The sequence below is a fragment of the Bactrocera oleae genome, chromosome 6 (assembly GCF_042242935.1).
Source record: "Bactrocera oleae isolate idBacOlea1 chromosome 6, idBacOlea1, whole genome shotgun sequence".
In the NCBI taxonomy this organism is placed as follows: Eukaryota; Metazoa; Arthropoda; class Insecta; order Diptera; family Tephritidae; genus Bactrocera; species Bactrocera oleae.
In genome coordinates this window covers 43,248,396-43,320,484 of record NC_091540.1, presented here as the reverse complement: position 1 = coordinate 43,320,484, position 72,089 = coordinate 43,248,396, and the positions used below count along the sequence as shown (strand labels likewise).

The 72,089-nt window shown below is 36.5% G+C and overlaps 2 protein-coding genes across 2 annotated transcripts; one reads left to right on the top strand and one right to left on the bottom strand.

Annotated features, from left to right (window-relative positions):
- Window positions 1-37,529: 37,529 nt before the first annotated feature.
- Window positions 37,530-42,662, top strand: LOC118682760 (polycystin family receptor for egg jelly). Its single transcript, XM_036372475.2, has 4 exons — window positions 37,530-38,417; window positions 38,472-38,629; window positions 38,692-38,905; window positions 39,649-42,662. Exons 1-4 carry the CDS (start codon window positions 37,565-37,567, stop codon window positions 42,639-42,641), a joined length of 4,218 nt encoding a protein of 1,405 aa, XP_036228368.2. The 5' UTR covers window positions 37,530-37,564; the 3' UTR covers window positions 42,642-42,662.
- A 745-nt stretch (window positions 42,663-43,407) lies between these two features.
- LanA (laminin subunit alpha) lies at window positions 43,408-66,051 on the bottom strand. Its single transcript, XM_014240038.3, has 15 exons — window positions 65,517-66,051; window positions 64,163-64,309; window positions 55,817-56,441; window positions 55,550-55,759; window positions 55,199-55,471; window positions 54,985-55,122; window positions 54,078-54,350; window positions 53,155-54,007; window positions 52,823-53,089; window positions 52,364-52,754; window positions 52,001-52,284; window positions 51,394-51,619; window positions 45,740-51,336; window positions 45,433-45,650; window positions 43,408-45,375 (listed from the first exon to the last, which is right to left on the bottom strand). Exons 1-15 carry the CDS (start codon window positions 65,766-65,768, stop codon window positions 43,784-43,786), a joined length of 11,346 nt encoding a protein of 3,781 aa, XP_014095513.2. The 5' UTR covers window positions 65,769-66,051; the 3' UTR covers window positions 43,408-43,783.
- Between the last annotated feature and the right edge of the window lie 6,038 nt (window positions 66,052-72,089).

Genomic DNA, 72,089 nt, shown 5'->3' with positions numbered 1-72,089 from the left:
AGTACTGTCAAGGAGAAAGTAGCTATAAATTCAGATCGATTCACTATAACATATAGCTGCCACACAAACTGTCCGATAAAAGTCAAGTTCTTGTAAGGAATATTTTGTATTTGAGAAGGGTATTGTAGCTTCGGTGCAATCGAAGTTAACGTTTTTCTTATTTGCTTTGCATAAAGCAGAGTACATAAAAAACCGTTTAAACATTTTTCTCACTTTTTTGTTAAAAATCTGTAATCAAAATTATGATTTTTAGATAATATATTAAAAACAAGATTATGTCTTATTCAGTTACCAAAAATTCTTCTTCTTGTAAACTCTTGAAATGTTGGTACTCAAAGTATAAACCCAAGATATGAACCCAGTCTAGTTGAGCGCCAATAGTAAGAATCACCTAAACCTTTGAGACAGCAGTTTTTGCTGAAACAACATCGACTTGGCGGGCCCTGGACTATTAAACTCTTTGAATAATACTAGAATACTGTGCTGCCAAAAATATGGTTTTTGTCGTAAAAAATGGCACTGCGAACTTGTCTTAAGCCAAAACTACGTCCAACTGACTGAACAACGCCACGCTATAGTACAAACTTCCCCGTATTTGATTATGGATTCAGAACTCCGCTACTACACCCTTTTTATTCGTTATCCGTTATTACATATAACTATTATTGTTATTATTGTTCTTGCCGTTATTTCATGTAACATTTACCTAATAATTTCATGTTAACAAACCACACGAGTCATTTTACTCATTCATACACACATATAATTTACAATTGCAAACAAATTATTTCAGATTGCTTTGTTTTTAATGGAATTTATTTAAATTAATGTTATTGTTTGTGAGCTTTAGTGATTTTATGGCGGTCGCATAGCTATGGGCACACGAATAAATGTAATTTCTGCAACTTTTTCTTAAATTAATTTTATCGACATTGCAACCGCAGCCAAATGCTTGCCTTTGTGGCAAGAAGCAGGCGAATCAGTGAACGGGTGACGAGATAAGACCAAATCCGTGAGAAGTCAGCCGAGCGCTGAGGGCAGTCAGCCAACGAGCCAGCTAGTCAACGGTATCAATTGAAAGTTCATATGCACTCGAATGGAAACAGCAGGATACAACCAAAACAAAAACAAATACAGATGTACTTGCTGGTGGAGGGTTTGCAGCTTGCTGTGTGCGAGTCGGGGCTTAAGCGCATGTGCTAAAATTTAGCAAAGCTCAAATATGAGACGGAGTGACTTTCAAATGCAGGTGTTTTGCATAAAAGATAAGGAAATGCCATTTTATTGGATTGCTGACTTAGGCTGCATTAGACTTTTAGGGATTTTGTGTTAGTGTAGACAAATTTGTTGTTATCGTAAGCGTTTGTATGGTTAGTTGACGATGTTTATGCAACATAATAAGTAAAAATACCAATATTTTTAAAAACATATGGAGGGTTCGGCAAATTATAGGTCACCTGCAAACGACTGCTAATTTTTTTAAGAGAGTTCTTATCAGTCATAATCATTCTCAGAATTGGAAATTTGCTTTATGAAGACACATACAACGAATATGAGCTCTCAGCCAAATAAAATCATAGTACAATTTTTATACTACTGTATTTAAAAATCAAAACAAAAAATATCTTAAGCGCCACATATATGTAGTTGCACGTAACACCGCAGCAATTCACACAACAATTGCTCACCCGCATATGATACACACACTCATTCATTGATCGTCCATTGTCTGCGTACGGCGTTGCTACTGTTGCCTCTTTGGCTTCGTTAAACCATTACAGTTAGAAGCTGCTACTTATGTTACGTGCGACTCAGATGCTGGTTGGCGCTGATGATGATTCCGATCGTCGACAGGAACATTTTGCGTTGTTGACCTTAAGAGAAGAAGGTGAGCTCGCTGCCGCATCATGTTTGTTAACGGTCACCGCCATGTGGCAGGCGGCTACTGTGTAGTGATTGTGTGTATGTTACAAAATTTTATCAGCTGTTGCAGTTGCTGTTGCTTTTACAGGCACTGTGGCTATTTGGATTGTTCTAGTTAGTGTTGTCAAAAGAATTGTAAAGCAACCTAGCCAATGACGCTCCAAAAATGAGCCGAAACCGAAAATCCAAAATTTGCTGAAGGCACTGAGTGTCAACCCCGCCGAGGCTTATAACAATTGTATGAAAAATTGAACTAAGAATTGGATTATATTAGCTCAGGAGACTATTTTGAAGGCGCCCTAAAATACGTGCAAATTTAGTTTTTTTTTTGTTAGTCCGGGTGATTTTTGATCAGATGGTATTTCTATTTTGGCAAGTATAGCTGTTGTATTTCTGGTATACTTTTTTCAACACTTGAAACCATTATTGAGCGATCCACCAATGTAATAATACATATGTTATCCCAAGGTTAGCTTAGACTTACTAAAACAACCGTTCTAAACACCGACCAGACAGAGCTCTGTAGTGTGGCCAAGTTTGAGTAATAGAAAGTATGTTAAGACACTCGTAAATGTTGCTTTTAAGCGTGCCACAAACTCTCAAACGCTCCCTCTCAGTTCTGGTCTCCAACCTTCAATGCAATTGCTGCTACCAATTTCAGCATTAATAGTATTGGCAGTGTTGTTCTTGCTATCGCTGCCACAACACGCGCATGCAACTGAAGGCAGCAAGCTATATGTCTCATACAAAGGTATACCTTAGATACTGCATTCAACTATACCATATTATGCGCATATTGGTATACGAGCATGTTTGTGCAACAGCGTATGCGTAATTTGCCTCAACTTAGTTGCAGCATCGACTTTCATTTGGGCGCTTTTCGAGCTGCCAGCACGAAGTCGAAACGCGTTGCCGCAGAGCGACAGAAGTACTCCTATCGTCGTTGCTAACGTTCAACATCGTTAATGTGGCTGTATTGCAGCGTTTGTTGTTACTGTTGTTGTCGTTGCTGGTATTGTTGGTAGTGGTGATGTTGCTCGCCTGTTGCGTGGTGTAACTGGAAGCTCTAAAATACTAATTAGACGTCATGATGCCGTCGTTGTTTGAACGCTCGAACACATTTCGAGACTTTGGTGCGCCTCTTGGCTTACGCTTGCACTACGAAAACAACAAGAGCGTACACACACATATGTACATACATACGTATTCCATTGTACATGGCACTTCATCACCTTTGCGCCGCAGACGAAGGCACGCGTGCGCTCATGTACTTACCAACTTAATGCCACGTATACATTTACACAGCATGTTGAACCATTCGTACGAGCTAACGGCGTCACCCATATACACATACACCCATAGATACAGACATTCATACATTTGGTGTTTGCGATGGCTATTTTCGCCACCACTATCTCTGCTCATTCGCCGCTAAAAGGGGGCATTATGTCAAGGATTTTGTTTGTTTGTTAACAACACACATACAAACATATGCATGCATACAGCAACTAACTGTGGCTGCATGCACTTGTATGTGTTAATAGAGATTTAAGATAAATGATGTTAGTAGGGATTCAATAACCATTTAAATAATCACGTACGCGTATATGGATATTTATACAACAACAACAACGGCAAAAACTATTTCTTACACGAGTACAAATACAAACGCACACAATTAGTTGCGCCACAAACAAAGCTACTCAATTTGCCCTCACGTTGCGCTATTTTGTTTTAAAGTTCAGTTTTAAATTAAATTTTACGGTCAGTTAATGAGTTCACAGAATCGATAAAAGGCAGTCCCACTTCGGTGCGCAAAATATTTGAAGTAAATTACAGTTAATGAATTGGTATACAGTTAAGTGAGTCAAGTTTTGAAAATAAATACAATATTATTCACATCAAATTGGCGAGAGGGAGCGGTTTGTTTCTGGGGTATTGTGCAGCCTGTGTATGAAGAGAAGTATGATTTCTTGCTGTTAGTTTATAGATCACCTGATTTTCTTCTTGGTTTCTTGCACATTTTATATCCTTCAGCATGATAGTACATACCAATGTCGAGAGTTTTATAAAATAGAATTAGAAAATATTATTGATTATACAGTTCTTGTTTGGATCATTTATTTATTGGACAAGATATCTTCACGAAATTTAGCATGGATTATGGTCCGAGATCACACTACAAACGGAATATATTGTTCAGATCGGGCCACTATAACTGCCATATAAACTGACCAATCAAACTCAAGTTCTTGTTTGAATACCTTTTGAAGAGTCTATGTATGGTATAGCTTCAGTGCTAGTCAACGGTTTTTCTTGTTTTAAATGCACCGATACAGATAAAGACGCAGTTCTCTTCTGTCAGTCTACCAATTTTTTAAACATTTTTTGAAAATAATTTTCTCTATAATGGAGAAATTTCGATTCCAGTGTGATCGAACTACACGGAGCTCTTGTAGTAGAGTGCAGCGAAAAAAATTTTTTTTTGCTTAGCCTGAGCGTAAAATTAGCAGATTAAAATAAATAAAATTTTTCGAAAAAATATTCTTAAAGTATATTTCACGTTAAAATTTTTTTAGGACAAACAAATTTTTTTTTGATTTAAACTCTTCACATTTATATAAAATTACCGAATTTGACGGTTTTTGACTCAAAATTTATTTTAACGCTTAAGGAAAGCATATTGTCGTTTAACACTGTTTTTTAAAACTCCAATAATAACCACAAACATTTTTTTTTAAGTTGATTACTTTTAATCGGCCAGAAAGAGAGCTCTCTGCAACTTCTAGAACACTTATCAGACATTTTTTGCGAAATAAAAATTTTAACTCGAAATTTACTTTAAAATTGACCTCTAAATGTTACAAAAAAAACGTTATTTTCCAAAAATTTTCCTTTTATAATCCTCAAATTTTACCCTCAGGCTAAGGAAAAAATTTTTTTTCGCTCCACAATACCGTGTAGCCTAAGACTTTGGAAACTTATAGAAACCACTTTAAGGTTTTTTCAAAAATTTTTTATGTAAGTAGGTTGATGCTCACTGTCAGCGATCTCAAAGCCTTTATACAGCTTTCATCAGAGTGGATGCCGTCACTTTTGTTTGAAAGACTTTACAGTGGTGTGATAGTCTGAAAAAATAGTTGATTGAGAGCTCCCGTTAGAAGACTCTGTCTCCGATCTTCCCCTTTAGCTTTGATCCATCCGTGATAAAACTCACTGCGCCTCTTCTCTAGCGACTCCGCCAACTGCACGGAGAAGAAGCCGCTGGGAGTAGGCCCCGAGGCGTCGTGACAGCTACGAAGCTTGTTTCGCCCAGCTATCTATGACATTGACGTATCGTTTTGTTAACTCGTAAAGGTATCTAGGAATTTTTCTTTAACCATGAAAGCAACATTACCAGAGCGAAGAAGACAGAACCCCACCTTGCAGTATGCGTCTATTGACCTTTGGGTTATTGCGCGTACACTACATACCCCACTCCGCCAAGACAGTTCTGTCACATAAAGCAGAAAAGACGATATGCTTAAGGCTCAATTCGACTTCAAACCTCTCCAAGGCACTAATGACCGCTTCCAGCCGCACATTGTTGAATGCTCCTTCAATGTCGAGAAATGTCCCAACCGCATATTCCTGTCAGCCATGACACAATGGCGTATAGAGCAGTGTCTGCCTTTGTTTTAGGCACGCTGAGTCACAGGTACTTCATAGTCCAAAATATTTTTAAGAAGGATTATACTTATTTAATAACTCTAATTCAATAAAACTGACAATAATTTTTTTTTCAAGTTATATGTCAAATTAAGGCTGTTGGAGAAAGCTTGCAGTTGAAAATACGTTAGAGAAGGCAATATATTTGAAACATATACCATATATGTATATATAAATATTATAAAGATGCAGCATAATATTTCAGGAAATTCATTACTCAAAATATTTTTAAGAGGGATGCCACCTATTTGATAACTTTAAATTAATGTAGCTATAAAACTACCTTACCTTGGCTATATTAAGTTAAAGAGGTTCAATAGGGCTCCTAGAAAACAATTTTTAGAAGCTTGCCATTTATTTCAAAATTTTACTAAATTAAAAAAATATTAGAATGAGCATAAATTACTATTGGGGATATTCTTGAAAAGAGTTGCCAGCAGTTACGAAATTTTGGTTTATATTTATTGTTCGAAAAAATTATATATTGACGTCAAAACAAAAGTGTACGCTAAATTTTAAATGTTCATGAGACATTTTCAATAATTCGTCAGTTTAGAAAGTTGAGACTTTAAGCATTTAAATTGAAAAATTTTAAAAGTGTTCAAAATCTTCTTCAATTAATTTCTATATAAAGCTGGATAGATTAATTGAAAAAAATGCTAGATTCTAGGGTATTTTAAGTTTCAAAACTGCTTCTTTTCCGATACATACGGCAACCTTCTTTCTTGATATATAATAGTTCTCAGTTTATGAAATCAAGTATCTATCATATATTTGTAAATTTTAGTCACTTTAACAAATTTATAATCAATGATGGTTTCAAAATATAACAAAATGTAAATGCGTTTAAGAACTAGATAAATATATTGTTCCAGAATCAATTTCCAGCATTTACCAGCAAAATGTAAAGCACCATACCAAAATGACTTAAAATTCAATAAAACGAAATTCAAAGATAAAATTTTTGTATATCTGACGCGCATACTCTTATCCATAGAAACAAATAATTCCATAGGCGTAACTGTGTGCGATGAGTTCCCTACATCTGCAAATGGCTGAGTCTGGTGTAGATAATCTGTGATTTAAAAACTCCCACAGGTCAGGCGAGCACATCAATTATGTTGGCGCTACAGACCTACAGTCACAAGACCAGCCAAGAACAGTCACCACCAACAACAGACGGACGATGCTAGAGATGCTGAAGTTCGCGATTTTTCAACGGGCTAACGGACAGACGTACAGAAACAACAATACAAAAAACAGCAACAACTAAACGACAGTTACATAGTGTAGAGATGAGTCTGGCTCGAGCATATGGCACTTGACGTTTCGATTGAGCCAAGAAGACACACAAATACGCAAGGCACACACTGTTAGGCCCGCAACTGCTACGAGTGACCTCTCAATTTATCGTACACCCTTAGAGGCGCTGAACGGCAATCATAAGCAATTGTGGCAATAGTGTAGGCCGTATGCACAATGTAAATACGACGAAAATGCATTGGTAATAAGTACAACAACAACAACTACAGCAACAATTACTGCATCAAAAACGCTTTAGTACCCATCAATGCGCTGGTGTATTGCCGACGAGGCCAGTCGCTGTGCCGGCACATATAAACACATACATACAGCCGGGCCGGCCCCCAAATGGGCATGCGCCTGCGCACATTCATGCGTTGATTGTTTTATTATGATGATGTTAAATTATTATAATCCAGCAGGCGAGAACACACGTAAATACAAATACAAGCATACATATGTACACACGCACACATATGCACGTGCAAATGATGGCAATTGCAGTTGTCGTCGACGATGCGCGCAACTATCTGCAAGAATGTCTCATGCGCAGGCGTAGTGCGGCTTTTCGCCTTGCAACTTGCGAATATCAACAAAGGATGCCACAATTGCTCCTAAAGATTGCAGCGATGCTCAATACACGTTGATAATATGGAAAAACAAACAAACGTAAAATATAATTTAATGATTACGATCGACAACGGCGCGTACACACACACACGCACATACATATTCATACAAATGTTGATATGAAGAGACAAAAAATTTTAAATTTTGTTGTTTTTGTGCGACTGCTTTGGTCGCCTCGCCGGCTTGCTGGCATCGCGCGCCAAAGTGTTGATGCCCTATTGTGATAATTTTGGGTTGTACTTACTTAATATGCGAAATTTTACAGATGAATGGTGAGAAATAATTTTCATTTGCCATTCGTGCCGGCCGAAACGCTTGCCACAGCGCAGCCAAACGCATTGGAGCAGGCGGCACACGCGCAAGCGCATCCGAAGACCACGCTAGCGCCGGTGCGCCACTCAACCGCCTCCGCATTTGCATCGTTTTGCGATTTCGCGATTTTGTATTCCCGTCCGTTTAGTAAGGCGTAAGGGTATCTTATGGTTTCATGCTTTGTATTGAATCGAATGTCCAGCCGTTGTGGCAGGCAATCGTTTGTATGTGCGCAGCGCTTGGTAAGCAAAATGATTTTTATTGATTTTTCGATGATATTTCTTTGCGATGCCAAATCGATTTTGATTGCTGGCGATGTAAAATTTGAGATAATATCAAAAGTTGGCACAAGGTTAACGGGGTCTAATAGATGAAATGTGGAATGAGGCAGCATGAAAATGCGCTCAGGAAGTAACTTATTAAGGGGTGTTGGGCTTCACATAAGTTAAGGCTAGTTATTTGTGGTCTGGATTTTCTATGAATGAGTTTCAGATCTTCAGCTGAAGGCGCTAAGTACTGAGAATTAATTCAGACCACAAAAGTCAAAAAAAGGTTGGCATATTTCAATTTTTCACACAAATATTTTTCAACAACGAAAGAGACTACAGTCATCAGCATCAAAGGGGTTATCATTAAAAAGTTTAAGAAAAGGAATGCCAAAGCCGCTACTACAGGTGATCATGTTTACTCATTATTCTTTGAAAATAGTAGTGAGGTGAAATCAGTGGGAGTATTTGAAAAATATGTCGGCCAAATGGCTACCACGACTATTTCTAACCATTTACACCAATTTTCAATTATACGGTGCAGCATTTCGGCTATAGTGCGCTGAATGTTGTCTTCGAGCTCCTCGAATATTATTGGTTAATTTGCGCATAACTTTGTTTTACAATACCCCCAGAGAAAATAGTTTAGAGGCGTTAAATTGCAGGATCTTTTTAAACGGCGCACCATCTAGTTAGAAATAGAGATCGTCCGCGTCGATTTCAATAAATTCTGGGGAAAAAAGTCGGTGAACATCGTGTTATAATGCTCGCTATTGATGGCGACGGTATTTCCTGTCTCATTTCGAAAGAAATAAGGCCCGATATTGCCGCCATTAAGCAATTCCCACCAAACGAAGCTATTAAGCCAAAAATGGTCCTCTTCTTGAACAGTTTTCAACCGTTGTACCAAAATAAAACGGGACATGATAAAATGGCAAACTTTATTAAATACACTAACATAATTTTACACAAATCCGAAGCCAACATAGCCGCTACGAGCTATCAAAATCACGTCATTCATACCTTTTGGTAGACGCTGTATATGGGGCAGAGCTTAGTCGCCTTTTAAGATAATTCAAACGAGATCCTCTTTCTCTCATTCTCTTGACCAGACTAGAATATTTAAACTTTAAGGTCGCATCATTTCAAATCTAAAAAGGTAGAAATGAGAAAAGGGTATGGTTAATAAAAATATTTGAATGATATAATCTGATAAAAAATATGAATTTCGAAAGTTTGTTTGGATTCGCTGTGGGTCCAAAAAAAATATATTCGTATACCTACATAAATTTACAGTTGTTCTCTTAAAGAGGTTCAACGGTTTTGTCATTGTTACGAATTTTGACTAATCAAACAAAAAATTAGAGGAAAATATTCGCAAAAAAAAATTTGATCCAAAAACGAATAATAAAAAAATAAATTCATATTCTTAATTTCTATGTACAAAATAAATAATCTGCTATATTAAATTAACAATAAATTATTCCATAATTAACATTTTCAGTTTATAAATTTTCATTAAAAAATTAAGAATCAAAAAAAGTTAAGGAAATCGCAGCAAAGAAAGAAATACATTTCAATTCTGATCTCTACATGACAAAGGAATATATTTATTGTTAATTAACATAAGCATAAACGCACATCTATACATATATAACATAGATATTCAAATTATGAGATTGCTAGGTAAATATTGAGCAACAAGCTGGCGGCCGTAGCAGAAATATGTGGGCGTTACTAACATTTATTATAAAGCCCACACACAAGTTTACAAACGCTTATTTCAGTAAAAAGGAATTTTAAGACTTCCAGAAACGGTGAGACCACAACTCTTTAGTTTACTGAATCTCTGGCGCTTTCGACGATTAAAAATGTTTTTATAATTGCTCGTATGTTGTGGGGTGTCGACATTCATTAATGCTCTCAGGTTAACTCGTTCAATTAACTTTTTTATTAATAATGCATGCGTGCATAACATATCAGTTAGGAAATGTGCAGGGAAAGCATATCTGCAGTGGATTTATAGCCGCTGTAAAAATATATTTGTGTAAACTAATTTTTCTTTAAGAAAAATGTGCTCTTCAGAAAAGTAATTTTCTTATACAATATATTGACAGCATTTGTGGGAGACTTATTTCTCAAATATTACTTTAAAAGCAGCTTATCAGCACAAGTTACTACTATTTACATATTTGTCGAAAAAAGTTCCTACAATCAACTTCGCCTGAATCACTGGACGCAATAGATATTGCTTTTTAGTTTGGAACGAACATATTCTGAACAATTGTAAAGTATTTTACCTTTCGAACTTGGAAATCTTAATCTAATGGGTACGAGCTGTGTGTTAAGCTTTCGTTGAATAATGCCCACAAAATTCTGAATCTGGAATCTCTGCTATTACGAAGCTCGTTTAGAGTTGAGGAGAACCTTTTCATGTTGTTTAGTATAAAGGATATTTCACTTTTTGTGAATAGCCGAGAGGTAATTACGGATAATCACAATTCAACACAAAATCTCATTACGGGAGGCTATGCAAAAAAGCAGAAAATAGATCCCTTGTGGAAAACTCAGCAAAATCTATTGGATGCTCAAGTATATAGAAATCCTCAATACTCATAAAATACTTAAAGCAGTTCAGCTTCTTTAAAGTTTGCTTGAGGCACCAATGCATACAACAAAGTGACTTGAAATAGAGTGTCTAAAGTTTAGTAAAATGGAACCGGAAGAATGCAGAGCGACGTTAAGCATTACTCTTGCGGAATTCCAGCCTTCAGCCGGTTGAAAAGGGATAACTTACTCAGGACAAAAAAGTTAGTGAATTAATTGCCGTCATTTGTTGTAAAAATTCTTTGGACCCCTCTTCTCAACAAACCATTAAAAATTTGGGGAGAGGTCGGTCTAGAGTTTCTAGTTTTGATAATACATTTTGGAAATAAAGAAACGCAAATCGAACTTCTTTCTTTTACGGTCTTTATTAAACATGTATTTGGTGGTATTTCAAACCGAATAAAATACGGGTTCTTAATCTGTAAGTATATAAGACTTGCTGGGAAAGTGCCCGACTTGCAAAGAACGATTAAATTTTTGTCTAAGAGTAAGTAAAAAGCAACTAGGATCAAAGCCTGGGAAACACTTTCAGGTATTGACTAAACTTTATATTTAACTAGGAAAAGTATCGCCGTGATTTCATCCATTTAGGGCAAGAATATTCTTTGTTATTAAAAAGTGATTCTTTCTGAATTGAGCGAGAGGTGCGATATAAAGTCAACAAAAAGTTTTATAAATATGTATTTGCTATATGAGGGCTAATGGAAGTTCTGACCCGATTTTGTTCCACAAGTTATAGTTCAATTTCGCCAATTTTTGGGCGTAAGATGAAATACCTGGAGGACCCTATTTGTACAAAGTTATAATTTGTTAACTTCATACTTCATTAATGTTATAATTGTATGCTGTAAAGTGAATCAGATGGAATTTTAAAGTTTGTTATATGGGAAATAGACGTAGTTATAGCCCATTTTTACAGTGTCTAATAGGAATGTTTGGGTAACCTCTTACCTCTAAATTTGGTTGAAATCGGTCTAGCTATTTTCTGAGATCTAGGATTTATCCTAAGGATAGGATTTATCCTAAAGATAAATTTTTACAACTGCTCCTATTAAGCCCTTCCTTACCATCAATATCTCAATTTTTACTCAAGTTATAGCTTGCTTGGGCAGATAGACAGACTCGGAATTCACCTCGTCTCATCATCCTGATCATTTATATATATATATATATATATATATATATATATCTAGATATCTATTTAGATAATACAAGCAACCGTTAGCTGCCCAAAACCATTATACTCTGTTGGAACAAGTTGCAAGAGTATAAAAAAATCGTACGAAGTTGTAGTGAAATTACATAAATTTTCTCTTCACCATTACAGCGGATTGGACAGGGCAACATTTTGTCTCTATTATATCAATTAGCTAATGTTTTTAGAACCTAAAGTGTAGTCTAAGTCATATCTAAAGTCAAATTAAATAATCGCATTTTTGAAAATCCTAGTCTAACTCCATAAAAATTTCAACAATAATATTTGATTTCCAGTATGATATGCTTTATTCCCACTTCAGCAAACTGCCAGAACACTATTTATCGTCATAAATAAACTCGAGTTTATTGATCATGTCTATATTTAACATTAAACTCTACTTACAAACTCAGAGTTTACGATTCATAGAATTGATTCTAGCTCAGAGCGTAAAAACCTTAATTAGAAAACTTTACCGTTTTTATAACCACAAAATGTATCCGTTATTCGCTATTGTTACTACGCTGACCAGCCTCAGTACTTTCATGCACACACATATACACTTCGTATCCTCTATATATTGCCAATGATAAGCGCGACTACTTGTATGCTCTTACTTCCGACAGCCGAACATAAACATAATTGCGCCCAGTGAATTGTCAACGAAAACTAAGTATTTGGCATTATCGCAAATTACAAATCTTTAATTAAGCATTATTTCTCCCAACGGACCGGCTAAGGGAAGCTAAACCACTGAGAAACCGTTGCAACAGATGCAATTACAATTGCCCATATCAAATTTTGCTAAAACGCGGCACACGCACACACACACGTGAACCGGCGCTTAGTGAGCAACTTAAAAATAAATTCAGCTACATTGTTAGCTGACAGCAAGAGAGCGGCACACATTCATTTACGGGAAAATACGAAAAAAATATATATTTCAATCGTGATATGAATAAAAATTTTTCCGATTCATATCTTGTCAGTGCGCGTTAGGCTACAAGGACCTGTTGTCTGTTGCCGCCGCCGACGCTGTTGCTGCTGCAAGTGAGGTTGCCACAAATATTGTTGTCGCCCGTGCGATTATGGCCTAACAGTTAGTGTGCTGCTAGCAATGCATTCCCATTACTGTTGTTGCTTTTGTTGCAATTATCGTTGCCATAATGAAGCGCATGCGCAACGGCGCTGTCGTCTAATGCTGTAGAGGCCAATGCACATGGGCGCTTATGCGGCGCTTCAACCGAGCGCCCGCTATCATTTGTTACTGTTGCTGATTGCTGCTGCAGTCACCGCCGCCTGCCTACTACCGGCATTATTACCGCTGCTATTTGCGGCCCATTCGCGGGTGATTGGCGTCGCTTGTTGCAGCGCCACAAAGAGTGCAGTAGCCACCTTTTCATGTTGCCGTAAATCGATAAAGTTTTTTGCTTGCGATTTTGTTGTTGTTGCCTCATTGTCTGCATTTCATTTTAGCTTGTCGGCAAGTGACGCCGATTGCCTTTTTCCAACCACAAATACATACAGACATATCTGTTAGGAGAATTGTTTTGAGCGGGTGGCTTCCACTTGTCGCAACTTACCCATTTGTACGGACAATTGTGTCCAACATTCGCTTATATATGGAAGTCATATGATTTATTGAGATAGCCCTGAATGCCTTTCATACAAATACTATGTATATATATATATATGTGTGTGTTTCGTAGATATGAGTATAATGCATTTGTAGTTGGGAGAGTGGCTTTAAAATTCAATGCAAATATATTTGTACAAAAGGCTGTGTTATGAATGATGTGGACGTATATGGTTTATAATACCTGCATGTTGCACAGGTGTACTAGCGTGTTGCAAGTTCGTGTATTTTGCCATTTTTAGAAAATATCACATTCTATGTAATTATATGCGCATATAATTTACTGAAAGATATTAACTTACAGAGCTTTATCGACAAAATGAAGTCTAAATAGTCCTGATTATTGCAACTTTACCGTAATCCATTGCGAGGACAACAAAAAAAAACAATTTCTTTCAAATCATTATGTTCGTTCGAATGTTAACCAAAACATCGTGAATCGATGCATAAGAGATTTTGACATTCTCTGCTATCATCCTGATGCCAACTGGAAGATTTCACTGCTTCTTTAACGGTTGCTGTAATGCTATTGTCATTAATAGAGGGGGACGAATGTCTCGCATGAGTTAAGTTTTCGATAACTTCAGAACCTTGACGTTGTTGTTAGAGCTTCGTAAAATAATCGCCAAATAGTTTTGAGAAGTGCCGACGAGTTAACCGAGGTCTTAACTATGGAATATAATTTTTTTATAATATTCCTTGATCTTTGGTGCCTATTGTAGACCAACGTTTACTTGGTGGTTATGAAATGGTGGTCAAATTCGGGCGGATTGTGTAAACATTTCTATAAATTTGAAGTTTATGAGTAATCAGTTTATTTTAGTTTATACTCGTAATCCCAAGCGCTCCCTAAGCACTCCCTCCTCTTTGGTATATATTAATGCAATTCACATATTAAATTAATTACCACGCGAGATGAAGGGAGTAAAGAGAAGAGAATTAAATGACGAAGAGTTTAAAAACGTTTGTTTTCTAAATATTGTAACCTTTACCACTAAGAACTTTATATTGAAATAAAATCTGAACTTCTCGTAGAGGACCTAATTGGTAGTCAGGAACCTACTATGTATTTTTATAATATTGAAATTGTTTTCGATTTTATTGCACAAAATACGAAAAAGTTATTAGTCGAGGAGGACTCATTAAGTATCGAAATTTTCCAACTATTTTTTTTTTATTATTATGACATTTTGTGCGTACGTTTGGTCTTTTGCTTTAAAATAACATTCATTCGAGATTATGTTTTCCAGCCATTATTATCTTGAGATCTGAGTAAGAAAGAGAAAAATTACTGGGGCCAGATCTATATGTATTCATTTTTTAGGGTATCCTCTTTCAGCCAGCTTGATACATCTAAGAACCCATATACACACTACGTGGGAAAATTATTAGTTTTTGCTTACACCAAATTATTTTGCCATTAAAAGACTTAAGGAAGGTAAACAAACCTCCACGAACCATATTTGGTTGTCAAAACATTCGTACGCTTGTACGTAGAATAACAAATAATTAATTTAACAAGTACATAACATATGTAAGTCGACGTGTATAAGCTTGCCATAACGGCACGCACAACAATAAGTGCTTAATAATATTAAATGTTTTAATTACCACCAAAGCTGTGGCGGCACCAAATGTGGCCGTTGATTGTAATCGTTGTCAATCGCGCCAAAACTAGCGAACGATTGGTCGACTTTTGGCCACGGACAAGGAAGGTGCCAGCGCCGAAAATTGGAAAACGCAATCGACAAGCGCGTGCCGCGGCGGACGAATAACGGCAAGCAGACAGCGTGCAAAGCCAAATGCACGCTTGTTGTAATTGTTCTTGTATTTGTAATTAAACTCTACTTAAAATACTCATGCAGAGTACGCGAGCACATATGGCTACAAGCACACGAGTCGCTACGAGCAACGGCCACGCACAGGTGGCTCTATTTTGTCAGTCATTAACGTACGTTAATTAGTTTATAAAGTAGCTGCGATCGTGCAGTTGTGATTTGTTTCCCATAACACACTTACAAACATAAATATTACTTCAGTCTATTTTATGGCTTATACACACACATACACACTTTAATAATTAAGCGAGACGCAGTGTCTCACAGCTGTGTATGGACAAATATGGCAACGCTTTAATTCGCCGCAGCGCTGGAAGTAACCAACCAAATCAATATGGCATGAAATTATAGTCAGCTACTTAGAAATAACACACACACGCACACATACATAGCAACTTTAGAGCGAACTTGTTTAAGTAAGCGATCGTCTAAATTGTTTTTAATGTTTCTGCTTTAATTTATTCTCCTTCTTCGATTAATTTTATGCGCGCGTCTGCAATTCGTCACGGCAATGTTAATGCTTGTATAATTTGCTTTACTATTTTATACATAGCATTGTTGTTGTACAACTTAAAGTGCTATTATAAAAGCGGATTATCAAAAGTTCAAACGAAAATGGAATAAACTCCCAAGTGAAAAATGTGCGTATGTGTGTGTGCGTGTGTGTGGGAAGAAATTAGAAATTCAACAATGTGTCAAAAAGTCAGCAAGTGTTGATCATTTTGATCACGCCAACAGTTTTTTGTCAGCGTTTAGCTAATACGCAGCGTTTATGAAACTGACCGAAGCCATGGTTTCTTTTTTGTTTGTTTTTTTGGCTGGAAGTGTGTCCAATTAATTAATTAAATTTCGAAATTTGTTGTTAAACATGTTTTTTACCCAAGTCATGAATATTTTCGTTTGATTTGATTATCTGTAACGCTACTGGTATTTAAATTTAGTTGGTTCGATTTTTGGACAAACGAAAAAGCAAAACAATAACATGAAATAAAATTGATGATTTACGTGGGGTCAACAATATTGATGTGAAAAGATGCAACATAGTTTTAAATGAAGCTTGTTGAAAGTAAAGTTTTCATTGAGATTAAAACAAGAGATATTAATAGTATGGAAAAAAGAAACAAAAAAAAAAGAAACAAAAACATATCTATCAAGGAGTTGATAAACATATCTCACACATTAACCAATAAATTTAGTATAACATCTGATGCAATCTGACCCGGACTGAGAAACACCGACTACATTCTCACATTTTTTTATACTAAGTGTTATTGTCGCCTTCCAACTAAGCTCCTGAGCTAATACAAGCATGCCAACGCTTAATGCAATTTTCCATACACTTGTTATACGGCTGGCTGGGATGGTGCCTTCAGCGAATTTTGGTTTTTTTCGGTTTTGGCCCATTTTTGAAATGCCGAGACACATGATATGGACTATTCTCGCACTTTAAAATAGTGTCATATGAGAAGTAGACGTGATTGGAATCCGATTCATAATTTTTCAAGGAAATTTTACATTAGTGGAAGTCGGTCGAGCAGTCGGTGAGATATGGGATCTCAACCAAAATTGGGCGGTGTCACACCCATTGTTGAATTTTTATTCCGATCTTTGTAGAACAACGTATCTTCATTATTAAACAATATTTCAAAAATAATGAAAGCTGAGCGGCTACAGTTCGAAAATGTCATATCATCAAAATCATCGTAGATTTGTCAATCGCCGAAATTGAAGATTGTACATGTGATTGTCGAAAAACAAATGCATCCACCACCTGTCACCTTTTGATATGGATTTTGGGCTGAAGGCTTTAAAGGTGGAGATTCAACGTTGCATCATTGAAATTCAGCCACATTTATGCAGAATAGTCATATGTTTATGAAAAGCCGTGGATGCCATTTGGCCAATGTGTTATTCCATAAATAACCTTATTCTATACACTTAATGATTCAATAAAAAAATTACAATCAAAAGACTAAAAACTGTGTTTTCTATTTAATTCCAATCTTGCGTTAATTTTGGGACACGCTTTAGCTCTATATCTAGCCCAATTAGTTATAGGCGTTACACGCAAACAATAAATGAAACAAAACTATTGTACTAAATTATCGTAGCTAGTAAATATGCGTTGAAATTCAAAGGCATTATAAACATTTTCAGGAAATGTAACTACGTATATCAATAGCTTATTAAAATCACAAAAATCTTCGAAAAATATCATACCTTAATCAGCCAAAAAGTGGAATTCGCTGAGCGCTTCGCATTTCAATTTCGTTAATTCGCCAACTGCACAACTGTCACTTGAATTACAAATTTATGTCATCAACGCCACCAACGTCGTGTGCGCAACTAGTACACCGTTCACCAACCGATTTATGCCAATTAAGCTAATGATTACACTCCAAGTGTCTAATTTTTCGCAAAGAGGCGCAAATGACTCAACAAAATGCCATTGGCACGAACAAACGTAGGCTTCATCTAACAGCATAATAAATGGATAAACGGTACAAAATGGCAACCGAACTGCTACACTTAGACGAAATACATTTATTGACGCCCAAACAAAGTCAACAATCCGGCAGTGCGGCGAACCAGCAGAAAACTTAAAAAGCAAAATATAAATAAAATATAATGAAATCGCATTGGCGGCAGGAGAACTGGTTGGCTGACAGCCAAAGTGATTGCTGCAAAGGCGACGTCGCTGCGGTTGAGGATGTGGACTGCGATTTCGGTTTCGGTCTGGCTGCCAATGTGACTGGCGATGACGAGCAAGTGACAAGCATTTCAGCATTTTTGCCAACATTTTCCACAGACTAATAAATGTACACATACATATTTATACACATATACAGGCAAAACGCTGCAGCTGTGATTGACGAATCGTGCTGCAGGCAACCCACTGCTGCTCGCTTTAATTTAGATTTTCCAAACGATTTTTCCGCTCATGGCAATAGCCTGGCATATGGCAGAGTTAAAACGCAAACTGCGATAGAGTCAGCTAGATAGGCAGAAAGATGGATGGACAGACACAGACAGGCCTGCCATGCTATGCGCAGGCGCATGGACATGCAGGCGTTCAAGGAGACACGCAGGCGACTTTTGCGCCGTGCACGAAAGAACGCACTAAGCTGGCCGTCAGTCATTTAGAACGGCCATAATCAATGACAGCTTCTTGATTATCATTACAAATGTAGCAACAAACAATGGTAAAGTTATTATATAACCAAATGGTCTGGTAACGATCAGGCGGACGATATCTGAGCTTATTGATTTTCAACATCTAACTGCAGTTCAATCAATTGAAAGCGTTGAAACCGCAATAAACATAACAGCATTGAGCGGAACTGAACTGACTTGAACTGCATTGAGCTGAGCTACTGTTAACTGATGGCAGTTTGCCCGATAAAGTCAGACCGAGAGCGACGGTGGCTGGCGATATTACGAAAATATTGATTGCTTACGTAGGCACTAGGAGCGTAGGAATTAGGAATGGAGCACTATAAATAATGATTGACAATTGATAGTGTATTTTCCTAAATTGAAGTTTGAAGGTCAAAATGTTAGCCTGAAGACAATATTTTGAGTTATGACGATATGTTATAGGTATTCATCGGAGCAGATATATATACCTATATAGTAAATCCAAATTCTTTCGAAAATATGTTTGAAAGACATTTCCTAAACAGGAATGAATCAATTGAAGAAATTTTTCCAATATAACTTGCTATATACTAGAGTCTAGTAACTAGACCATTAGGTCTTCGAAACTAATTCCAACAGGTTAGAAAACCATTTTCAGCGGCCCCCTTATATACCATATTATAAGAAGAAATCTTAAGATTTAAAAGTCAAAAACCCAAAATGTGTTCATTTTTTGAAGAAAAAATATAAATATAGAATGTAAGAACTAACATCAAAACAATATCATTTCATCATTATTATGCTCTCTATTGGTAAAATTATATATTAATCATTCTGCATTTAAGTTTAAGAGCATCTGAATGACCAAGCACCTTTTTATTATATTCGAAGTATTTGTTTACATATTTCATAAAATATTTTTCTACACGCTTACAATTTAATTGACATCAATTTAATTGTACCTCAAGTGGGTACTCTGTAAAAGACACCAGAAATGTTTGCCACTTACGTGTATAAACATACATATTTATCTTGTTATTCATGCATTACAACCAAACTCATGATGACTTCACTCTTTCGCTGAGCAAACACTTTCTTCATTATTTCATTTTCGGCTATATATACGACGACGGTGAGTCATCTAATTGGTCAGAAAAAATACCCGAATTTCTGTATTGATATTAACACATTCTAAACGATCAAATTGAGTATAAATTAATATTATATATATAAATTTCTTAATTAATATATATATTTAATTTCTTACTTTTTCAAACTAACTATATTTTGATTCATAATTGAACCGTATGGCATATTTCTCATCAAAATGTGACACCCATAGAACTCGGTTATATAAAAAATGCCACTAGTCTGACTGGTTCGTCCGCAGATTGAGAGTAGTTCCAAATTAGTTTCTTTTCACTGCCGGGTAAAAAATTGTTTCCCACTGTTCATCTATGTTTGTATATTTATATAGTAGTCATAATTGTCGCCGTGACTGCTCTTCATGTTGGAATATTTCGATAAGCATCAAACGATTTAATTGAATTGAAAAATCACCAATTCATTGGAGACGACCATAGGTGGAATCAAAGTTTTTATGATTTCACACAAAAAGTTGAATTACTAAAAAGTTTCCTTGCTTCAAATATCGCCTTGCATATGACAGAGCTCGTGGTTTTAATGTTACTGACGGAATTTGTCAGAATTTAAGATATTTTAAGTGGGCAAGGCACCGCCTTCTTTTATGCGGAATCACATATCTCGGTACCTGCTTGACCGATTTCAACCAAATTCATTACATAAGATTCTTACAATATTTCCATGTTACAGTGCGAAAATTAAGGATATCACAAACACGCCTTCTTACCATATAACACAATGTTAAATTCAATTTAATTCTTTCACATTCCTGTATACAAATTCCAGCTCCAACTAATATATCGGGATAAAACTTTGTACGAATAGCCTCTCTACAGTTTGCCATCGAACCAAAACTTTTCAAGCCGCTAGGTACCGAATATGTGGACCCCAGTGCCTATAGTTGACTTTTTAGAGAATATATCGGTCAATGTGTGAGATATATAATTGAAATTCGGAGAGACTTTTTTGATAATAGTAAGTCTGAGTGTCAAAAATGGGTTGAATCGGATCAATATTTCTCTTAGCCTCCATATACCTAACATAAAGATTTTCGAACTTCCGGATGACTTTATACCACATATATCAGCCAATATGTGAGTTATCTTAATAAAAGTGAGAGAGCGAATTTTTCTAATAACAGTGTATCTTTCTGTCTAAAATACAATAATTAAAATCAGGTGAAAGCTTGTCCTAGCTTCCATATAACTAATCACAGAATTTTCAAACATCCGCTTGATTTTACTCCATTTATGTTGGTCACGGTATGTGAGGTACATAAATGAATCGCAGAGAGCAAAAATAGATAAAATCTCATATACTTAAAATAAGTTTTTCAAACTTCCGGTTGGCCTTACGCCATATATATCAGTCAATACGTAAGATATCTTAGCAACATTTACTGATAATATTGGATGTACTATAGTTTAACGTATAATATTGTACATACAAGGTACAATTCAAAAGTTTCAGGACTTTGTAAACAACGCGGCTTCTAGAAGCGCCATCTGTCTGAAATTGTTATCCCTCAATTGTGTATTCTTCAGTGTTGTCGTATAAAATTTATATAACAGCTGACTTGTATAACAGCTGAGATATCGCGCAACATGTGACATTACATTAGTATGAATGAGCATCGAACAAAGAGCCAACATTAAGTTCCTTTTAAACTTGGTAAAACTTTTACCAAAACTCATCAAATGATGAAACAAGTTTATGGCGATGATTGTCTATCCCGTAGCCGTATTCACGAGTGGTTTAAACGTTTTTAAGAAGAACGAGAGGACTTGGAAGACGACGAACGTTCGGGCCGCGGAAAACCACATTTGGCCATGAAAGGAAACCGCTATGCTGACGTTGATGCCATCCTCAACGCTATACCGACAAATGACCTAAAAGAGTCATTCGATAACCTTCTTGAACGTGCAAAACGTTGTATTCAGGCGGAAGAAGACTATTTTGAAGGCGACCAATAAATATAAAAAAAAAAAAAACAATATTCGTTTTTTAATAAAAGTCCTGAAACTTTTGAATTGCACCTTGTATACACTATAGTTTAATGCCGAAAATATGTGAATTAAGTTCCAAACACCAAATACTACATCTATTGAATTTCGTTGTTCTAACAAACCTTATGTCAAACATGTCGGTCAGAGTGTGAATTATGTATATTTATATAATTGCTTGAAAATATTAATCAAGTATATCTTAGCAATGTCAAAATTAATTAAATCAGCCCATCCCTTTCTCTGTCCCCAATATAGCTAGTATAATAGTTTCCGATTTTCACTCGACAAAATGTATGAAACTTTAATAAAATTAAATGAACAAGTTTTCTTAAAAATTGTATGGGAATATGAATTAAATTAGTTTACGCATTTTTCCAAACCTTCCATCTCTAAAATAAGGAATTGCGATCCTCTGCTTGACATTTTTACATCATTACTCATTATATTAAATTAAATATAGCTTCTTTAGTTGAGTTTATATCCCATATATCTCATTTGAAGATGATTTTAATACAATTTTAGCTGACGGGAGGTAAAATATAGTAATAAATCTAAGTGCATTTATAGCCTATCATATAATTTAATAAAGTACCAAATTTGATTGTATTCCTATTTATAATTTTATCGAATAATGAACGTTGAATTGTTTCGCAACATTTTTTCATATAAAGTTTTCCTAACACCTGAAGGTATTTTCCCTGCTTTGAGCCTTGCAAGTTGCAAGAGTATAAAATTTCCGGTTACACAAAACCAAAATTAGCCCTTCCTTACTTGTTTCTCCTTACACTGTCCCAATATCGAAACAAAATCCCAAGTTTCAATCAAAAAGTCGAAGTCGAAAGTCAAGTCGAAATTTCAAATTTCTTTAAAATGTCAGTAGGCTTTATATGTGTTGAAACCTCTACTCAAAGATGGTATAAAAATGTATACATACTACAACAAATTTTGTCAGAAAATAAAAGAACAATCCCAACTAAACTATTCAAACCTAATTTTTGCATATGCTACAATGAAATAATAAATAACAAGTACGGAAGCTCTAAGTTCGTAAGTGTAACCGAACATTTTATATTCTTGCAACTTGCAAGGATCTAAGCCCGGGAAATTACTTCAGGTGTTGGCAAAATTATATTATATATTAAAGAAAGTCCCATTCAACCCATTTTTTACACAAAACAATACTTTTAAAAAGAGTTTCACTCTTTCGCTGAGCAAACACTCTCCTCATTATTTCATTTTCGACTATATATACGACGCGGTGAGTCATTATTTTCGATAAAAAGTCAACTATACTCAGTGGGGTCCACATTTTCAGTATTTAGGGGCTTGAATAGTTTTGGTTCGATTTAGAGAATTTTTGTAACAAGGTGGCATACTTTAAACGTATATTCACGCAAAGTTTTACACCGATATAACATTGTTGCTTGATTTGCATAGTGGAAAGTTAAAGAATCAGATGGAATTTAAAATGGTGTTATATTGGAAATGCTCTTGGTTGTAATCCGATTTCTCCCATATTCGCACTATCATAAAAATATGAGAAGAATGGTATATACCGAATTTGGTTAAAATCGGTTAAGCAGATATGGGTGGGCGGTTCCACACCCACTGTATAATTTTGAAGTCATCTCATACCATCCCAAGGATAAAATTTAATGTCTCTAGCGCGTTTAGTGCTTGATTTATCGGGCTTCTAGGAGTTTTTATCAGTGCCGTTATATGGGGAGTGGTCGGGGTTGTAACCCGATTTCACCCATTTTCACACCGTCGATAAAGGTGCTAAAAACATTTGTTGCTCAGCGAATTTTATTATTATGGCTTGAGCGGTTTAGGAGATATGCACATTAAACATATTAAGCGAAGGAACCACGCCCAGTTTTTAAAAAAAAAATTTAAGCTGCACTTTAATGTGATCCTGTATAATAAATAACAGTCTTGTATCTTCCTGTGGAAATTAGTTATGGCAATTTATTTGTTTTTGATAAATGGCGCTTTGTGGGCGTGGCAGTGGTCCGATTACGCCCATCTGCAATACCAACCGTCTCACGGTACCAAGAAACATGTCTACCAAGTTTCATAAGGATGTCTCAATTTTTACTCAAGTTACAGCTTGCACGGATGGACAGGCAAACGGACAGACAGTCACCCGGATTTTAACTGGTCTCTTCATCTTGATCATTTATATATATATATAAGCAAGATATAGGCGATTAGTTGTAGGGGATACAAACAACCGTTAGGTGAACAAACTAATCTACACCGTAGCAACATGTTGCAAGAGTATAAAAAAAGTCCAAAAACATCCTAAAAGAGCTCTTCGTTTTTTCAACAAGATATCACATCATCCAGAACCAATAACGAGATTAAAAAAGTAGCAATATTCTTGTGTGTAACCAAGAACTGTAAAAATTATGACAATGTTACCAAAACCTTCTTTTTAGTATCCGTCGAAAATTAGAAACGAGTCTTTAATTGTAATAGTTGTTGCTTTACCAAAAATTTGCAATCTATTTTGGTTTTAGAAACACTTTCTCACTTCAATATCATAATTGATGATTTTCTATGAAAATTCGAAAATAGAGCCTGAATATGGTCAACAAATTAAATTGAGGCACATGCTCAGCTGAATTAAAGACTTTCGGAAACAAAAGATCATGAATAACTTTTACTTTCAAGTGAGAAAAATGCTGTTGGTGAAAAAAATAAATCTCAGCAAAGTAAAGGCAAACGGATCTCAAAGAATTGACACAGTTTTATTAATGACAACAAATGCAACAAAACAAACAACGACAAATTGAATAATTTAACAATAACAATGTATTCCCATTTATAGCTGCACTGAATGCACAACAATGCAATGTTCAATTCAATTATGCATATCGGTAATATATAAGTAATATATTCATATTGTAAGGAATTATAATTTCAGTCAAAACAATTAGTGAAAACGTCGCGATTGTCAAGTTGATGTGATACTGCAATATAGCAGACACACACAAACAAACGTGTACCATAAGTGTGTGTGTGTTAATGCAGGCATGTGAATGCATAGCTTACAACAACAATAAAAGCTGCGCTAGCTGTCACGTACACTTCCTTGTTGCACGCAATCACCCACATAAGCGGCTGCAAGCAGCACATGCATTCAGATTCAACTTTTAAACATATATAAACACACACATATATATGTATATACATATGCACGTTTATATGTATATATGTACGCGGTTATAAATGCATTGCCGTTAAATACAGAAGTGTTGCTGCGCTTTCCTAGAACGAAATGCAGAAGCCGTTGAACGTGTCAGTGACAAATGTCAATTGTTGAATGCCACCAGTAACAACAACAACAACTAAAGCACTGCTTTTTGTTGTGCCAACAGCGCTAATTTTTCAACACGATCGCCTGACTGACTGACTGACTGCGCGTCTGATTGAGTGTGATTTTAACTATGCATGCGTTCTGCGCATTGCAATAACACGCCGATGGCAGCAGGTGAATTATTACTGCAGAGTTGCCAGTGTGGATGATTTTAGAAAAACATAAAAATTTGTTTTCAAAATTTTAACCTGCTAACATTCCAAAAACTCAACGGATTAATGATAATAATAATAATAATAACCCAACGAATACCCTCCTCCCGCCCAACCGACGCGAGGGGCGCAATCCGCATACGTGCGGAATTAGCCGAGTCAGAAAAGGCAAGAGAGTTTTTTAAGTGTTGAGATCTAAAACTGCTCAGCTACAGAAACAAAAATTTCAACAGCCAAGATCTAAAGTTACAATATAATAAATTGTAACATTTTCATTCATTAAGAGAAAACAATAAAGTCTTTTTAATTTTGAAAAGTGAGTCAGATAAGTCAAATGTGCTGGAATGAGAATTAAAATCATGACATATACGGCGGAATGGCTCGTTTAGTTCAAAATTTGATCTACAGGATTTTAGCAGTAAAGGTCTAAAATGCCTCGAAAGGCGAACCGGGATATTAAATTTAATTTCAGACCGGAGAAAAGAACTGCAAACAGTTCCATTCAAAAGTTTCACTAAGAATATTATGCCAAGCATTTCCCTACGACTAGAAAGGGTAGGTAGACTAATAAGTTTGAAACGACTAGTGTATGGAGGTAGACTTACCCTAGCATCCCATCGGAAATGCGCTAAGGCGAAATGTAAAAAATGTTTTTGAACAGACTCTAACTTGTCAGAATGGATTTGGTAGCTAGGGCTCCATACAACAGAGCTATATTCCAATATAGTTGTATAAAGTGTTTTAGTAATACACGGACTTTAGACCAACGTTTAACAAAACTGAGGACAGCTTTTGCTTTCAAGACCATGGTGTCAATATGAAGACAAAAATTAAGCTTAGGGTCCATATTAACTCCCAAATCAACATAGTTAAAAACTTGCTCCAGAATATAGTGTTTTATTAGATAAGAAGAGAGGTGCACAGATCTACGGGAAAAGCATATCATCTTACATTTATTCAAATTCAATGGTAAATCATTTCTATCACACCATGCAACCAAATTGTTTAAATCTGTTTGCAACAGACACCTTTCCTCAGTTGAAGTGTATGATTTAAAAAGCTTTACGTCGTCAGCGTATAATACAATTTTTGAGAATTCAATTACTGAAGAGATATCGTTAATAAACAACAAGAACAGTATCGGGCCAAGTTGACTACCTTGCGGAACACCTGAAGAAACATTAATTGTATCTGAAGGTGTCTCCTCAAATATCACTCGTTGTATTCTATTATAAAGATAGGAAAATACCCATTGAAGAAATCTTGGCTGAAAGCCCAGCAGATCAAGTTTATGTATGAGAATCGAGAGGTTTACTTTATCGAAAGTTTTGCTAAAGTCTGTATATAACATCCGTCTGCTTATGTTCCCTAAAACCCAATGATACATGGTTTACATATTCAAGCAAGTTTGTTAGAGTCGATTTCGCTTTATGAAATCAATGCTGAGATGAGGAAATTAACGGAGAAATCGAAAAGGTTATATGGTCAGTGATGATAGCTTCAAATTAGATTAGCCTGTAAGGGGCGATTTTTGGGAATCAAAGAAAAACTAATGTATAATAATATTAAATATTTTTCGGTTAACACGCTGTAGTGATTTGGCCTTCTCGGTTGGTGAAACTTAACAACCAAAAAATCTCAACCGAAAAATATTGTTTCTACCAAAAATTTTTTACCGATTTTGGCCTCATGCCAAAACTTGACTTCTGGTAGTAGGTGCTCATATATTATTTGATAGTGATCAGATAATTTGTCTCCGAGTAATCACTCAAGCAAGTTTAAAAAAATAAGTTACTGAAGAACCTGAACCACTCAGTTCAAGATACACTTTAGAAGGCTGTAACTCAAAAAAAACTTGAGATTTTAAATTTGAGTATGTTTTTTTTTTAAATATAACCTATCGAAATATATATCAAAAATAAATTATATGTTTATATAATTTCACACCAGATGTGCTCTTAAAATTTTTAATAAGATATTTATCACAAGACAAAAGCTGCCTTTTTACTTTTAAAAATTATATTTTTTTTTTAATTAACGGCAACACCATTTGCTATAAATAACTGCATATATATAGTGCGTGTAGAAGCCACTATTTGTACGAAAGAATGCTTTTGTGTTCACATAATGCTTCATATATTCATAAATATATACATACATGTGGGTATGTGTCTCCATTCTAAAAAAGAAATTAATAATAAAGAAATAAATAATATAAAATAATGAACATGTATCGTATGCGAAGTGAAAATTAATAAATGTACAACAACAAAGCAGTTAAAAATTAGCACTTGTCAGCTTTGAAAGCAATCTATTGAAAATAGTGGGAAGGCGACAAGTACGCAGATGTAGTATTGGAATATCCGAATAGTCGGTCGCACATATTTATGCGCACATTTATTAGTATGTATAATTTTTGACAGACAAATAGAAACACAGCGAAAGCGAATAATACTGAAATAATTTAACAAAGTTTTGTTATTCTATTTTAAACTCTTTTCATTCTTACTCTAATAAGCCCATATATAACCTAAAGAACGCTTCCATTCCAGTATTCGGCAGATAAACCTTCCAATAACGTAATTATTTGCACTCAGATTTTGGATTAAGCAGTCCATGTTTTTTGAATTTTAAAAATTATTTGTAACAATAAAATTTTAACAGCAAGAAACTATTGTAGTTTTTTAAACTTGGCGTAGACTAAATTGTCCAGAAACCGATATTTTTTGATGATTCAAACATTCTGAAGGATTAAGTAATGTCAGCCATCCTTATATTTAGCTTCAAATCTTTTATTTGCAGGCATAAGTAGATTACTAACTACAAAGATGCATGATCGTTAAGCTCATGTATTAAGCATCTTTTATTAAAATTAAAAAATCCCCATATTTCAGTACAAAATACCTGTTTCATACTAGCCCAAAACAGATGCATACCTGTTTAGTTGAATTTATACTTTTAAAAGATACTTTCCTGACTAGTTCGAATTTGGTATTTTTTCAGACTAGTCTGCTTTTAATAACATAAGGGATGTTAATTGTCAGCTTGTAATAAAAGATATGCCTCTTTCATGGTAGTCCAATATAGCTACATAACTGTTAAGTTCTATTTACATTTTCAGGAGCATTTTTAATTGAATTCTGCTCTCTTTTTGAAGCAACTTCCAAAAAAATTAAAATTGGTAAGGATCTGATATTTTTTTGTCTAGTTCGATTTGAGTGTTTTTCCGACTAGTCTGTCTTTAAAATTTACAAATATAAGCATTCATGGCTACATACAATATATACTAGCACATGACTGTCGTCTGACAAACGGTTTATTTGACTAGCAACTGCCGGTACATGCTTTGCATGCAAAAATATACATAACGCCACACTATTGTCTTTTCACCTCCCCCATTAACTAGACGTTATCTATTCTGCCCATCTATTGCCTAATGAACTCATAAGTATCCGGCGTTATTTTTCTGTTTTTTGTTTTTGTATTACAAATATTACTGCTTGTGTTCTTTAGTTTCATTTTGATTCATTTGCTGTTTCGCATATATCTATTTGTTTGTATGAATGTATGTGTGTACACATATTGCTTATAAGACTTTGATTTCTTTACACTTTACTTGATTTTTTTGTTATATATATTTTTAAATATTTTTTAACCATTTGTTTGCTGTTTTGTGTACTTAGTTATTCAAATTTCATATTGAATCACGCACGTTCATATTATTTATTTTATTGTCATTTATCTACACATATGCACACACTTATACAATCTCCGTGGAGAAATTTTGTATGTCAAGATTTTTGACATACGTGCAATTCAGCGAATTTGAATTCAGAATAAAAATAATTATGCGTGGCTGCGCTGTGTTGGCTAATTAAAAATTCAAAAGTCTTCTCATTCATAAATGAGAATTTGAGTAAGTCGGAAAATGGAAAAAATCATAAAAATTCACAGGAAAAATAAAAAACGTACTTACATTTGTGTATAAATTATTAATGTGTATGTAGATACCTAGCTCAAGCCTGCGGCAACACTAGTACCAATTAAAAGCTTAACACATTTATCATAAATTCTTTTCCAAACACCGACAATATTCAAACGTAGTGTTGCCAACTGCGTTTCCCTGCTATTCGGCTATTAAGCCAGTTTAGCCGTGTTAATTATACACACATCGGTATGTATTACAAATACTCAATATACAGGTATAATATATATCGTTATTACTCATCGGTTTGCTTGCAACATGTGCCAAATTAAAAATGCCGCAAGCTGATTGGTTCTAGCACCCACTTGTCTCATTTTAATTTTGTTTGGTGGGTTTCGGTGCATTCAACCGGTGGTGTGTGAATAAAGCAAAGCCTGGTGAACATTTAATATACCATTTTTCACCTGTATGTAATTGTCACTGTCAATGCAATCGTAATTGTAATTAATAGCTGCCGGTGGTGCAAGTGACAAAAATATTAGTGAATTTTTATGAGTTACCCACGTTTGCACAGGCATCCGCACTTCATACTCGCATATAGACATTGGCCAATTGCAGTTTTTCATATTCTTTTGCAAGCCAGTACATTGATAGTTTGAGGGTTCATATTTAACATTGAAAATATATGTATGGCTGGGAAATCCGAACTATTTGCAAGCCTGGTGATTAAGATGTAGCAACGGCTTTTAGTAAAACGAATCTTAATTTGCACTCGGAATCATTGACACTCATTTTGTGAGACAAAAGTTGCACATATTGAATACTCATATTTTTTCGGTAAAGTGGATTTTATTATTCAACATAGCTGCCACTAAGAACATAACACCGATCATGAAGATCTTCCCACCATTATTCTTCGCCTATACTTTTGCAGTACAATATGTATTTTGCATAAAAATAGGCCCATTGTGTTGTTTATCTCTTCACTGATGCTTTCTTTTAACGAGCAATCTCTTCAAGTCTGAGAACTGGAAACAGTCATGGAGATCAAATCCGGTGGCTGCGGAAAATATGTGAAGCCCAATTCATACAAATTTCGTATTTTTCTGTCTCTTCTTTCTGGTTTTCTTCTACTTCAACTCCGCCTTGTGATTATACTTCAAATATTGCGATACAACTCTATAACAGGCGCTTCTGATCGTTCTCAAGATAGCTGATGGATTATTCCATACGACTCTAAGGATATATGCACTACAACTTTTCCAGCTAACTATATAAAAGCTATGTATTTCAGTTCCTCGTATAGACTCCCCATTGAAATGATTGAGCTATTGTTACATGATGAGAAAATCGGTTTTAATTTATGTGTATCATATTTATTGATTATTATGAAAATTATTTGCTTAAAGTAACAATATAAAAATCACCAATATCTATTGCAAAATTAAAACTCGCTTCAATGCAATTTGTTTATCGATAAAGCGTGGGAAATTTATAAATAAAGTGCATACTTGTGCTTGTTCGTTGTGAAATTTTTTCAAAGTATTCAAATGATAAGTAATGAGTAAATCAGTAGCTTATCAAAAGAAAAACATTTGATTATTGCTCCAGTCAATGCGAATTCTTTATACAAGCTGTCGCATACTGCAAATATTCGCTAATATTGAGTGGAAGGCTATCGAAGTTCAAAAAGTTATTTATGTGGTATTTGTGAAAAAATAAAAAGCTAGTAAGGGAGATCTTAGCTTGAGTCCATTGAAAAATTATATACTCTCGTAATTTGTCAGGAATAAATGCATGATAAATTTGGGATATATAATAATAAGATAATATAACTTCGATATTAGTTTAGTTATTTCTTTAATTTTTATTATTATATAGTTTCTTTAAGATATCTTGCTTAGTCATATCGAAATATTCACTATAAAATCAATCTTTCTAACAAAGATCAATATAATCGTCACCGTTTTGGAGTAGAACTGATAGATTTAGGTGAAATATGCAACGTTTCGTTCGATAACTTGGTGTCATTTCGAAGATAATTTCATAATGCGATCGATTGTATCAAGCTTCTCTTGAGGTCAATTTTTCTCCAGCAAAATCATTTACCGTAAACAGGAACAGATAGTAATCGTTTGGTGACAGATCAGTACTATAAGGTGGATGCAATCGGCGTTGCTTGATGGAACACAATACCTCTCCTATTGGCCAAAGGCGGCGACACCTGAGCAATTGCTTCCTTCAATCGCGTATCCCTCCATGTCATCTCTACAACATGTTGGCTGCATATAGTTTCTGCTGTCAACAACAAGTGACTTTGTTAGTCTCTTCATATTTAAGAAGCAAGCTTTAAATGAAAATAGAATAACAGCACGCTGTATTATTCAGATATAATTTCCACTCTCATAGCCATTGTTTCGGAGCGCCTTAATTCCGACACTTTCATAGGGTTGATCGGAAATTGAATTTCAGGCTGAATGCAATTTATACCCAAATGCAAATTGCTGATAACAACAGACGCACAGTAACTCTTCAGGTGTCTAAAGGAAAGCTTTCTCGAAGATTCACGAGTGTTCCTGAGCGAGTTTTGCATTCAAACAAATGAAATCACCTCATCGATCTGAGAGCGAAACTACTCTAGTACACAAATATTTGAATTAAATTCATTAATTCGAACACAGGTGTCTTGCTGACCTATTTTATGTCCTTCTGTTGCTTTTCTATTTTGTTGTAAACAAATCAGAAAACAGATCACAATATGTTTGCCTTTCATTTTGTTGTCATTGACTGCCCCCAGGTAGTATATATCCCAATTTATGTGAAACATTGTTGTTGTAATTGTAATTTTTGTCGTTGCATACATTTTATTTGATCAAAAATCCTGTGACAACATGCAAATCGACATGAACACATTTGAGTATGGAGCAGCAGCGACAGCAACAACGACAGCTACAGCAACAACAAAACGATAATGAAGTACTGGCAACAGCAACAACAATAGTAATACCAGCAGCAACAACAACAGCGCCAGCGACATTGAAGGAGACAAACAATCAGCGAGACCACAAAAAAATAATTGTTAAGGCAAACAAATGACAACAGCAACAACAATCGCCAAGTACTCGCAAGCAATTGTTACAATTGCAATAAAAATCTCATCTGAAATGTGTTTATGAGCGTGATGGCAAGCATGTGGGCAACAACAAAGCACAGCGGTGGCAAAGCAAGCAACTTGTCCACACACACACATACATACTCAAACAGAGAGACACAAATCGCATATAGACCGAAATGACATTAGCAATAAACCATGGCCAGAATGACAATTGTTGCAGCGACAATAAAAACAAAAACAAAGCGCATAAAAATGGAAAATAAATGGAATATAATAAAATAAACTGCAATGAATGTGGAGCTGAGCAAAAGGAGAAGACTGTTGCGATGAGGAGACGCTAGGGAGAGAGCGGTACAACAGCAACATATTGAAGAAAAATAGTTAGCATTTTGTCACCCAAAATGATCGAAGAGATATGACTGAAAAAGTGAAGCAATTGAGATTGATTGCTGCAACAAAACTGCGCAACAACTGCCTGCATGTGCGAGTATATTCCATAGAAACATACATGCTACAGCAGCATGTGTTACACATTGAACAAGAGCGACACAAACAACGTATTGCGACCAGCAAACCATTTTTACATGAAATTTACCAACTACTGGCAGCGCACACACACATATGTATATTGGTTACAACGACCAAAACAACAACATATATTATATGAGCAGCAACAACAATAATGCTTGCCACAACAATGGTGGCAACGACAATTTGTCACAGCTGCGTAGGCAGTTTGCTTCACGAAATTACCTTTTTCTTAACTACCCCGAGTCAGCAGCGAAGATAAAAACAACAACAATACCAGCGGCGTCCGTCATTCTCGTATTTAGATGACGCAGCCGACGTGTTGCCTAGCTGTCCGCCTGCCACTCAGCCCAGCACTGCAAAGCAATATGCAACACGCTTGCCACCAACCTGTGATCTGGAAGAGTTTAGCCTAATTTGCTACGAACGGGTTAAGGCGCAGCTGAGCTCTAATGAAATGTGCCGCTGGTTGAGTGTTGTTATTATTTTTGCAGTTGTTTTGACATTACCTTTCTTGTGGTGGATGCAAAGCTGCAGTTGCGCTTGTTGCTATTGTTGTTGGTGAGTACTTGGCAATGGATTGTCATGTCATATCAAATGCGGCAAGCAGGTAAACGAGCCGAACATTCAGTCAGCGAGTGCATGAAAAACTGACATCCAAGTGTTAATACATACATATATATGTTTATCTATCTGTATATAAAGGAATTGTTGAGTTACGTTTACGGTTAAGTGATGGCATTGGCGCGTTTATGCCACTGTTATGCGCATGAGTAGACTCATGCAAAACTGGTACAATTGAAGTAATATGTGGTAAGGAAGGACAAAATCCGCACGAAACCACAAATTAGATACCCTCACTCATAATTGTAAAAAGTGGCGTCGGAAATTAATATTCGACATGGATTTGTTTCACTAAATTACCTGGTTAATCAAACGAGATACCCGCTTGACCTCTCGCAATATTATACCATATATGTATATGTATATATGGAACAAACATGTAAATAAGAGCAAATCTATAGTATAGGAGCTGATTTCATCCATTTTTAGAAAATGGTTATCAAATTAAGAGAGGTGTATATATTACCAAATTTTATTTCAATGTTTTTCTAATCCTTTATGTATTTTTTCTAAGATCAAATAAGTTCAAATGGTAAAAACTTTATTGCAAAAGCAGATAACACCAAAGCCATTATGCAAATTTTCAACTGAACCGTACTGTAGACTAATGTATTATGCTTCTAAACATATCGTTATAAGAATCTATTTCATCGTGTGTAGTCTGTTTTTATATTATTATATATTCCTTGGTAAGACACAAAAAACAATCCTACTTTTGTTGATCAAGGCACGATTTTTTTGTCGATTCTGTACTTGATCCAAAATAACAATTTCGGCAAGAAAGAATAAACCGCAGCCACAAAATAGGCTGTTTTCATTGTTGATAGTTGTGCTGAGTACCAGATATATAAATTCGTCCAAATTTTCAATTTCAAGACTTTTATGACATGGGTGCGCTCAGTAAATCAGTCTGAAACATCCCGTGGCATCAGTGGCTGGAATTATTTTCCTATTCTGACTAAATTAGATTTTGCCGAAATCGAAGCATACTAGCAACACCTTTTATCATTGGTGTCGATCTGTTTATCACGTTCCCAAGGTTTGATGATAAACCTCCGATCAATAAAATACTTCCCATACCTAATGCTTCAAACAGTCACCGACGCAAAATCGTAGACCGAATCAGCTGATACGACCTATCTTATGAGAGCGCAATATAAATGAACACTCACCACCGCTTCTACCGTCTGCTTCTACGGATCGTACGGTAGAATATCCGCGAAAATTGGATGGTAGAATACGGATTGAGTCCGTGTCACCATATTTAAATAGTTCCGTCGGTATTTAATCGGATTTCGCCAAAATAGGATAATGGAGAGGCGATTCAATCGTCTTCGTATCTTATACTATGTTTGATTTACTACTCTGTGAAATGTTGTCACTATATTTCATTCTCTCTGGATACTTTGTTAAACACTTGGATATTATTAAATGTATTGAGGAATACTAAACAGTAGTGAAATTATATTTAAAAAAAAAAGCTTTCAAAAAAGTTACCTTCAAAACCTTGCTATCATAATATCAACAAAAAATATCATATCTAACATATCATAAAAATATTAGATTATCATTTACACATTCCACATGTACATATATATTTACTCGTATAATGTACATTCACATACGATTTGAAATGCCGTTGAACTCTGCTAAAACAACATATCAAAAAAGTCAAATCACCATGCACTTAACTCACATTCATAATTATGGACCTCAAAGTCGAAAAATTTGTTGCAAATTTTTTGCCAAATATTGTTTTCTAAGAAATTTGTGTCCATTAATGATACAGTAAGAGAGATATCGTTCTCAGTATCCCCATATGTACATATGTATAAACAAAACAAAATTCATCTGTGTAAGTGTAGTTAATAATGCGATTGTATACATCTAAATATGTACATACATACATTACGCAACATTGTGTATGTGTTATGTAGATACATATATACCATATGTGCAGTGTGTGCGGCACACCGGTGTTCCTGTTGCGAATTCTCGCTTTGAAAATAAAAGTGAATTTATCACGCATTCGTGACTAATTTCAATTTATGACAAAAAGCCACAAACGCGCGCACAATTCACACGAAAGAGGGGCTCGCGAGTGTGACACAATAACAGTCAATATAAACATGTGTATTTACATACATATGAATGTGCACAGCCGACCAACAAATAATAATTTGAATTTTTCCTTCTTGAAAACATACTTACTATATAATATTTTGTTTTTGTTATGGATTGCCGATTGTTTATGCACTTGAAATTATGAAGTGTGCAGCCACATTTGTTTTGGTGTTAAGTTGCCGATTTCATGCAACATTTCGCTGGCTGCCACACTGATAGTGGAGACACAAATCGTTTATTAAGAGTTTATGGTGTGTGTGAGAATGTTCGAAATGCATATATTAACAGACTTTATGTCAGTGTGTAATTATCGTATATATTTTATTTGTGAACTTAATTGATTCGGAAATTACAACAAGTGTGAGTGATTGTGTGAAGATTTTAGATATGACTTCAGAATTCGATAATATAGTCGATAAACTTGAGTTTAATTATGTATGTAACTCTGATTATTTTCTCATTTAAATATAATTTAAAGCTTTGAGAGGATCACTGGCTCTGGAGTATAACAAGTTTAGTGGATGTTTTTCTAAAACTAATCCTTGATGTATAATTGGTAGTTCTTACATTTCTTATTCCGATTAATAGAAATTGTAATGCACACAATTATAGCCAAGTGGGTTTAAAGTATGATGCAAGTCTCCTTCCGATTTCACATGAACGGCGGAAAAATAAGTCGGTATGCAAGTATTTAACAGTACAAGATAATATCAAGTCAAGTGGTGTATCGTGGAAACAGTCCTTAAAGACAACACAAAGAAATTTCGAGTATTAGCCCAAGATTTCACAAAATTTTTTCTTGAAAGTCCTAATTATTGATATTGAATATTATCCATGATATATGTATACCACACGGTGATGACATACAAATAAGCCTGAAATTAAAGAATAATTTACTCTACAAACGGAAGAAATTAGGGAAGCTTACAGTTGATAACATTTGCGAGAAGGGTTGCCACCTGTGGAAAATGTCAAAAATCTTAATGAAATCACATAATAACTACACTATTAGTCTCTCACTAACTGGGTTTAACGAGGCTTAGAGCAACTAAGTAATTTTTAATTAGAGTTGCCACCTTTTCAAAATAATGTATTTAATTAGATACAAAAAAAACGTCAACTTCGACTTCACCGAAATTATAAAACCCTTCACAGTTGCATAAAAATAATGTTATCGTGATTTTGATCGGTCAGTTTCAGGCAGCTATACGCCGATTTGAACAATTTGTATGGATATTGTAGATATGCCTTAGCTCAAAGTCTATGTCAAATTTCGTGACGATAACTTGTCAATAAAAACAATTTTTCATATTGTACATTGGAGAATAATTTGTGCTAAGATTCGTGACGATACCTTGTCAAGTTTTCCATGCAAGGACTTGAGTTGGATCGGTCAGTCTGTATGGCAAATAACTATATATTGTATATGCTTTAGTTGTCTAATTAAAAAAAAATTTCGGGGATTGTGGCGATAGTTCGAAGAAGGATTACCATTTTTGAAAATAGTCGAAAAAAACCACCGAATGAAATATTCGACGCAAAATTTGATGAATGTTTGACCACATCGCCAATAATCTGTTATTTTATGATCTGTTCTCTAACACGATCACAATGATTATATTGCTACTTATTCACTTAAAAAAGTCAAATACACCAAAAATAAATCCGAAGTAACTCAGATAGACGCCACCTTTTGGTTTTTCAAAGTAACATTAGCTTTTGAGAAACATATAGGTCGAATATTGAGTCTTTGTTAATTTTCATCATCCCAAATCCCAAATTGGTGGTGACAATCCAGACAAATATCAAATCACTATTATTAAAGCGTCTCATTATTAAGAAATATTCTCCAAATACGCAAATAAATTTCCTACTTTGAATTCTAAAAAACTCAAATAGTCTTTTCTTTATTTGCAATGCGCCGCACAAAAAAAGGCGTCGAAATTTTGCTCGTTAGTTTTTGAATACGCGTTATTCATATATCGTGCTTTTTTTTTTTTTTGCTTCAAAATGAAATATTTTGATCAAAAAATATTATTTCTAGCCATTTTCCTCTTTCAACCGCGGCGTCCGCACGCTAGTGAAGACTGCCCAATCGGTAACTGCAACAACGCTGGTAAATGCGCGCTCGACGGCAACGGCATAGAATGCGCCTGCGTGGCCAACTACTTCAGCGGAGCGCGCTGTGAACAATTCATTAACCACTGTGAGACGAACCCTTGCCGCAATGGTGCAACCTGCGAGCCGGCGCTGGGACAATTCCTCTGCAAGTGTGTGGAGTTATGGGGCGGACAGCGCTGCAACATGAAGAATATGCCGACTTTTACGAAAATGCACGTGCTTTTCAATCCGGTCGGTGTGTTTGGCGAACGGCAGAATTTTCTGCTAACCGTGGAAACTTTGGGTCAAACAAATTTCATTTACGAGGCATATACGCCAAATTGTCTCATCGACACCTTTGAATCTTATCCAAAACGGAAGAGCAGCTTTCGATATACGAGGGACTTGAGGGCTGTTGCTCGTTCATTGGGTTTATTGCATGCTGGACGTTTACCATATAAAAGCGGTTACTATCACGAAAGCTATGAAAGTTTCTGGGAAGCGGGTGCATTGAGTATAACAGTGCGTGTCGCCGATTTGGAGTCGAATGCACTATATGAGCAGTCCTTTGCATTATATATTATACAGCCGGCGGATGTGCCTTGCATACCGGATATTGGTTTCATGCATGGCTCCGACCCCCAGGAACCACTCATGATAGATATAGCGCGCTTCAACGTCTTCAATGCCATTATACACAGGCATTGCTCGCCGAACTCACGTATGGAAATGGAGTGGACTGTGCACAATAGCATCGGAACAAGTGAGGATGCAAGTGTTCTAAAAATCAGTTTAATATTTTTACAGTAGCTTTCAGTTCTGTTGTATGAATTCGGCAATACTGGCAAGAAACAGTTGAAGGTTAAGCCTTACCGCTTGTGGTTCAACTATCACGGCGCTGTGGCACAGTCATATATGGTACGTGTAAATGTTGATGAGTACTTCGACGACATGGTAGTGCATAAAAAAGTTCGGGTAAGTTTTATTGGCCTTAGTTTTTTAATTTTTTATCAATTACATTTATTTTTGTTTAACAGTGTTACATTTTCATTATGTCCAAACCAGTTTCGGCTTTTATCTTAGGTGGCACCATACGTGAAGTGGGCGTTCGTCAGTCATTTCACTTGGATGGCTCAAAGAGTCGTGATTTCGGGCTCTCGCCTTCAGTTGAGCAAACCATGAAGTACAAATGGAGTTGCGCCTCGAGCGATGACAGTTCAAATAATTACTGTGGACCACATATGGGAACAGGTTGGTAATCCTACGTCTGCATTAGACGATGAATAGAATAATAATGGCAGCTAGTAAAACAAAGCCGTGGAATCAAACCCTCATTAGCATCTTAGTACAATAAAGATTAAGAAAGATACCTTGATTCTACAGATTCTTTAAACCATTATAACGATGAGGAAAATAGTTTTCTAATCCCACCATTATCTTAATGGATTGATTTTTACAATCTTTAGCAAACAACAAATCTTATGAGACAGATCTCATAAGAATGTTATATTGACATATGAGTTAATTTCAAGATTCCTCTAAAACCTCTTGGAGTTTCAAGACCCTCAGCAACAAAAAAGTGCTGCTTTTAAGTAGACCTTGGGATATGCGAATAAGTCAAAAGAAAGAGTTTTCGTAATTCGTTTGACGACCAAGACCTTCACTTTAGTTAGCCTCTACGAAGGATAAATGTGGTTATCATTAACAAAGAGTCAGGCCACCATAATACTGATATGGCGATTAGGTTATCCTGTGGACCTCATAACGCATATAATTAATATTTATTTATTGCTCTCCGAAATGGTGGTTATGTCCAAGCGAAGACTCTGAACTCTAATCACAAGATATCTAAATTTTCTTAGGACCTTTTTACAGCAACTGCTCATGTTTTCATCAGGTACGTAGATAAAGACTCTGAAAGTATTATATTACTAACCAGACCAATTTAGAGCTTCTTTCTTAAATTTTGTACATCTTCTTTACCGCTATTTTAGGCAGCATTCTTCATATACCAGACGGTGTACTTCAGGTCGACAAGTCTTATACATTTAGCTTTCGAGTTAGCTCATATGTCAGCTTAACGCAGCAAGATGTAGCAAAACAAATCATTAAAATTACAAATGAGCCTAAACATTATGTATACATCGTTTGTGTAAGAAATTGTGGAATGGGTACTTTTGCCGCCGGACGTAAGGTGCATCTACGTATGCACTGCGTCACTTGTACAGCTGAACCCACGATTACATGGGAAGTAAGTGGCGGCAGCGGCATACTTAAGAACGCCCATCGTCTCGGCTTTATGCCTCCAACTAGCGGAAGTGTAAAAGTTGAAGCATCAGTAACCAATGGTGGTATGAGCGGAACAGTTATAGTAGAGCTGACTCACAACGCACCTCCTGAAGGTGGACAATGCAAGGTTGAGCCCAATAATGGCGTCGAATATGAGACTGAGTTTCATATAAAATGCACGGACTTTGAGGATCCTAATATGCCGATCTCTTATCAATACATAGCAGAAACCTTCACATTCGATCGCACCAACGAACGGCTAATGAATACCAGACTGCCAGTAACAAGTAGCATTAAAATTGTGGTTTGTGACTTTCTTTTCGCTTGCACCGAAACACAAGTATCTGTGAGCGTGTCCGCCATGCAAGTGCCGCAAGATGAAGCATCACTCAAGTCGTTTCTAGTTCGACCGGATAGTAATATAGGCAAACTCTTACTGGAAGGCGACATCGAGCGCGCCATGGTGCTAACAGAGGTGTTGACACGAAACATGCGCACGCTCGCAATGGCAGAGATCATATTCTATCATTTGAGGTGGCTCGAGTTGGAAACACTGCTCCGCGTCGAGCAATTAACAAAAATAACTAGGAATTTCTTAGCACCACTACAACCGCTGGACAATAAACGCGTCACTATTTTCACTAAATTCCTGCGTATGATCGCAAATGGATTTTACTTCATCATTGTGGACAGAGAGTACCAGGAGCTACTACCTGAACCTTATGAATTACTTAACAATCAAGTTGTCGACATGATTGCTGAATTCTCAGCTAAGCTTGAAGATATGCCACCGATCGTACGTATCGAACCTGCAAGCAGTGGTTCGGCAAATCGTTTAAATGAAAGTTATGCGCCTCTGCCTGATTTCGACGAGACGGTGCTTACGCGCATTGAGCATTGGTTAGATGTTATATTTGAAGTGTTTCGTTGTCTACATTTTGTGGGTATAACGAGCACAGTGATGCATGAGCCCACTGATGATCATTATAAATTGGACAAACCGGGTGTTAAGGTGGACGTTTTCAGTATTGAGGGAACAAAGATGTTGAATTTCAAAACTGAAAATCGTAAAATTGAAATAGTAATGCCTTCAGCGATGCTCGCTGAACTCGAACAAACACTGCAAAGTGCACAGTTACATTTTCAAGTAGTGTCTTTTGAGCGAAACCCGTTTTGGTGGTATCCGGATACGGAATCGCTCGACACTGGCATAATCGCGTTTAGCGTATACAGCAGCGTCGATCCCTTGAGAGAGGAGACAATACTGGAAAATCCTATTGAATTTCGCATGATATTATCCGAAAGCACTACGATGCCGGCACTAAGCACCAATATAGTGGAAGGCTATGTTAACGACACGCTAGATATGCCTATTTATAGCATTGAGATGCCGGAGAACAGTGCTGCAATTGTCAAATTCTCCGATCCCACAATACGACTTTGTGTTAAATTAAAGTTGTGCACAAAGCCGCGAAGCAATCAAGTGCGAAATTCCACAGAGATCGTGCCGGAGAAGAATACATTTCATGTGGTGAACAATAAGGGCGGTAATGTCTGGGCTTACCTCGCTGTAATGGCAGCAGATGAAATCTCTTCACCAAAAACATTTAAATTCGAAACCACCATGCTGAAATGTCTCATGTGGGACTTCAAATTGCGTGATCCCGAATGGTCGACCGCTGGTTGTATGCCCAAATTGAATTTAACCGATACAGCGATTTTGACTTGCAATTGCTATCATTTGTCGACGTTTGCGGGTAAAAAGCATACACAAGCCGCTATGGAAACTAATAGCCCCCGCAAAGTGCTGACACATCTGCCCATCAACGGTTGTATGGTATTGTTTTTCCTAGCGCTCTTGCCACTTTTCGCCGCACTCTTCTGGTGGGCTTACTACACATTGCATCATCACAAGGGAGACTTAATCACATTACTCGATCAGGAAGAGTGTGACATAGAATATGGCATCAATGTGCACATAAGCACCGGTGGTCATTGGCATGCTGGCACCACTGCCAATATCATCCTAATGTTCGCTTTGCCTCAAGGCACACGCAAATTTGTTGTGTATCAGAATCCGCAAAATCCACATCTCGTGCGCAACTCTACTTGCACGCTCCGTTTACCGCTAAGCGGTGACGATTTAGTGCAGCCGCTGCTGGTGAGCATACGCCGTGATAAATCGGGTCGTTACCCCAGCTGGTATTGCCGCAATATCGTCATTGAGGATTATGCCAATGAGGTAATGTGCACCTTTGAAGTCGAACATTGGATAACAACGAAACCCTTAGTTTTGGACGCAATAAATTTTCGTGAAGGCTCGCAGTCCTTCAAACGCACCTTTCGTAATACGCTCGAGAGCCTCTTCATTCAATGGTATTTATTCCAGGCTCTCATTGGCCCGTGGAAATATGGTGAAATGCCCTTGAATCGGTTTGAACGTACTTGTATTTGGACTGTCAAATTAGCCATGACCATTTGCATTGTCACCTGTTACATGGGCACGACGACTTTAGAGACCTATGAGGAAGACCGCGAGAAGTATAAAAATATTGCTTATGATTCGGTTGAAATATTTTTTCTGTGCATATTTTCTTATGTTATTTGCTTTTTTGTTGAGACGGCACTTAAAGCTTTCATTTGTCATGACGAATTGAAGAATAAAAATGATGATGAAAAGTCTTCGAAGGAAGAATAATTAAAATGTCAAAAACATAAATTTTTGCATTCTCTTATTAACGTATGCTGTTGCATTTGCAGTATGTTAATTATGGTTGGGCCAGAGAATGTTAATAAATTATTAATAAATTGTTATCATTTTCTGGTTGGGTTTTATTTTACCGCATACTTTTAGCAGATAATTTTAATGAATTTGAGTACTAACAGAGAATGTTAATGAATTCATAAGTTCTGTTTATGGTAACATACTCTACGGGCATTAACATTAACATTATCGTTTAATCGGAAGTTTGAAAATCTTATGTTAAGTATATGAGAGATTGTGGTAGTATTGACCCAATTTTATATACTTTTGGCAATACAACATACTCTTGACAGAATAAATTGCTCTCTGAGTTTTATTTAAATACCTAGCATACCGTCGCCAACAGGCGTAAAAACAAGCGGATGTTTGAAAACTCTGTGATTAGTTATATGGGGGCTAGGGCAAGTTTTCACCCGATTCTAATTATTTTAGGCAGAAAGATACACTGTTATTAGGAAGATAGGCTCTCTCATTTTTATTAAGATAACTCACATATTGGCTGAAATATGTGATATAAAGTCAAAGCGTTGTGCACTTCTGTCTTCTTCTTTCCAACACAGTCAAAAATGGACCACAAACTTTTTTGTTAGCGTAATTACATACTTGTACACATATATAGATTTAGGTATACCATTAAAAATATTTTACCTGCGGGCAAAAGCTAGAAACACATTTTCCAAGTTAAAGCACACTATACAGCTTTTGCGTATACAAATATGAAACTTTATTAAAAATTATTTATCGAATTTACATAAAAAGCAAGAACACATTGATCAGATAGGTTTAAAAAATAAGATTAAGAATACACCAGACCTTGTTCTTTATTAAACAGGCGCTTGCATAAGAAAAAATAGACTGCAAGGAGAGTAATAGATTATGTGAAAGTAAAGATTTAAATGTAAAAGAAAATGAAGAAATCATAAAACAGAAGAGTCAAAATAAAAACGAGTTTACTGTAAGACATCTCACAAACCACTGAGGTTTGAGGCTCGTGGGAATACAGCAACTTTCGGTCGTCAACATTTTTGTTCGTGTTTGCTTTATTGTTTTTGTTATTAGTATAAGAAATAACATGACTAATTAATAGGGCAAGCGCCTTGCCAGATGTCGCCATGTATCATTTTCGGTGTAATGCGCACCGCCTTCCTGTTCACTTGAACATTGCGTATGCAACCCTTGAAAGTTTTCTTCGTCTTCAAGCCTGGCGCCTTATTGAAAGCAATATGGCCGCCCAAGAAGAGCGGACGATTTGTCTTCGTCAGCGTCGAACCCTCTGAGCCAACACCCGGATTTGTGCTGATGTAATCCACCGAAATCGTAATGACGAATTTCGATTTCACCGCTTGCACATTACGCCACTTACCATCACAATAACTACCGTTATCGGGTAGCGTATAATTGGTAGTGACAATATTTTTCGAATCGGATTTCACGGTGAACACTAGACTATTGTCGATCAACTCCAGGATCATATATGCATTTTTGCCATGCACAGAGAAGAGCAAACCGTCCGGCTCGCGTGGACGGATATCGAAATTGATATTGAAATCAGTGCCGACGGTGAAACGTTCGAAAAGCTTCACGTAGCTCGCCTGTTTGCTAAAGAAAAAACCTTGTTCGACTTCTGTTGAACAGGGCACTGTATGGTATGCTTCCGGTTCTTTTTTCAGATTCACATCATTGAGCCGCAGTTCTTTCAGACAACCATTATAGAAGGGTTGATCTTCTACAACATAATCGATTCTGTCGAAAACTTCAGCCTCCCAGAGTTTTGGCACACCGCCAAGGAAGAGTGCCATGTTTCGCACATTCAACTCATAATTATCCTCCACCGTTTCAGTAATTGAATCTACTTCAATTTGATCGATGAAGAGGCTTATAGTATGGTGTTTGCGTGTCACCTTAACGTTATGCCATTTATTGTCGCTCACTTCCGCTTTGCTGGTGACATTCGCCACCTGTCCTCCAATTTGCACTTGATGATGCAATTTACCCTCCCACAGATAAATTGCTATATAGTCGGGTTGCTGTTTAATGCCCGCATAGAAGAGTAAACCGACGGGGTAGGCAGTCTTGAAATTCAAACTAATATCGTATTGTTTCCGAAGCTTCGTTGGCGGTGATATTTCCAGACGCTGCTCACGCAATGCATAATAACGGTAGCCAGCATCATCGTAATCGACATCGAAGTTTGGATTTGTGGGGAGCTTGCAACGTGGATCTTCTGGCACATTTTGTGGTGGCAATGGATGCAATGGACCTAAAGGTTGCAACGGTTCTTCTGGTTTCAATTCGGGTTCGGATTCAGGTTCTGGTATTAGCTTAATCTTTTCTTCTTGTTCCCTTTCTCTTTCTCGTTCGCGCTCCCGTTCCCGTTCTCTTTCTCGTTCACGCTCTTGCTCTTTCTCCCGTTCTCGCTGTCGCTCTTGTTCCAGTTCTTCTTCTCGTGTCTCAATCATCGGCGGACTTTGCGTAGGCGGTTCTTTCGTTGATTTTGTCGTAGTGCTGGTTGTTGTAACCACTACAGCTGGACGAGATGTCGTTGTCGTAGTAATAGGCGCTTTCGTAGGCGCCAACGGTACTGCAAAGTTACCTGGGTACTCTGGCTCAGGCAATAGCTCATTCGCACCTTCTGGGAAGAACAATGGTATTGCCCCAACATCATAAGCTGTACGAAGCAAATATTAGTTTTCTTTGAAGGTTATATAATAAGCAAAAATGTTACCTAAAATGTCTGTTGGACAATTATTGATATTGCCTTTGCGTTTCTCAGCGCTGTCGGCGAAATTGACTATCTCACCGTTGATGGTCACATCACTAATGCAGCCCACAAAGTACGCCATGGTAGGCAGTGCATTTCGCACTGGTCTATAATTATCTGGTAATCCAGCAAAGAATATATCACCTGCTTGTATATTTAAGGCTTCCGGTGTGTAGGGTAAACTGAAAAGGAAAGCCACAAAAAAGTATTAGGTATGGTTTGAAAATAGAGAGGTATATCACTTGTTTGTTGTTTTCTTAACAGTACTTACCGCTTATCTTCCGTATCATCTATGGATAAACGCAATTGATCGCCGTCATGCTGCACGGTTACCACATGTTCCTCACCATCGTTCAACCGTTTCATATCCGACACAACTTCAGCGCCCATACTACGCAAGGTTAAATAACCATCGTTCAGTGTGAGACCTATATTCGCGCTCTGATCATGATTGGCACCATAGAAGATCAGAGCATCGCGTTGACGGGTCTTGAACTTCAGATTAGCATTCAACTTATTATTGGACGTGACATTGGCTTTACGCAAGAAACCATATTCGTTGGGGGGATATGCCAGCACAGTTGAGAATTTCTTCGGGCAGCCAGGTTTAACGCCATGTGCATGCACATTATTGCCCAGATCCACCTTTGTACCCGAAATCGACACCTCATCAATGCAGCCATCAAAGTTATGTTCAGTAACAACCGAATGATTACGCTTGCCGGGGAAACCACCAAAGAATAGACGTTTTGGTATTGGATTGAATTCCGTTGGACCAGTGGGTATATCTTCTTGTGCCAACATCATGTCGTCTACCTTCAACTGACCACGTCTGCCATCACGTTCGGCTACGACACGATGCCATTTGTCATCGTTGTATAGATCTTGTGTACCCGTCGACATAACGTGATCGCCCAGTTTATAACGGAAGAACACTAAACCGTTCACCAGCTCCACCGACATAAATTGATCATTGCGTCCATAGTAGAATAGCAAACCGTCTTTGGAGTCCTTTGAAGCCTTGAAACTGAATTGTATGCTGGAACGAGCGCGCAGATTATATGGCGAGGCTTTGAGTGCAACGTAGCCATTGCCATTAAAACGATAACCCGTTGGTGGTATCTCTTCGGTTAACAATTTATTACGCGGTTGTGCGCCTTGGTTGTTCTCCAAACCGAAAACGAAGTTCCACAGGCCAGCATGTTCATCGCCTATTCGCAGATCTTCGATTTCACCCTCAAAGGCGTTACTCTGTATGTCATGTGGTGGCGTAAAGTCAGCTGGTGGTGGCAGACCGCCAACGAACAAGCGACTATTGCGATCAACATTGAACACATTATTGGCGCCCAACAATGGTTGTTCCTTCTTATGCTCAACTACGGTGCCGTTCTCCAATTCTTCGCGTATTATTAGTTTAGCATTTGATCCTGTGCGATCCACAATTGCCTGATACCAATTGCCGTCGGCAACATATTTCTCATTTGTAATACGCTCAGGTCCATTGCCCACATCCATTGTCAAGATTGGATAGCCATTTACGATTTCTACAGCCATGAAGTCTTCGTTGTCTTTATTGGCGGGTGTACTGCCAGCCGATGAGGTTCTATTATGATTGCCCAAGTACATTAAGAAACCGTTGGGTTTCTCGGTCTTAAAGTATGCTGAAGCTTTAGTTTTGGTTGCCAATAGTGGCGTGGTTTCGGGTGTTTTCAGTTCCAAAACTGTACCTGGCGAGAAGCGTACGCCCACTTTAATGGCATTGGCGATTTGGCGTGCAGTTTCAATTTGTCGTTTCAAGTTCTCAATATCTTCACCCAACAACTGGCCGACCTCCTCGACATTTGCCTGCTCTAGCTCGATAATTTGCGCTAATTTATTCAGCTGCGGTATGGTGTCTTCGACGGTGTCTAATTGCGAGCTCGCTTGTGAGATATCTTTTGTCGTTGCATCGATGTCTCTTGATATATTTCGTGCCTTCTCCAACTCCTTCTCGCTTTGTAAACCTACAGGACGTAATATATCGAGCACATCTTCAATTATGTTCAGCGCTTCCGTAGCATTCTGATTGGCATTGTTCCATAGATCATGTTGTGTTTCGACTGGCAACTGTTGCAATGCAATATTTATCTCCTCCAGACGTTTTTCTGTTTTCTTATTCAAATTCGAGATATTTTCTACTTTCGCAGCGGAAACATTCAAACGTGGCTCCAGCTCACTTTGGACTTTATTCAAGGCGCCACGCGCATTTTGTAACAATTCACCGGAGTCCTTGCCAGCGCGCCCAGCACGATCTTCGATGCCATCAGTGATCTCCGTGGCGTTGCCGGCAGCGAGTTTGGCTTCTTTCGTAAATTGGTGTGCTGAAGAGACTGCGTCTACAATGCCACTGTAAGCGGTAGCCGCCTTTATTGCCGGCTCAGCATTAGCTGTCATCTGTGCGTATTGATCAGTGAGGTCGTGAGCGTGTGAGCTCAGTTCATCAGCACGTCGTATAGCCTGTGCAGCCAGTTCAGTTACCTCGCTATTCTCTTTTTCCATCTCTGGAAAATCTTCCTCAACATTTTTGTTAATATCCTTCAAATCGGAGAGTACACTGGAGAGCTGATTGATTCTCTTGTCGATATCAATTAGAGCCAAGTCAATATTCACAAAGTATTTGCCAGCCTCCTCAATATGCGTGTCAGCTTCTTTTTGTTGATCAGAAACAGTATCGAATTTGGAATTATCAAAAGCAGCTTTATTCAAATTGTTCAAGCGATCCACTTGGATTGCATTTTGTGTAGCATTACCACTCCAGTAGTAGAGGTCTTCGAGTTTATCGCTTAAATACCCAATATCATCCTTCAACAAAGTCAGTACATCATTTTGATTCTTAATTGGCGCCACAAGTATATCAATCTCAGTGTAAAGCTCATTAGATTTGTTCAAGATCTGTTGAGTGGGTGTAGTATCAATTTTCGTGTCATTCAGATTTTTTAATATACGTTGAGCCTCCTCTAATGCGGCATCAATTTTTGTACTTGCTGCCGTTTCTAGATTCTTTGAGAGCGCATCGACTGAATTTATAGCATCTTGAGCCTCTAAAGCACTCGCCTTAGCCTTTTCGCGCAAATCAGTTGCATTCACTATCAGTTCGCTGGCAATTTGACGACTTTCTAAAGCATTGCTCAAACTAAAGTTCACCTGTTTACCGTAAGTCTTTGCGCCTGATTCTATTTCAGCGACCAAAGAGCGCGCCGGGTCCAAATTGATGCGTTTCGGGTCCAGATTTTGCACTTCTGGCGCAATTTTATCAGCCAATTCATCATAGTAGTTTAATTTTTGACTAGTGAAGAAGGCTAACGCAACTGATTGGAACTCTTTCACCACTGGATCGATCTGGTAGCGTAGTCGATCGGTCACATCCAACAGAGCATCGTGACAGGAGTCACACTGGAAGCAGCCTTCGTCCTTAATGAGCACCCAACGATTTGGACAAGCATCACAACGATCACCAATAACACCTGGCAAACATTCACATTGACCCGTAAACGGATTACAGCCAAAGCCACGCGAATAACCCTGATTGCAACGACAAGGTTGGCAACCTTCGTTTGTATAATTCCAATGATCCACAGCGCAGTGATCGCATTGACGACCTGTCACACCTGGCTTGCAAATACACTTTCCAGTATGTGCATCGCACTGTGTTGAATTGGAAGATACACCACAGTCGCAAGCACGACAACCTAGTCCTGAGTCATAGCCATAATGATCAGGTTTACACTGGTCACAACGCTCGCCGATCACATTGTCATGACAACGACATTTACCCTCATAGGGATCACACTCGAATGTGCCCAAATCTTCGCAATCACAGCTTTGGCAATTTTTCAAGTTTACCGCGTCACCATAAAAGCCAGGTTTGCATAGGTTGCATGCCACGCCAGAAGTATTATTCAAGCAAAGTAGACACACACCGGTTATAGTATCACACGAACCCGGTTCGGCGGGGTTGATATTACCCGAACATTCACAAGGTTTACAGTAATCGCCTGCCTTTTCAGGTTCGCCATAGTAACCGTTAGCACATGCTTCACAACGTGGTCCTGTATATCCCGGTTTGCACTCACAATGTATCTCATCACCAGATTCGGAAATCTCACAGCTGGTTGCAAAGTTATTGCTCTCATAAGGCAGTGGACATGCACAAATCATGCAATCATGTGGTGAACCATATGTCGCATTACCATAGTAACCCTCCTGACAGAGCTCACAGTGTTCACCAGTCGTTGAATGTTGACAATCTTTGCAAATGCCCGTTGCACAATCACATGTTTGTGCATGACCGTTACACTCGCAGGGTATGCAGTAACCGCCATAAGGACCGTTAGAGTCGCGATAATAGCCCGGCGCACAATCTTCACAGGACAAACCGGTGTAACCGGGTGGACAGTTACAGCGTTCTACAGGCAATAATTGATATTCGCCGATACTATCTTCATCCTCATCGGCCAGCGTCAAATATGGATCGGATAAATATGAAATAAATGTTTGCTCCCAGTAATTGGCACGTATGAAGATCATCTTGAGATCACGCAAAGCCATCATAAAGTCAGCACGTGTCACAGGTTTGCCATCGTGTGTTTGGAAGTTAGACTCTACCATTTGCACACGATTTCTGAATGCCTGATTGCTCGAAGGTTGTTCATAACTCTGGTGTACCAATAAATGATCCTTACTCAACAGAACTACATCGGGTGCAAGCAATGGTTTACCCGACAAGCCGGTAGTGTAGTACAGCGAATAAGCGAGCTCCCCACCATAAGCAGAGATGTGACTATTTTGATTCATTAGATAATCTAGTACGCCGAAATAGACAACTTCCTCAGCCTCTACGTCATTGACTTCATGAAATGAGAAATCTGCCTTCAATGTGGTCTCATTCACCATTAGCTCTTCTTGTGGTATATCCCAAATTTGGAAATCAATGGTATTCTCACCAAAGTGCGCTGAATTCAAAGTGATATTTTTCAGCAAGCTCAAATTGTAAATACGCAGATAGGCACTCTCGCAACGTGTCGTTCGACCAAAGCAGAAACAAGACGTACAACCATCTGGATTGCTTTCCTGCAAGTTGTATGTGCCCTCTTGACACTGCTCACAGTCGCGGCCCACAACGTTACTCTTACAAAAACAACTGCCATCGACTTTATCGCAAATTTCCGCCAGAGTTCCAGCCGTATTGCAGGTACAATGATCACAACGTGGAAAATCGTAGTAACCATTCGAACACATATCACAAGCACGACCCTCAATATGTTGACGACACTCGCAGGAACCATTGAACATGTCACACTGTTGATTACCATTAGCAATACCCAAATAATTGCAATTACAATCTTCACAACCGATTATCTGATGGAAACCATATGTATTGGGCACGCACTTTTCACACATCTCACCCATCACATTCGGCGGGCAAACGCATTCGCCCGTGTTCGGTTCGCACATTGCAGTGCTGGGACAGTCACAAGGCTTACATTCAGGGAAGCCATAGAAACCGGTACGACAAGCATTACATTGCCGGCCGATCACATTTGCTTTGCACTGACATTGACCGCCGAAAGGATGACACTCAAAGCTGATAGAACCTTCGTAGTCACAGTTGCAAGGTAAAGCGCCAATATTGTGCTCGGCTGTCAAGGAAAATACGGCCTTCTTACAGAACTCTGATGCGTTGTGTGTGATGTGGAAATGATCTTGGCCACACTCCTTAATGAACTCCTTGGTCTGGTCAAATAATTCTTCCACGAGCAGATCTTCATTATACTGATTTATTGGCACGATTACTAAATAGTCCAGCCAGACTCCTTGTGGGCGTGTGTTCTACAGGAGAGAAAATATCACTATATATATATATATTGGAAAATTTAAATTACGTACCGTTAACGTAAATTTAAAGTCATCTTCAATATCGAACCACCAATCTTCACCGGTAGGATGTATAACACCACGACAGCCTGAACTGGATGGGCAATGGCTAATATCGAATTTACCGCTGTATTGATTTTTGGCAGTGGTCAGTGTGTAGAGTACGTTGTATTTGGGATGATGCGGCTGATAGTATTTAACCAAAATGACGTAGCGGCCAGGTTCGCCTACCTTCGACCTACGAATAAATAAAGTTTTAATGTAACAAGATGAGAAAAACTTAGAGTTACTGGTACTGTAGAACGGGTAATGGTGAGTTTGGAGACTATAAAGAAACTATTGAAAAAGTATATTCTCTTACCGATACTTTTATATTTTTCGATGAATTATAGTAACCATATATAATATTTGACAGTTTGAGCTTAGCTTTACTCTCTTTTGAAGACTTTAACAAATTGAGATTTAATGTAATGATTATAGCGATTTTCAATATATCAGTTAAACATTCTCTGGTTAAGCAAATCTCGTTTTCATAGATAGATCTACCGTACCGCCTTTTTCTCCACTCCAAGTATTTTTCCGAAATCTTATTAATATGTATATAGTATTATCTACTCACTCAATAACTATTGTGCTCGTATCTTCCTTATTATCCAAATATACCAGTTTAACACGTTCATCCAGCGCGGCATATGGGGGTTTATTTTCGGCAATGCGATCTTCATGATCAGTTTCGAATTCAATTTTTTTCGAATCGGGCACGGAACGGAATTTCGGTGCGGCACATTGATTATTGTGTGTAACACAAACCGGACTGGGTTCGATGTAATCTATGGACCACTTATCGACTGGAATAGCGGTAACAGATATTATTGCAACGCGTCCAATATCATCATAGTCACTCTGGAGGGAAAATTGAGTAGGGTTAAGTTATTATTATATTTAAATTTTCATAAAAAGTTTTATTAAATTTGCAACCTACCGTAACAATGACCGGTTTTTGGTCACCCTTGGAGATATAGAATGCTTTCTCGCGACTATAGTCATCGATTATTGGCGTGCGGCAGGCCATCGAATATAGGCAGGGATACAAGGTAGTTGTACCATAATCCGTTTCATTTTCACCCAAGCTTAACTTGATGAAATATGGTTCGGGAAACTCGCGCGTACTGACATAATCGATAACAAATATATAACGACCACTGTGTGGTACATCGACCATGTAGTTCAATTGACGCTGTGTGCCGCTGATGACAGGTATATCACCAACATGGCCGATAATGGCCAAATGTTCAGGATTGTCGTAAACTTCGGTAGGTATGTTGGGTTTGTCATAAGCGCCGGCAATAAATGGTGTTGTGGATGGTTGAAAGCTTTGAAACACAATTCATTTTCATAAATAAACAATTATAATTTTGGTCGATTAGTTTAATTAACTCACTCATTAACGGAAGCATATTTATAATGACGGCAAAGCTCCATATTGCCCAATTCGCAGGGATTCGTGATTTTGCGTGTTAAAATGGAAGCTTCATAGTAAGCAGCTGGCAGCAGCACGAAATAATCGAGCATGACATTCTTGTTCGTTTTAGTAGTGAAGGTGTAACGAGAGCCCGGATCCAAAACGACTGGTGAGGGTTTGTTGCCTTTCACACCGGAGACTGTAACGAACTGCGGAGACGTCGTTGGACGCAAGAGTACTTTGACACTAAAATATATCGTTAATTTAAATATAATAAATGTGAGGCGAGACCTTCTGAAGACTGTACACACCTCTGGTCTACTTCGAGTGGATTTTCCGATTGTATAAGTATGCTCGCCGTAACATTGAATGGATTTTGATTCACATAACGTATAACGATGCGATATAACGAGGATTTCTTTACCATAAACTCATTACGCACTTCATTTTGTATATCATTGAAAACGGCATAACCTTTGCTGCTGAAGCCAGGGAACACATTCTCGTCGTATTGATAGCGTACCTGTGCACCCGATGGTTGTGCGCCATCCTCATATTCATATTGGAATTGATGTAATGTGGGGAAGTAATGTGTTGTCAGTGGTTGTGTGCAACCACGTCCCGTTACACGTGGATGACATTTACATTGACCTGAGGACTTGTCACACTCGCTATACTCCGAACCGCCGACATCACAGCTACAGTCCTTACAACCAAACAGCGATGAGCCATCCAAATCATAAGTACCGTCCTTACATTCCCTGCAAGTGCGTCCTTGTGTATGTGGCTTACATGTACATTGTCCCGTCTTCGAGAAGCAAGTATCCAATGCTGCAATCGTACCATCGATCCAACAATCGCACACTTCACAACCAGCTGGATTGCTGATATTCAAGTTCCAATATAGCGGCTTACATTCATTACAAATGCGGCCCGTTACGCGTTCCTTACACTGACACAACTCACCGACCGGCACCGAACCACAGCCAGCAAACTTGTCAATAACACCAGCCGGATCACAATTGCAATCCTCACAGTTGGGGAAGTTGTAGAAACCCTCTTTGCAGGAGTCGCACAGTTTACCGCCAAAGTTCGGGTAACACGAACATTGTCCGTCCGAATTACAGGTGACCCCCTCCGAACCGTGCACATCGCAATTGCAAGCTGTAAGCGAATAAGTTATAAATTATTTATATACCAAGTTGTTTTAAGTGCGCGCTCCAAAAATACTTACGTAAACACTCCGAATAACTGTAGTAACCGGCGCTGCAGAGCGTACATTGTTTGCCGGCAAAGTTGGGTAGACAGTTACATTTGCCTGTATTGTCACAGGTGATAGCCATGCTGCCTTGTGTAGAGCAGTTGCATGGCTTGCAAGCTGGATAGTCATAGAAGCCAGGAAGACACATGTCACAACGTGGTCCGCCAAATCCTTCTCGGCAAATACATTGACCTGACTCTTTGTTACAGATTTCCGCTTGTGTGCCTTGTATGTCGCAATCGCAATCTAGGTAAGGCGGTAACAAAAGTTAAGGACATCCAAATAGAATACTAAATTTAAAGCAGTCTTCACTTTTTTGCGGAAGCTTTTCTTTCAGACCCTGGTCTAGATTATCTCTCACATTAGCTTCAAAGAAAATCTCATATTCGCTTATATCAACATAATTATCTTGAACTCGTTCTGTGGTCTCACGACACCCTACTACTTTTTTTTTGTTTTTATATACTAAAACGAACGAAATTTCTAAATATCTGACTCACATTAGTTGAAAGGATTTCGAACGGTCTTTTCTGCCTTTAGCTCAAAAATTTCGAAAAAATCTTACACGAATCACACGTAAGACGTCCAATACTAATCTTGCGCTAAAAGGAAGTGATGGCAAATCCAAAAATAGTTTCGATACTTTTCTAAAAGATTACCCAAATGTGTGGCTATAGTTGTAAAAATGCTGCAATCACAAATACTCGAAACATAATTTACTCATACCATTCAAAATCCTCATAAAATAACTTAAATTCAGTATAGGGTGTCTTATATAAATTTCTAGACAAGACTCTTCCAGTACTATCAATAATTTTACCTACGCCAGGCCTTATTCATTAATTCCATGTATTGACTTTGTATAATATCCAATACTCACATTGACACTTGGGATAATTGTAGTAGCCGTCCTTGCAATGCTCACACCGTTCTCCGCCAAAGCTGCTCAGACATTTGCACTGACCACTTTCCACATCGCAGTCATTACTGATTGAGCCAATCTTGTTGCATTGGCAAGCTAAAATTTACAACAATTCACACAATTAGTAAATAAAGCAGGTTTGACATATGTGTTATTTAAACGAGTTCCGTACCTTTACACTCCGGGAAGGCATAAAAACCTTCAGCGCACTGTTTACAATAATGCCCAGCGAAATTGATCTTGCACGGACATTCTCCATTGATCGCCTCACAGTGATAGCCATCGGTACCATTCAAGTTACACTCGCACTCCCGACAGTTCGGATAGCCATAGTAACCATAAGCGCAGGAGTCACAGTTTGGTGGTTGGAACGCCTTACGGCATTCGCAGCGACCTGTGCCCTCCTCACAGTGGCCGGTATAGTAAACGTCGTCACAATTGCAAGCTACAATTTCACGGTTTTTAATGCAAATATGATCCCAAATATATAAGGGTATGTCAAATCATGATTTTCCCTACTTACGTTGACAGACGTCGGTCTCGTTCCAGAATTTGTTGAACGGACGATAGAATTTTCCCTTACATTTGTTGCAATTAATGCCCTCCGTATTGTGTTGACAGTTCTTACAAACGCCACCACCATCGTAGCGTCCGTGAATATCCAGTGATAAGCCTTTACGATCGATATCCTCGTCGTAATCGCATTCATGGGTGTGCCCGTGGCAGTTGCAAGCTACAATAAAAAATACAAAGTCATCACCAGCTTTCCCTCAAAATCAATCGCACTTACGTTCGCATTCGAAAGGACGTGCATTGGTGTTTTGGCGCCATTTCTTCTGTTCGAAGCCCGGGCAACATTCATTACACTGTATGCCGCAAGTGCGATGCTGGCAGCGACACGCCAAAATACGAACTGGACTTTTCGGGTCTTTAACATCGCAAGTGTCCGCGTGACCATTACACATACAACGGCCACCAATCGAGATATCTTTGATGGAGTAGAAGTAACGACGCGTAACTGTCGGATCCTGTCTTGCTACTGACATCAAATGACCAAGTAAATTCTTCGTACGTAGCAAGCGTATGCGCACATTTGTTGCACGTGTCCATTCTTGCAACACTGTTGAATTGAAATAGTTCGAAGCCGAGGGGCGATCATTGAGCAACATGACTGGTATTTCACCGTTTTCCAGTGGCACAATACGCGAAAACTCAGTTGAGCAGATGACATCGTCATCACGTGTGATTGGCTTGTAGGAGTCCTTACCGAAGTAGGTGATACAATCGTGCACGGAGTCGGAGAAATGCATCCATGGTGACCATGTCTTACCGTAATCGGTAGACTTCTCCAATGTCCATAGACCAGGACGTGGCGAGTTGCCCATACGAATGAAAAGATAGGCGACATGGAATTCCTGTTGACGAAGAAAAATTTATAAAATGTAGTATATATGTTATGTATGTAAATATATTATATAAAAGGGTAAATAAGTAAAACATTTCTGTGTGTAAACGTGATCATATCCGGCTGCAACAAAGCAAGAGAGAGTTGAATTATATCTCCAAATCATATTGCATACTTCTAGGCGCACGTATTTATTTGAGTTGCACTGTTGTGCGCTACGTTCGATCACCAGCTTTCAAACTTATTGAATGCATAATTAACCAGTACTTAAAAGAGTTTTTAAAAAGAAATTCCGACGAGAATAAAATATCAAGATTTTAAACCCACTTCTTGAAAAGATACCATCAATCCTAATTGTTGTGTTTTCGGAGAAATTCACCTATATCAGATGAATTTAATGGGCAGATAAAAAACCACCATTTAAACTAAACTAAATTAATTTGCAAAGCAGTCAACCATAACCTATAACCCATCAACTGATTAATAAAAATCACGAATCAATCATTGTTCTAATTTCACTTAAAGAGTTCCAGTACGTAACTAGTTACTGACTCTAACAATAAAAATGCATTTGTTTCAACTGATAATAGATTGTTATGCACATAACTTTTTACTAATCTCAGATCTGAGGAGATTGTTCTATGGGAAGAAATTGGAACACTGTAAAGGTGACCAGCGAAACTCTAAAGCAAAAGACATTTCGTACTGCGGAAGTGTTATCGGAAAAAATCGCGGAGGATCGCTATAATGTAAACGGGCCTTTCGTTACAAATATGGTGAATAATAAAAACGAATTTTGCCAAAAACTACGAACAGTCTGCCTGACTAGTAAATTCATGAAAATATACAAATAGAATACTCGTATTAGCATCTCCAACATGGAATGCATGATCAAGTAGCCGAGTTCCCGATATTTGCATGAGATAAATAATTTGGTTTAGATATATTACATACATATTTATATGCATACATATGTATATACACGTGTAAATAAATCCAGTAACAGTTAATCGTGTAGTGGCTTTTAGAGTGAGTCGACAAAACAAGCCAAGACAAAGATTGTCAACTAAGTGTAAGTATACAATTCTTAACTAAAAATATAGAGAAAGAGAAATGCAGAGACATATGTACATTAGACCGCCTTTTTTTGTTGAACTATTTTTTTTTTCGATCCCATGGTATAATTTTGTTGGAAATACCAAAAAAAAAATTCCCTAAAAATTTTGGACTTTAATTTTAATATTAAGTACTAGACCTAGGCCTGTAAAGATTTCCCATATAAAATACACGTAAAACTTGATTTTTTTTTCTTTTTAATTTTATAACTCAGCGGCAGTTGATGGGATTATCTCACCCGTCATTAGGTATTCCTCAGAATTGAACGCTCTACAAAAGTCTCCATTGCGGTAAAGTTATAACTTGCACCTGCGGGGTATACGGTTAATACTCTTTGAGTTGTCTTATGTTATCTAAAACTGACTAAATAATATGCTGAATTGTGATCGAGTTACCAGTAGGCCCACTATGAATACTATAAAGCTTTAGGAATATTTAGACTGAACTTATATACATATAGATATGTATGTACCTTGAACTAGAAAACTGCAATGACTTCATTTCAATTTATGCAAATATATCATTTGCATTGCAGTCACGTATAAATACCTATGCATACAAGGTATCCAAATATTCTACAGATTTTTCGAAATATTTCTTGCGGTGTGTATATTTATTATTTGTAGCGCCAAATAAGCTTAACGCACTCAAACTTCACACACAATTCATTTCAATCAACAAATAATTGTCTGCTGTACGCATACAATTTTATTTTAGCTGCCAAAGCTTGACGGCGCAATGAAATAAGAATTAGAAAATGCTGAGAACGATGAGATCACTGGCACACTCCAGTCGAACAGTGACGCTAAGCAACAGCGATCCAGCCGTTCAGCGCCAAAAACAATAATAACATAGAATATGAATAAGAAGCTAATAAAAATTGCAGCTAAAGGGTGTGTATTTAGGCTATTAGATTAAACATTTGTTTTTTGTTAATTCTCAGTTAAAGTCGTACATATGTATTGTATTTTATTATACCATTATTATTTAGTCGTTTTTATTGCTTAGGTAAGAAATATGTTCCAACAAAAACAAAAACCATGGATTTCATAATTTTTATCACATGGTAATGCTATTTAGAAAATTCCTTGTTTTCCATAATGAAGCGTTAATTTAAATATACTTCGAAAATTAGCAAAATGTAAAGAAAAATTGAAAAACAAAATAAAATTAATTCAAAACATAAAATTGTTTTAAATTATAATATATACCATTCGGCTTTGGCAGCAAAATATGACTGAGGGGCACTTCAAATGCTACATTACAACCATCAGTATTAGCTATTTTAATAACTAACTTTAGTCAAAGAAATTTCTATTGCATCTCAAAAAGCACCCTTTATATCATAGATACATAAACACATACAAATTTAAATGAAAAGTAAGCAAATTTTGAGAATTATATGAGGCTTGAGCAATCAGCATAACATACATACAAATGTACTTATACTTACACTTTGTAAAACATAAGTATATACACAAACATCTATGTTATATTAACTGCAGATATGTAAATACGTGTATTCCATTCGAACTTGTTGCGGAAAGCAATTTTAATGCCGAAAGGCACTCAAATACTTTGCAAGCATATTCGACATATCCGATTGCAAAAAAGTGTCGATTAGTGAACAAAAATTAAAAAAATTAACAAAAACAAAAATTTAAACAAAATCCAAAAATAAACGCGCTCTCAGGCAATTGAGCTGAGCGTTTTAATTTTTCCATGTTTGCAGCAATTAAAATGAGCTATAAAGATATGCATTTAGTCTGTTACATGAGATAAGCGCTGCTGCAATCCTTTGACGGATGTGTGTGTTTCCGCACTTCAATGCTAATAACTGCTTGTGTTGGCGTTAAAAATTATTTTATATCATTCATTCAGCTATCTTGTTGCAAATTAACGCGTCTGTGGCATGCCACATGATCAGTGTTGAGTCTACTTGGAATGCATAAATATTTGCATATGAAAACATGTTGTCTTTGATGGACCCTATTGGAAAAATAACTGGAAATTTAGATATATTACTTCTATTTTTTCTCGTATGTTGAGAAGAGTTGAAGCGTATACCTAACACTTTTATTTTTCCTTAAACAAGAACTTAGGTACTGAATACTTTCAGTTAGTAAGTGTTGCTATCTGGAGTTCTCAAAATGAAGTTCGAATTTGCGTAAGTGCTATGAATTTCTTACTGGGTATATGTATGATTTTTTAAAGTTACACTATGAAACATAATATGTTAGCTCTTGCGCGTTCATTAGGCAAACTTACGATGAAAAAACAACAAAGTCTGAAACAAAAATTCTGACTGAATTTGCTTCTTCGTCAGATTTGTCTTCTTATGACTTTTTCTTATACCCAAAACTGAAATATACGGCACATGGGCCAGATTAGATTGAGACAATAAAAAATAGAGGATGGAAGAACAATTGTAACAACACGACTCTATTTTATAAAGAAAATAATTGTCTTGAAAATGTCAAAATCGTTAATTTTTCATCAGTTCTGGTCAAAATTTGACTTCTTCCGGGTTTTTGGCCAAATGGCTTGAGAACATATCTAATTGTTATTACAATTTTAGGTTTGACTTCTGCCCATTTTTATAGCAAAACAAAAATTAAAATTGAGCTGCGATGTAGTTTTGTTTCATAGTATATATATGGTATAACACACGTACAATAATTTTATTTTGAAGTTTAAGGCGTTTGATCAAAATACACACATACTACATACACACTTACATATAATATTTAATTAATTTTGCCTGGCGACAGTGGCCAAGGCTCGCAAGACTCCACGATAACGGACAAACTCATGGTCATATATTTATGTAATGTAATGTAGATTTGCGTGTGTATATGTGTTCACATGTTGATGTTTATGAGAGCAACAACCATAAATAGCAATTATAAATGCTTGTTTAAATCTGAATACATACATACATACATAAATTGCATAAATGTGTATATTTATATATGTATTTGTGTACTTAAAAAAGTGCTTTAGAAGGGATATCCGTTATTCCCCATTTTTTAAACAAAAAGCAAAATCACATGTGTGTGAAAATCATTCGGATGAGTTATTGGTGAACTTTCGGGATGTATTTAAGATGCACAATATATAAAATGTATTGATTATTTTCAGTAGATGGAATAAAATGGTCAGCTGTGGTGTGCAATGCAAATAAGTTTATTTTTTTCGAATCCCCTTTGTGGGATATCCAAATCGAGAAAAGAGGTTTTGTCTGCAGAATAATTTAAGCTCCATTCCCATGACAGTCGCATCTAGGTAACGGAAACGGACCCGGTCATATATTCGGCTACAGGCTGCAATATTATAACCAAATTCCCAAAAAATTGCCCGAAGCCTCATGCTTGTCTGACTAGTTCAATTTTAGGGCGAATATTATAGTTGTAAACTTGTATCTTTTCTGATTAGCTTGTATTTTAATGCAGGGTATATACAGATTAATGTTGTAATGTCAATGAAGCACAACACTGTGCTACATACACCATTTCCGGCGATAAGAGTGGCTACTAATGGAAATAATATATATATATATGTACACTAGCTCCAAATCAAACTCGAAAACCATTTATAAACTTTTCTTCGTAAAAAATATTTCAACCAATCTTTTCTGAAACAGACAACCCCTATTTGGTGCGAAAAGTAAAAAAAAATCCAATTCTAAGTGCTCCAAAGTTAGCGATCATAGCTGAAAATAGGAAGTTGGGAAAAAAGTCCAGTGCGTCAACGACAAGAAATGTACCTCATGAGGTGAATTTAAATGGTGGAAAAGCTCGACCAAAACCTTTGGATAACAAACGAAATCAAAGTATCAGGCTAACGTTTGCAAAAGAGCTCGAAAGTAAAGATTTTTAATATTTGAAAAGCGTTTCGTTTACTGCCGAAAGTAAATTTAACGTTTTTGGGTCGGTTGGAAAACCATATCTTTGGAGGAAGCCAAATGAGGAGCTAGAACTGAGAAACCTGAAGCCAACTGTCAAACATGGCGGAACATTAATTATGATATGAAGCTCATTTTTAGCTGCTGGACCCGGGGCGTTGCTTTTTATTGAAGAGATAATGGATCAAAATGCATATATTGATTTTTTAAAAACAAATTTGCCAGAAAGCGTGGACAAACTTTCATTTTGTGCTGACTGACAGTTCTATCAGGACAAATACCTTAACGGCTATAAAAAATACTTGAAAGAAATTCAACATTAAATTTGTTCCTCTAATTATGTCATATTGAATAAACTAAACTGCTTTATTCTAATCCAAATCAAATCTGAAGATTTGTTGTAAACTATTGACCTCTTCTGAAACAAGAACCAGCTGATAACAATTGTCTAAATGCCTAAAATGTGTTCGAATCATGCTACTATAGAGACGCACAATCATACATACTAGTATAAATGTATGTGAGTTTGAAAGTTAAAATATTGTATTTTATTGCTTATCAACTGGCACTTCCTTCGACTGAAATCACTCGACTTAAGAAAACTTATAAGACTTCATTTAAGCATCACATTTGTGTGAGTAGGAAGAGTAAATAGGACAGATTAAAATGCGGCATACACAATGCTTTAACACAACGCAAAACAGAAAGTGCCAGTGGGTACATTAGTTAACTGTTAGAGCCCTGTAGGAAAAATGTAAAGTGGAATAATTTCATTATGGGAATACTAAAAATGACATTTTAATTAAATTATTTTGACTATTTGCATTGTCTGCAAACGTTGTAGGGAGGAGAGGTTAGTTTGAAGCAGTAGCTCCAAAATAATAGTTTCGTGGTCCGATTAATACTCGCAATTTATTCCTTTTATTCATGCGATAAACCCAGAATAATGCTATAAATATGTTCGGAACAGTTTAATTAACCTCTTAAATACTCTCTATCCTCAAATCTCACATTGAACACGAGTTATTACAATACTTTTTTGTCAAATATACATAATTCAGTCTTATATTCTAACGGTTATAGAATAGTTATATAATTACTTTCAGTTACCGATATCAACGGCAAAAAAGTTCTACTTATCGTTCGATAACATCAATTCAAAGTGATAGGGTAGTTAAATTTTTGGGTTTGAAATAATATATTGAAGAAAAAGATATTGGAAGCTTGTCCATATTTAGTTAGTAGGAGTAAAACTGAGCTTATACAATATATTTTAGTCTTCAAAATTTTCATACAAACTAAAACTGTTTTTCTATTAGTAGAATATATATATATGCAATATATATTTCCTACATGGGCGCTAAGCGGCTGCTTACAGAAAAGATTGTGGCAAACAACTAAGTCAAAGCAAGCATATACGTAACGGAAGCGGGTTGGCGTGCGTAAACATGTATTATTATAACTTGCGCTTATCACAATCTGGCGGAGATGTCAGCACAATGAACTCATTTCTTCTCTTCTTAAAGCAGCAAATATTTTTAAAATTTTAAAATAAAATAAAAATGTGATTAGAACTGAAGTTTTAGCCTTTTACTAATTAGTAAAAATTTAAAAATTACATTTAGTAAAAATTATTTAAGGTCTCAAGAAAGAACTACTTGTGAACACCAAACTGAAAGTATTTTCTGAAAGCAAACGTGGTGCTGACATTTTTCGCATTCATTACAGCTTTTTTGCAAAAATTTTGCTTTCTCAGCAGGTTTTCACTTGCCTTTTACCAGGAAAATACACGAACAAACACATGTCTATATGTTTGTGTGCCTCATATCTTCAAGATGCACCTTCAAATCAAGTTACTCCATATCTTGTGACAGTCTGACATTTAATCACTGAGCAGAACAGGCCACAGCAGACCGGTAAATATGCGGACCGGCGCACAAGTTAACGGAAATTCGATGCGTCTGTGGCGAGCGTTAAGCATTTGGTTGCCTACTCCACTCACACTTTAAAATTTTCTACAAGTTTATGCTTAAAATGCATTTATTTTGACTCGCCTTTGCCTTGTTGCTTTCTTGTGGTCCTTAGAACGTGTCTTCTGGCGTTGACGGTAAAAAATGAGATAAACATCATCAAGTAAATAACAATATAAAAGTATTTTTGTCGGTATGAATAAAGGTCAGCCCAAAGCAGAACTCGAAAGTGGACTAATTTTTATGACCGGACTATACCCGTTGCGTAGCACTTGCTACATGCCACATGGATAGCACATATGGACAGCCCATGATCTCTACACACATGTGAGTATATACATATGTATAAATCATTACCATCAGCTGCCTCAACGTTTAGCCACCACATATTACACATTCTTAAGCAGCTTACTCTGGCTTTTTATGTTTTGGCTGCTGCCTTGCAATGCGTCATCAGGGATGCATCTTTTCTTATTCCCTACGCCTTGTATTTGTTGTGTTGATTTTATTGTTATTTTTTCACCGTAGGCTTGTCAGTTCGTCGCGTGCGTGATTGTGCATTTCAAATGAGCAGCATTAATACCAAAATGTTTTGTTTTCTCCTCACTATTTGAGAAAATATTCAAAATTTTTTGGTTTTTTATCATTGCATTACTCTTCTCTACTATATTGGGGATTTGTTGTTGCCATCGTATGCTTTATCTTCAATATATGTTTTGTATGTATGCTTCAAGCACTTACCTGTCCGAAATCGATGGTCAGATTGACTTCATTGTATTTCATGCCACGGGAGAGTGGAGGACTCTGCCACCATGCCTCGGTGCCATCAATAGCGTACTCGGCGGCGTGATTCTTTTCGGGTATACTGGGATCACAATAGTCACAAACCTGAAATGGACGATGAAGTTAAATATTATTGAAAGAGTTTGTATGAATTCAGAGACTCTCAGCCAGCATCATAGATACAATGTATTGAAATCGTATTTTTTTACTTATACCGTTTTTTTTCGTTTACGAAGCTGTTGGCTAGATGGTGGTAGAAGAAAGGAAATTTGAAACTGAGGATCCAATGTGCGTTCTATATTTTTGTGTTTATAAAACGGCTTCTACATATTTATACAAAGCTAAGTTACGGCTCTGTCTAAAATGTTAATGAAATAGAAAGTTGGTAGCTTTATACATTCACAGCCACGATTGCAAATAGTGCAATAAAAAATAATTTCAGTAAAATATTAATAAATATTTTTTATTTTGTAATCCCAAAAATCTTATTTAAAAATAATTGTGTAAATGAAAAATTTAAAAAACATGTAATCTTAAAAGCCGGTTAGTATTTTTCTGATTTTCGTCTCAAAACCCTAGGTGTGAATTTTCTTGAACCAAGGATCATTATTGAATCATAAAAATAATTTGATATCTTTTTTGAGTTCTAAAATTTTAAATTAAAAAAAAGTATATTTTATTTTTCAATCTACTATTTATAATTTCACTTCAACTCTAAACATTTTTTTCCAGCAGATGTGCACAAGATACATAAAATCTTCTGTATTTTGAATCAAAATAGCCTGTAAAAATTTTTTGAATCCAACACATGTTTCTAGTATGTGTGTTTGATATTTATTCTCCGACTTTTTCAACTTTTTATATACTCGAGCACATTTGTTTACTGCTAGCAAATGGCTTAGACAAACAAAAGCGCAAAAATTAATTTGCTTAGCCATTAGATCAGCATCAACTAAGTAAGATAAAAAAATTAAATCAATACACAAATGCGCTCATCAAGATAAATAACAACTAAGTAAATGTGGTATGTACACGTTAAGAATTAAGTAAGTAATTTTAAAAGAATTTGAAAATTTTGCAGCTCAAAAGATTCTATATATTTATTCAGTATAATAATAATTTTTTTTTTTAATATTTTTTAAATTTTTTACATTCAAAACATATTTTTATAACACACTATATTTCTACCACACATCACTAACACCGACTTCCGGTATTGAAATTCTACACTAAAACATTTACAAATACATGCGACAGGTTAAATCACACAAATCACAGCAATTCATTCTCTCTCTCTTCCGCTCATCCTTACCTGTCCTTGAATAACCGAATAATCGATGTGGTCATTCTCCGTATTAGCGCCCACCAATTTACAATACAATTCCGGTCCATCAGTGCCCACACCACATGTGGCCGATGCGTAAACCTGACGTCCTGTAGCCAAATTGAAATACGGTGGTGTGAGTTCGGCCAACACCAGGCTGCCACAGCAAGCGATGAGCAGTGAACAGAAAAGTGCCACACCCACGCTGCCGCCGCTACGCCACCAATGTGGCTGCGCCATATTACAGTTCAGTGTATAATCGTTTAATTGTCGTTGCTAAATTAATCCTTTTGGTGAGACGGTTGCACCAATACACACACACACAAGCACCGCGAAGCGGAAGTCCTTACTTTAATTCGTTTTCCTGCTTTACTTGCTCTTATGCAATTTCACTTTTTAGACATTTTTTATAGCACAATATTTTTTACTTTTCACTTATTTTTTTTATTCACTTTTCACTTTTTTTTATTGGAGCCGATCCATTTATCCAACCGTCTGGATGGCCCTTCCGCGAGCAACTGAATTTAAATTTAAAAAAATTTTTCCTTCTGACTTCGGCGTGAAGTCAATTGGCGACGGCCGCACGATCGTGCCGATTGTTTTGTACGCGTTTGTGTGTACTTGTGAATTGTTTATTTTCTATGTGTGAGAGCGTGAATGTGTCGGCTTGTGCGTGCAGCATATATGGTATGCTTATCGGCAATCTCAGCTGTTTATGACTGCAACGGACAGCGCACACGCTTGCATTGCTGAAACACGCAACGCATATTCGGCTGGATGAGGAAAAGGAAGAGGGTACAAGTCAAGCTGATATTGCTGCATAAAAAATTATGTTGCTGATAAGAGTTGCTTCATTTGATGTCTTGACTTTGTGTTGCATATAGTTTGTTTATGTTTGTATGTTTGTAGAAAAATAGATGTATTTGTGTGTGGAATAAATCTTTCATTACTTTTATTTGTTGTATGTATGTACATACGAGTATGTATGTAGGAAGATAACGTAATATTTATTTGTGGTAATTGTGATAAGCGAGAATATTAAAATTTTTTTTATTAAATTAATTTTTTAATATCGATATTTTCCATTCAAATTGGACAAAAATAAGAGTGAAGTCTCGTTATATCTCAGAAACGGAAAAAAGTACATTTTTATAAATAATATGATGATGATTATTCACTAACTATCAGCTTACTGTAAAATTATGTAACCCTAGGTGACTATTTGAACATTTACGCTTGAATTAGGTTATAAAATTTTAGCTATAAAAATTATTGAGGTCTTCTGTAATATATGTACATATGTATACTGAAGTCTACTATATGATTGGCTGAATTTATGTATTTATATGTTTGTATCATTGATATTTTCCCAAAAATTTTCTTTTATTAAAATGTTCTATTTAAAAATTAATAATAATTAATAATAAAAGTTGCAGAAGTGGAAAAAAATCCAATAAGTTATTATAAATATTATAATTATTAACCACACTTAATTTTCTTTACTTTTACTTTACATTTCTAATATGAATATAATTTTTTTGTAAAATCTGTTTATCCTACATCGGAAATTCATTTCCAAGAAAAATTCTCCACAATTAAACATAAATTGTATAAAACAATAAATAATAAATTTAAGCACTTTATGCAAAAAAAAAAATCAAAAATCGTGGCGTCTTCAAAAATTTTTAATTTTTAGCGCACTATTTCATTGCTTTAATTATCCGACACCTCAACAATCTCCTCAAATAGTGATAGCATTTTCTGCCATTCGTTCATTAGCGCTGTTTGTATATATGCCGGCATGTAAGTATGTAGGTATTATCCCAACTCACACTCCCTTATATGCAAATGCAAATACAAATGTGTGTGTGTGTTGTTTTGTTTATTCCTCGCATTCGTCTTGTAGAAAGTGTAAGCGTAACATGACAGCTTTGAGAGCTACGCTCTCGCACGCAATAGCAATTTTTATTCTCTTCTGTCGGTCTCACTTGGCGCAAAACACAAATGTCCATTCATAAAAAGATTCCGGCGCAACTCCAGCCGGCCGGCGGGGAACGTTTTGATAAAAGAAACAAAACAATAAGCAAATGGTTTTGGTGTTAAAATATTACTATGTGTGTATATATGTATGTGATGTATACACATACAGCTCATTTTTATTTATAGACAAAAAAATTTAAAAAAATTGTATTTACTTTTATTTTAATTGATTCTTATTATTAAATGCACAACTAACGGTAATTTATAAGATACATTTTAAAACGGTATTTTATAAGATACATTAATATACAATTAAATACAAATCAGAACAATATAAGTTATTTTGTATTAATTAATACATTTAAATATAACTTTCAAGGCAAATTTTCAATAAATAAATAAGATATACACATACACGCACAATGATAATTCATGTTTAGCCATACAAGAGTGTATTTGCTTACGGAAAGCAATAGCAATTTTCCTGAGCTGTGTTTAGGCGCGTGCTTCTCTTCTGCTTGCAATTTAAGATAGTGGAATTCAAAATTTTCTCAATATAGCATACTTTCAGGCGTTAATATACCGTAAGAGTAATTTATTTGCTAATTATTTTGTTAAAGACTTCGATGCTAAGAAATTTTATATTTAAGTTAAGCTGCAATTTGCAAACTATTATAAAATATGTTGGACAAATTTTCCGATTTCTTATGTAACATAATGTTCCATATTATACTGCAAAAAGGTTCTTTTTAATCCTTAATCCTTCTTCTATCCACATTATAAATATTTTTTAATCACCTTACGTCCACGATCATATTTTTGCTTATATTACGTGAACCATATGTGATACACAAAGCGATATATAAACTATTTACAACTTAGATGTTACGTGCACCTCATATGGTCAACACATTTTTTAAACTTTTCCTTTTTTGCATGGATGGACTTCTGTCACAAATACCGAAATGAAGAAATTTATAGTTATTATAATTCATACAAGTTTTATAAAATATCCCAATGCTGAAGTATTTTACAAAAAATTTGAGCTATTTCATCATGTATTGTTTCACAATTTTGGCATGAGCTACAATCGATTTTCTCTCATTTTGAAAATGTATGTATGTATTTGCGTAATAAAAATACGATCAAACAAGATTGGGCTGCCGAAATCAAAAGCAATGAAAATTAAAAAAACCAAATCGCAGGAGCAGAATTCAACAAGAATTAGAGTGATCAAATATCAGGACAAGAAAGGAATTACAATGATTTCAACTTTTCATGGTTGAAATAGGCATGAAACTGGGAAAAACCCGCGAAGAAGAAGTAATCAAAAAGCCAGTCATAATATTATATTAGATTAAAACCGAGTAAAAGTGTGAAATGGTATCGCAAAGTATTGTTTGAATGCATCAGTATTGCCATTCTAAATATATAGGTTTTGCATAACCAATTTTATTCAAAGAAAAAAATTAAGTTACAGCACTTTACAAAATCAATTACAACATTTTTAAATGCCTTAACGGAAGAGCCTACTACTTCAAAAAAGGCAAGGGCATCTCACGAACTCAACTAGATTCCTCGAAAAGGTGATTGGAAAATTGTGCGTAAAAGTTGTGTTGGCTTTTATAAGAAAATGACTGAAAGTTACAACAGAAATACTACTATCGCAAAGGCTAAAAAAGTTTCTACACAATGTATTGAGTGTCAAAAACCATAGTGTTTACTGTATTTTAATGAAATGGATTAAATGGATTAACAATTATTTTATAATTTTGTTATCGTTTGAGTTTTTGTTTAAAAATACATTACAGAATATAATGAAAATGTCAATATTATTGATTGAAGTGAATTTTTGAATTTATGAAATTCTTATTTTTATACTCTTGCATAATAGCTTTCTTCACCTAACGGTTGTGCGTATCACCTAAAACTAATCGAGATAGATATAGAGTTAATTATAACTATATACATAAATGATCAGGATGACGTGACGAGTTGAAATCCGGATGTCTGTCTGTCTGTTCGTCCGTCCCTCCGTGAAAGCTGTAACTAGAGTAAAAATTGAGATATCTTGCTGAAACTTGGTACACATATTCCTTGGTTCCATAAGAAGTTTGGTATTGTAGATGGGCATAATCGGACTACTGCCACGCCCACAAAAATGCCAATATTCCAAAACTTTTAAAAGCCATAACTAAGCACTAAATTAAGATATACATATACCTGTAATTTGGTACAAAAGTTAATATTGAGGAAGGGCATATATGGTTGAAAATTTTTTCACAAGTGGGCGTGGCCTCGGCTCCTAGTAAGTTAAATGTATATTTGTCCTAAACCAGTCAAGCTTAATAACCCAAATTTGCACAGAATAAATATTCCTTCGATAGTGTGAAAATGAATGAAATTGAATGATGATAACCCCACCCACTCACTATATAACGGTTTTGTAAACCAATAACTAAATGCGTCAGAAACATTAAATTTTCCACCAGGGATTGCACAAGGAGGTTTTATAGGAACCGTTGTCTAAATTGGAGAATGGGCGTGGGACCGCCTACATTTAGGTGAAATCATATATCTGCGGAACTACTTGATCAATTACAACGAAATTTGGTACATAAAATTATTTAAACAATCCCATTTGACAATGAGAAAATGAGCGAAATCAGACTACAACTACGCCTACTTCTTATTCAGCACAATTTTAAATACCTTATGATTCTTTCACTTTCCAGTATACAATTCAAGCACCAAAGAATATATAAGGACAAGACTTTGCACAAATAGTGCTTGTGAAGTACACCATCTCAAGTCTAAAAATTGTCAAAATCGGACCTTAACTGTTCAAGCCCTTAGTTACGGAATATGGGGACCCCAGTGCCTGGTGCTAGCTTTTTACCGGAAATAACGAACAATCTGTGAGATATATTATTGCCCTTCGGCTTTCTGATTATAATACGCAAGTATGTCAAAAATGGATTGAATTTGGTCAATACTTCCCGTAGCGAATCGAATTATTTTTGAACTTCCGGTTTCCTTCATATCGCATATTTAGGCTAATATGTAAGCTATTTCAATTAAATTAAGTGAATTTAGTTTCCTTATAATGGTTCATTTTTGTATTTAAAATAAGTAGAATCGGGTGAAAACTTGTCCTAGCTCTCATATAACAAATCACAGAATTATCAAACATCCGGTTAACTCCACATATGTTGGTGATGATATGTGAAGTACCTTAAAGAAACTTAGGGAGTATTTTATTCTGTTTATAGTATGTAATATTACCCCAATCTCTAATACACCTAACATTAGATTTTCAAACTTCCGGTTAGTCTTATCAATATATAAGATATCTTAGCAAAACTATCCGAACGTATAATATTGGATATACTATAGTATATATATAATATATTATTATACATAACTACGAGGTTTGAATTCGTTTCAAAATTACTTACATATTCGCTTTTTCCAATCCTCGAAGCACTTCTCAAATGCGCTTTTCGGTATGGCCATCAGCTCTTTCTTCGATTCTGACTTGATCTCATCAATTGTGGCAAAACGATATCCTTTCATTGGTTTTTTCAGGTTTGGGAACAGGAAAAAGTCGCAAAGAGCCAAATCTGGTGAATACGGTGGTTGAGCCTTAATTACGGTTTTTTTTTTGGCCAATACTAATGATACTAATGCGACATTGCTTTTGCATTCAGCAATTTCAGAAAAAACTTCATTGCTACACGTTTCATGCCCAAAACATATGAGAAAATTGAATAGGATTAGCCTATTGATATGCCAACATCCTCTGCAACTTCTCTAATAGTGATTCGATGATTTTCAAGAACAATTTTTTTCACTGTTTAGATCTTTTCTTCGCTTGTTGACGTGGTCGCTGCTCCAGGATGATCATCGTCATCAACATCTTCTCGCCGTTCTGTAATGCGCTTGTACCACTTATTAACACTTTTTTGAGACAAAATGAACTCACCGAATGCCAGAGTCAAATGCCATTGAGCACTTTATTATATTTTTAACGCAACATTTATTACATAACTTTGATCCATTATTTTCAACATTCAAAAATTGAAGAGCACCCAAAAACGTGACTAACCTTTATTGTTGTTAAAAACAAACTGCTAACCAAAATTGGCTCCTAATGCAAACAGAGAGAGAGAGTTCAAGCGACCATGATTTTTTTCTCGCTTATAGAGGTTTCTCACTAAAACGACAACACGTTGTTTTTTCGTTTCGACTTTATAAAATGTTGGAAGAGCTGTACTGTTCGTTGCAAACGATATTTATGAACTGCAGTGAGCATGACAAATAAGTTAATACAGTTAAATATTATTTCTTAGAATTATAAGAAATGATTTCTGAAAAAAAAATGAGTCATACATAGGAAAATTGTCGCTTTTTGAGGTAAATGCAAAAGAGGCTATCAATTATAAAGGTCAGAGCGGCAAAAACGACTGTCACTTATGGAAGTTTTTGTTTCTCACTCATAGAGGTTTTTGAGAGGTCAAAGTTCGGGACCTGAGAATTATTCTCACTTATAGAGTTTTCCCGCTTACAGTTCTCGCTCGC

What these genes read in the sequence shown, in the direction of transcription:
- LanA (XM_014240038.3), bottom strand. Translation starts at nt 65,768, where the DNA reads ATGGCGCAGCCACATTGGTGGCGTAGCGGCGGCAGCGTGGGTGTGGCA. An exon ending in CCACTCGAAGTAGACCAGAG is followed by an intron (nt 53,090 to 53,154) that starts GTGTGTACAGTC and finishes GATATATTTTAG; the next exon opens with TGTCAAAGTACTCTTGCGTC. An exon ending in GATGATACGGAAGATAAGCG is followed by an intron (nt 45,651 to 45,739) that starts GTAAGTACTGTT and finishes TTTCCTTTTCAG; the next exon opens with TTTACCCTACACACCGGAAG.
- LOC118682760 (XM_036372475.2), top strand. Translation starts at nt 37,565, where the DNA reads ATGAAATATTTTGATCAAAAAATATTATTTCTAGCCATTTTCCTCTTT. An exon ending in TAGTGCATAAAAAAGTTCGG is followed by an intron (nt 38,630 to 38,691) that starts GTAAGTTTTATT and finishes TTTGTTTAACAG; the next exon opens with TGTTACATTTTCATTATGTC. An exon ending in TGGACCACATATGGGAACAG is followed by an intron (nt 38,906 to 39,648) that starts GTTGGTAATCCT and finishes CCGCTATTTTAG; the next exon opens with GCAGCATTCTTCATATACCA.